We start from the raw sequence: 70,697 nt of genomic DNA, 5'->3' as shown, positions 1-70,697 counted from the left end.
TCTCCCCTTCTGAAAACAGTACTAACTCACACTCTAGAGATTCTCCTCTGCACTATGAAGTTCATAGGAGGCTGCTCAGGACCCAGCCTGGACCTATCGTGATGCAGCATTCCCTGACACACAGTGCTGGTAAATATTTAACAACATTGTTGAGAAGAGCCCAGATTTGTGACATTTGCTGATTTTTATGGTATATATACATACCCTCACCATGGCCAATGTCTAAGCTACCAAGCTGTACGTTGAGTTGGGAGCTGGTCCTAGCTGATTCCAGCACACCACTGTATGTGACCCAAGCTAGACAATTGGATTCTTGCCAAGACCCTTCTGAATTGGAGGAGGAAGAGTCCCTGCCTGCTCTGCTCTAGGAATGCAACTTTCAGTTTGTGACCCTGGAGGTGACGGTAGTCATACTCACTGCTGTTTGGAAAGTTCTGGGAGAACACAGCTAGCATTGAGGGAGAAAAAGGACTGGATAGAAGAGAGAACTATTGGTAACATTGTTGTAAGACTTTGGACCCACCTGCTCTTTCCAGTTCTGAGTCAGTGAACTGCCTCTTCCCCCCACCCACCTTTAATTTTAGTCTAAGTGAGAGGAAGTATTTTTTTCCACTTGTGACTGAAGGAATTCCCATTGTGCTAGTTTGTCTCCATTTATCTTACATCCTTGCTCCACCCCTTGCTCTGTGCCCAGAAGGCTGATCTCTGCTTTCCTGTTCAGCCAATGGGAGGACCCAATAGAAGAAGGGAAGGCAGAAGGATCGAGAGGTGGCATGTTATTCCCCACAGCAAGCCCCCTTTCCTGCCCCCTCTCTGCCTATCCAGGGTTCAGCTCCTGTTGGGTGGCTTTCCAATGGCTCCAGTGCTCAGTGAATTTAAGTAATGCAGTTCCCCACACTGTCCCTTCAGGCCTATGGATGGTAATGGCTTTCGGTGGTTGCTCGTCCCTGGGTGCCTCGCCTTCCTTGTGGGCTCCCTTTACTCAAACCACACCTGTGTAAATAGTGCTTCCATTAAATTCTCATTGGGAGAACCCTTTTGAGTGAGCCTTGTTTCCTGCTGATACATCCCTGACATATATCTTTCCAATGTGCTTCTCATCTCACAGGCAATGCCTTGGTTCAGGCCCCCACATCTCTCACCTGGGCCACTGCCACAGTCTCTTAATGGTGTCTCTGAATTCAGCCTTGACTCTTCTCATTGGACCTTGACACCATGGCCAGAATAATCCTCTACATTGCATTCAGTATCATGTTATTCTTGCAGCTAAAAACTCTTCATTGATCCCCCACTATCTCCAGGATCGAGTCCAGACTGCTTACCAGAGTAAAAGAATATTCACAACAGAGACTCTGTATCCTCTGCTTCATCTTTTGCCAAGTCTCCATTTATACCATGCCTATACCATGCCTCCCGGCCAGGCAAATATCCTTGAATGCTTTGAGAGTCAGCTGAAATGTCTGGAGCTTGTACCCACCAGGATCACAGCATGGATCATACTGTCGCCATGATGGATTATGTGGGTTGATCTCCACCCCCCTAGACAGCAAGTCTCCTGGGGATCATTGTCAGAGCTTAGCACTGCCCCGTCCTGATTTGACTGAATGAGGCCAGGTTGTGTGGAGAAGATACATTTAATTTTATATCTCCATGTTTACCCCATGTTTACTCCATGAAATCCTAGAAAATCATGGGATGGTTAATGTGCCTCTAGTGTATAGAGAAAAAGTATATACTCTGAAGATCGAATATAGATTAACTAAGACACCCCATCCCCCCAAATCACTTTCTTTAACCTAGTGGGAATCCATTTTTAAAAAAGAAGGTAAGTGGAAAAGTCTACATTTGCATGAATATAGATGCCAAAACTGGCTCTTTACAAATCAATCAGCACTCATGGGCACAGAGGGTGCTCTGTTGTTGGGGTGCCCACAGGACAGGGGGAGTGGTGGGGGCAGTCGCAGGAGGGGAGATGGGTCAAGGCAAAAATAGCTGATACCATCAACAACTGTTTATTCGATTTATTCATAGCCAACTTCAGGCCCAAAGTTCTCTGGGCACCTGTACAAAATCCAAATTCAGCAGAAAATTAAACTTCTTTTTCAGGCATAAACACACAAACAATCTCCTCTGAAAACAAGACTTGTTCCCAGGAGAAGATCTCAGTTAGGAGGAGGCTTTGGGAATTGTGTCAGATCCCAAGAGGCTTGGTTGAAGAGACCTTGTTTCTACTACATTCCTCCTCCTGTGTAGCTCATCAGCTGTGTGGCCCTAGAAAACCTCTTTCCTCTCCGTGCCTTTTCATCTGTGCACAGATGCTTCTCTGGGCATGACAGAGCTGCTGCTAATGGTCTGGAGGTCAGACCCAACTGCAGTTTCCTCAGGAATCCAAGGGACAGTAATGACATGCCTTGTTTGGATGGCACATGCATCATTTTTTTAAGATTTTATTTATTTGACAGAGAAAGAACATGTGCATGCACACACAAGCAGGGGGAGTGGCAGGCAGAGGGAGAGGGAGAAGCAGACTCCCCGCTGAGCAGGGAGCCTGATCCTGGGCTTGATCCCAGGACCCTGGATTATGACCTGAGCTGAAGGCAGACACTTAACCGACTGAGCCACCCAGGCGCCCTCACGTGTATCATTTCATCTGCTCTTTACCAAAGCCACAAGAGGAGGTATTGTGTTGCCCAGTTTACAGATGAGAAAACTATGGTCCAAAATCAGGGATTAGTTAACTGGAACCATGTCTTCAAGCCTATTTTTTTTTAATATATATATAGAGAGAGCACATGTGCGGGAGCGGTAGGCGGGGAGAGGCAAAGGGAGAGGGAGAGAGAGAATCTCAAGCAGACTGCGCTGAGCGTGGAACCCAAGGTGGGGGGGGGGGCTCCATCTCACGACCCTGAGATCACAACGTGAGCCAAAACCAAGAGTCCAACACTCAACCAACTGAGCCACCCAGGCACCCCTCAAGCCCAATATTTTTACTATAAATCATCTACTTTTTTTTTAAAGATTTTATTTATTTGACACAGAGGGAGAGAGAGAACACACAAGAGGCAGGGGGAGAGGCAAAGGGAGAGGGAGAAGCAGACTCCCCGCTGAGCAGGGAATTTGATGTGGGGCTCGATCCCAGGACCCTGGGATCATGACCTGAGCCAAAGGCAGACACTTAACAGACTGAGTCAATTACTTCTTTAAAAAGTCATGGCTCACTTAAAAAAATAGTTCCACACAATTAGTTCCTTGCAGAAAATTCAATATAAATAATGCAAAAAGTTCTCTTGACTTCCCACACCAAAGGTGATGACTTTTATCTGGCGTTCCAACAATCCATGGTCACATAAATGCATGTATATCTATATAAATAGATAATTTTGTTTCATATTTTAACAAAATTCACATGATATTGTACAGGTGATCCTGTTCAGAAACTTTCTTTTTTTTTTTAAAGTTTTGTCAGAGAGAGTCCTACGACGGCACTTAATAGATCTGCCTCGGACGTTTACTCTACCACAGGTTATTTCCAAGTATGGCTGTACCACAGTTTAACCTTTTCTTACTCATGGGTATTTGTTTCCAGTTTTTGGCTATTGTATCCTTTATATGCTTTTTTTGGGGTATGAGTTTAAACACTTCTCTAGGGAGACATACAACAATGGCATTGCTAGGTGTTAGAGAATTCACATTGAAAATATTAGTGAGTGTTGTTAAACGGCGCTCCACACAGGCTCTAACAATTTTCTTCTGTACCACTGATGGGAGAGCCGTTCCTCACATCCTTGCCAACACTCCATGTTATCAATCCTTTTACTTTTTACTAGGTTTTTTTTTTTTTTTTTTTTTTGAGAGAGAGAGAGAGAGAGAAACAGCATGAGAGGGGAGAGGGTCAGAGGGAGAAGCAGGCTCCCCGCTGAGCCAGGAGCCCGATGCGGGACTCGATCCCAGGACTCCAGGACCATGACCTGAGCTGAAGGCAGTTGCTTAACCAACTGAGCCACCCAGGCGCCCACTTTTTACTAGTTTGATTTGTAAAATGGTATCTCATCTTACCTCCCTCCTCCCTGATTAGTTTGAGACTAAGCCTATTTCACACTGTGAGTTGCTCATTACGTGCTCACCCCACGTTCCCATTGACTTGCTGGGCTTCTTACTGGTTTTTATATTCTATTAACTCCTATTATGTAAGTCACAAATATTTTCTCCCACTTTGTTGCTTTTATTTTTGAAACTGTGTTTATAGTGTCTCTTTTTATGCAAAACTTTATATTTTTGAGGTAGTAATATGGATTAATCTTTTCCTTCATAGGTTTTTGCACCTTTTTAAAGAAGGTCTTCTATACGTCAATATATACTTGTTTATCTACAGTATCTATTTTTCATATTTCACATTTATTCATTTAGCTCTTTAGTTCATCTGGAATTTATTTTTGTAAATGGTATATTGTAGTGTGCTATAGGATTTTTCCCCTGTATCTCCCAACTCTGAGTTCTTACTGAAGCTCAGAAACTCTTTCCTTAAGAGTGCCTTAGTTCCCCAAATTATGGTCTCCCTTTTTTCCCGAGACTGTGCTCCACACAGGAGAAGGAAGGAAAACATATGGTAAATACTATGTATAGTGCAAGGCAGGAAGAATCTCATCCAATAGACTGGTGCTGATAAAATGCCAGAGAGAGGGAAAGAGCACTTTCAGTGGTGCAATTTAGGAAGCCTTCTTGAAGGAGGTGGCAGTTAAATTGCTGGGGGAATGAGAGGTTGTTTAGCTTGATTGGAATGCATATTATAGGAAAGGGTTGCAGCTAGATAGGGCGGGACAGGCTACAGTGCGTGGGTCAGATCCGGCTGCCACCTGTTTCTATATGGTGTGCGAACTAAGAATGGTATTCTATGTTTAAATGGTTGAAAAAAAGAAGAAGAAGAATACTATTTTATGACATATGAAAATGAATATGAAATTCAAATGTCAGTGTCCATAAATAAAGTTTTGTTGGAACACAGGCATGCCCATTTGTTGGTGTATTGCCTGGGGCTGCTTCGTGCTCTAAGAGCAGAACTGGGGAGTTGTGACAGAGAGTGGATGGCCCACAACGCTGAAAATATTTACTCTCTGGCTTTTTTACAGAAGAAGTCTCCCAACCCCTGATAGAGAGACGTGAAGGTTTAGGAGTTTTACTCTTATGTGCTAAGCAATGACATGGGAAGCATTATGATCAGTGCTGTTTTTAAAGAAGATAGCTGTTAGTGGAGATTGGTAGAAAAGAGAGAAAGGGGCATCCAGCTCCTTGCCTGTATGGCTGATCGGGAAAGGTCATTCCAGGGTGGCTTCACAGATCCAGCCACATCTCATGTTTCTTGTAGGATCACCTGAGTGAGCCTGGGGCCTGCTTTCAGGGTGAGAATCACCCTTCAGACCTGACCCAGCAGGATAGAACATGCAGATCATCAAGATTTACAAAAATATAGGTGATCAGGGCCCACTGATACCAATAGCCCATCAATGACAAGCCATTGAGAAGAAAAGATTTTTTTTTAAAACAAAGTTCACTTTATTACATTAATTTTACACAGTAAAAGAATATGCAGTGCAGACTTGTTTAAATTCTCTTGCTGATTCTCTTGAAGACAATGTCACCCAGTGTCATGGTCTGAAAGTAAAAACAAACAGAAAAACACAAAATGTTCATCTGATGTTAAATCGTAAAAGGTAATTAAGGCCACAAAATCATCCCAAATATGCTAGCATATGAAACAACCCAAAGATTTCTCTGTTTTTTGTAAGGTCAGAGAAAGGGTGGGCAATCTTTTCTAAAATCCCATGCCAGGTCTTTGTCACTTCACTTCCTCATGTGAAGAGTTGTCCTGCCTTTTAGTGAATTCCTTTCTATATCGATGGTTGTGAGAGCAAGACCATCCAAACGAGTCCAGTCTGATCCAATTTCTCAAAGTTTCATTGAGTGCCTGCTATGTACCAAAGGAGCCCCTTAGCTTCAGCAGCAATGGAATGGAATGAAAAGATCTAGGTTTGAACCCTGGTTCTATAGCTCATTAGCTGGATGACCTTGGACAGGTCAACCTATCTATCAAATCCCTCATCCTGCCTCCCTCACAGCTGAGGGGAAGGTTAGGGGAGATACCAAAAGCATATCAAAGCAGGAAAAAAGCCTATCAGGGGACTTTGGCCAGGACTGAGTCCAGGAAAGGCTTATCTCCCTCCACCCTGCTGGTACCTTCCTGCTGTTCTGTGAATGTGCCGGCAGGGGTGGGGACAGCATGTTTCCTTGTTGACCCTCACACTCTACCTAGCTGAGGGATTCTCCCACTTCAATGAGGAGGGGTGTGACAGACCCCTTGGGTAGTGTTCTGCCTTCTATTACTCCCCAAAGCACATCCTGGGGGCAAAGAAGATCCAGAGGAACGTAACTGCAGGAGAAACACTGTGCTATTCACCCCCAAATCAGGGACAGAACATGGCCGACTATCAGGCACCAAGGATGATTGCACAACAGGAGTGTGCCACTCTTAAAAGCTGCCATAAAATTGCTATGGATATGATTCTCCTTGTGAGCAAGTCTTATGGCTACATCCCTGTGGAGACTGAGAAACGTGGGTCATGCTGGTGGCTCTGCAGGACCCTCTATCTCATTCTACCAAGCACCTCTCTTACCCCATCCTATTTGGGTATGCATGAAGAAAGGGGGATAGCAATGAGGAGAGAAGGAAGAGGGGGAGGTTAACTAGCATCTGCTTCAAGATGGTACTGAGTATACGAGTCCACACCATCTATAATGGGACTGGCTGGCTCCGTGTAGGATTGTGCATATACAACTGTGGATGACAGCCCTGCGTGACAGGCCCCGCTCAGAGCAACCCTCATCCTGCCATTCCCTGGCTATTTGTTGCCTTAGTTTCCCCACTTAGAAAAGTCAGGGCTGTGGGAAGATGGAGATAATGTGTGTAAACTGCCTGGTACATCATGGGTCCTCAGTAAGTGGTAGCCGAGGCTGAGCACGGGAAAGGTGGCGGGGGAGCTGCACCTCACCCTTGACCTCTCCCTTCCCCTCAAGCACTGGGAGCCAGCAGCTCAGAGTGCCAACTTACATTGGTGATCACATCGCCATTGAGTTCGGTCACAGACTTGATGCCTTTGAAAGTTGTCACCAGTTTATTGTCACCTTCCATCTGGACCACTGCCTGCAGGGGAGAGAAGAGATGAGCTGTGAGGAAAGTCGGGGGAGGGAGCAGGACCCTCACCAGTGACACTGGTTTCCCTGCCTGGGTCCCGGCAGACAACAGCCAAGCCACTCATGTCCCCCAGTCCTCCGGCTCTAAAGACAGGAGGTGCCTTTAAAAGCCAAAGGAAATGCCAGTGCTTCTTTGGTCAAACTTCTAATTTATGGTACGTGAACTATGAGAAATGAGCAAGGACACCTAAGTGGTCTCAAATGCAAGCACTAAGATAATATTGGTAAAATCCCAATTCTCCATACTGATGGACAGAAGGAGTAGCAAAATTCAAAATACTGGCCGGTTGGGAGAACACCTATTAAGCTTTGGTATATGTTCCTTCCAGCACATTTATATTTTCTACTGTGGTCTCTTTTCCAAACTTTATGCATCCAGGAAGAGATAGCAGAAACCCAGCAGGAAACAGAAGACCCTGGCCAAGGTTAAAAATGTGCCTCCAAGATGGACAATTGGAAAAGGCCTGTGGTAAAACCCAAGATGGCCTGCCCTTCCTACGGGCACATCAAGACGATTTCCCTCCTAAAGTTTATCACAGATTTTCTGACCTGTAATGTCATATCTGGAGAGGTAGAAATAAGAGGCCGTCACAAGAGGTAAAAAGACCAACATGCTGAGGCCAAGGCACAAAGTTGTTTGGAAGGGGAGGCGTGAAGACAGCTGCTCTGTGGTGTTGGCTGTGTTAGGCGTGCGGAGCTTCCCAGGGAGGAAGCGAAGTCTCTAGTGAGGGGCACCGCACTGCCTCGGATCTCTCTGCCATCATCTTCTGGTCTTTTCCACAGTGCACACCCAGCTCTCATTGCACACCCTGAACCGCAGCCCAGCAGAGTGATGCCGCCCTGCCCACTCCCTTCAGTCAGGGAAGGGTGGCTATGCCCATTTTACAGATAAGGTAGCTGAGGCCAGGGGCTCAGTGACCCCTGAAGGCTTGGTCTGAGAGCCTGCCCTGGGGCCTTGGTATTCTGGTGTTCTTGGTGTTGCTAGCACCTCCTCCAGGAAATCTCTCCCCAGGACCGGCAGCTGTAGGCTCAGCAAGGCCAGTTTACTTTGGGCTCAAAGATGACGTCACAGCTCTGTTTAGGGTGTTTCACGGATTCCTGCTTGTCCACTGCTGGGCCTGGGCGAACCTGTGCCTGGTCCCCACCACGTCCTCCACACGAGAGAGCTCGGGTTCTCCGGCCAGAGCACCCAGACAGTCACAGGAAAACGGGAAGGGCCTCCCTAGAGCTTCCCTAGGGCTGTCTTGGTCTCTCTGGCTCCCACCCCAGAAGTGGAGTCACAGATAAGGTTTCTGAGGTGGGAACTGTGAGGTGGGAGCCTGGCGGGATCAGGCCCTGGGGCCAGGTTCCAGGGAAAGTTCCAGAACCAGAGGGTGGTATGAGGGGGCACCTCCTACCTTGACCTTCTCCCCAGTCATGGTCTCCAGCTCACACTCTTCCCCCAAGGTGAATTCATTTTGGATCACTTTGGACCCCGTGGTGATGATGAGCTTGAAGTGCTTCCCGTTCTGCACAATTTCTGACACCCCCTTGATGTCCTTCCCCTTCTGGATGAGTTCGTCAGGCAGACCTGGTGGAAACCATTTAAGGTTCAGAGATGAGCAGAGGTGGGAGCTGCAGGGCGACGGTCACAGAGAAACTCTGTGGCGTGGAGTCAGACAGGGAGGTGCCGTGTCTCCCCAGAGGCCAGAGGCCCAGATTGAGTCCTGTGAGCAACATGGGCTTTGACCTCTGAAAGGAAAGGTCAGTGGCCTGACTCCGCCTGACCTGGCAGTCCACTATTTCACCGGGGTGGGGGGGGGGAGTGGGTTTATAAAGGAGACACTCCTGTGTCCTGAAGAACCTTTCCTCTAGTGAGCGCCCTGGTTCCCGCTCGCTCTCTTATCTCACACCAGACTTTGCTCTGAGTGTCAGTGTTTCATTCCACACCCAGAGTGACCACACAGTTTGTGTTCCAGCCAGGTCCCTCCTGAGAGTGGGAGGGGGAACAATGAATAATATGCCAGGACAATAGGGGCCAGCCAGGACAGTGTCCAGCGAGCCTCTGGCCACCCGTCCCCACCTAGACCTCTGCTGTCAAGGCTCTTAAGGAAGGTGCAGTGGGAGTCCCTTGCCCTGGGACAGCCCTTTACACATTTCAGGGCACATCTACACTGTCATATGAAGTGAGGTCCATGTGCGTTGGCAGTGGGGGTAGAAGGTCCTGTGGCCGAGGTAAGGGATTCGGAACAGAGGGAACAGAGGTGGTGTGACACCTTGCAGGAGGAGAGCTTAGCTCTTGGCTAGCCCTGAAGGTCCTCCTCTCTCTGCCTTTGCTGTCTTCCCCACACTTCCCCCCCACCCCGGCACCCTTCTTTGTCTCACTGCCCCTTTCCTCATAGGGTTCCCTCTACCTGGAGCATGCTCCCTTCCCCCGTCCCCTAAGGACCACTTGCTCATCTGCCAAGGCCCAGCCAAGGCTCACCTTCATCACCAGCAAGCCCTCCATCCGTGCCCTCCCGTGAGCCCCTCATCCTTGTGCACATGACTCTGGGAGGCACAGAGGAGTAAAGTGGGGTCTCTGGAACCAGCATCCACTTCAAATCCCAATGCAAATGCTTCCTACCTGTGTGACCTTGGTCGGGATTACTTAACCCTTCTAGGCCTCAGTTGTCTTGACTGTGAAATGGGAAAAATATTAGTACCCAACTCAGAGTTTTTTTGGTGAGGATTCATTGGGATATTGCATACAAGGGCTTAGCACAGTGCCTGGTAATGAGTCAGTGCTCAGTACACATTAGGGGATACTTTATTGTATTTATCTCTTCTCTTTTTCTCTCTCTAAACTGTGACTTGGAAATGGGGCTCATTTCCAAGTTATCTGTCTCCTTGGTATCTGTCTTGCACAGTGCTCAGCATGTGGTTGGCCCTGAATCAACGTTTGTTAGCAGAATGAATGAATGAGGGAGGGAGGGAGGTCACACAGTGAGGTGCCAGCAGAGATCGCCTATGGAATGGCCTTGTCCAGTGAGCAATAGCACAAGCTGCAGATGACTAAAAAAGTCCCATGCATACCATGGCCTTTGGTCTGTGCAAAGCCCGAAACTTTCCTCCCATTGCAGCATCGAGACTCTGATTAGCCACTGCCAGCAGGGCCAGACCCTTATTCCTGTGCCCCCCAGCCTTGGTGTCCAGCCCAGCACTCACCAACTGCCTTCATGAAGGCCTCAAAGTTTTCCTGGCTCTGCAGCTGGTACTTGCCGGAGAAGTTCATGGTGGCGACAAGTCTCACTCCACAGCGGATCTGCAGCCCTGCTGCCTGGGCTGCCCAGTGTGGGCTGATTTATAGGGGGCTCCTTCCGCTTTGGAGGTTGGACAGAGGTCAGCAGCTGTCTACTCCTTTATGGCCAGGTTCAAACATTAACTGCTAAGAGCAATGGTCAATGATAAAAAAACAGGATGGGCACAGCAGAGGTTTGCTCTAATTCAGCAAACATTAATGGATGTCAGTCAAGTGCAAAGCTCTAAGTTCCGACAGCCTTTAATGCACCAATCCTCCATTAAATGTGTGTGTGTGCGTATGTGTATGCATACATATTTGTACACACGTATGTATGTTCCTGTGCGCTTAGAGATGTGTGCATATATACGTATGTGTGCGCACATATACGTGTGTGTACTTAGATCTAGACACACAGAAAAATACCAAAGAATCCTTTTAAACCCAAAACTTCCCCTTCTTTACATAACCTTATGATCTCTTCCATCCTTATTACACAAACTTAATTTTTACAAAGATGTCATAAGCCCCTAGCACCATTTTGTATTCTGGGATTCCTCTTGATAATTCCAAGCTCTGCACCAACCACATCAGTCTCCGTTTAAAGGTGTCAGACAAAGCACTGCATAGTGAAGGGCAGGTGGGAACCATGGAAACTGGGTGTGCGGAAATTGAGATGCATTTTATTAGGCAGAGACGGGGTAGGAGAGAGAAAGCAGGTAGTATCTGCTGGGCCAACCGATCATGTCAGGGGGGCCATGCTTTCCCACTGCACCCTCTGCCCTTCCCTCACCTTCTCCACCTGCTCACCTCCTCTAGAAATCCTCTAGGCTCATAGAGCACTTTGCAAATACCTATGTTCCAAATCCTACTGGGATTATTTCTCTGTGTATTCTTTTTCATTTCTTCCTTGGCATTCCCAATACCTGGCACCTAGTAGGTGTCTGTAATAGGTCAGTAAATAAAAACCATCAAAAGATAATGAGGCCATGGATCTTCTTGTTAAAGGAAAATAAGAAATATGGAGAATTAGGTTGGCACGGCCCCTCACATCACTGAATCATTGGGGCTGGGCAGCCAGGATCAGGGTGTGTGTGTGTGTGTGTGTGTCTGTGTGTGTCTGATCAGGCAAGTATGCATAGATGAGACTCCAGTGAACAGGGCTGGCAACAGGGTAACCCTGAGACCAAGAGCCAGCTACTCTCTTCCCGTCCATGTCCATTCTTTCTCCTTCCTCTGTGGTCCTGCTCTGCCATTCCAGCCCGCACCAGGATAGATGGTGGGAGATTGCAGCCGGAGCTTTCTGTTTCCTGGACAATGCTCTCCGTTGCCAGGGGACCCTGTCTGTCCTCACCTGCAGCATGATCACCAGGATGACTGCACGCTCACTCACTCGGCTGCCAACTGTCTGGGCTGCCGGGGCATCTGCTCTGGAAGCCCAGCAGCCCTCAGGTTCTGGCTGTATGGGAGTCAGGGGACATGTGAGGGTATGGGGGCTCATGCCAGGGACACTGACACTGCAGAAAGACAAGCTGGAGGAGCCCAGCACTAACACAGCGTGTCAGTCCACCAGAGAGTCGTGCTCTGGTGTCTCCGACTCCCTCACACGTACTCTCCCAAACTTCCAGAATGTGGACCTGTGGATCCAGCAAAGCACCCGAGAAGTCCTCTCATCCCCACATGTGCTCAATGTCTAAGCCCTCCTCTGGCGTCCCTGACAGGTGGTGTCAGCATATGCCCTGCCACAGAGAGGTCAGTCCTTTCTGAGCAGCGCGGGCAGAGGGCGCGGGTTGACAGCTGCCCCGCAGATCCCAGCCCCAGTAAGCCTTTCCCTCTGGGGCAGAGGGGTGCTCCACTCTGCCCTCTCTGCTCAGGCCTCCTCTGACAGTGCCCAGGACACAGAGTGCTTTCCAGGCCACGGGTCAGGACGGTCCCTGGAGAACGTTACACAGGCTTGGAAGCCCAGAACTCACAGCCATTTTTAGGCACCACAAAAGCCCTAGCACCATTGGGACAGTGGCTCAAAGCATGACACCCACATCTTGTTCTGAACCTTGATTATGTACCTTTTAATATGTCTCATTGTATTGAGGGTACCCATATTAGAGCCTAATCTCCTCCAAGTGGGACAATGATTTTTTTTTTAAGATTTATTTATTTACTTGAGAGAGAGAAAGGGGGCAGAGGGTAAAAATCCCAAGCAGACTCCAAGCGGAGCTATGAGCCAGATGTGGGGCTCGATCCCACAACCCCGAGATCATGACCTGAGCCAAAATCAAGAATCGGATGCTCAACCGACTGAGCCACACAGTGGCCCCAGCGACAATGGTTTTTTTATTTTATATATGTATATGTAAGGCAGTGAAAAATCCATTATCTTAAGAATTGGCATCAGAATTCCTCTTGGAGAGGAAACTCTGTGTGTGTGTGTGTGTGTGTGTGTGTGTGTGTAAATGGCTGGAGTAGCTGCTTGGAAGAGAGAGTGAGTGAAACCCAAGATCTGTGATCAGCAAGGGCTCAGGCGGTGACGGGGAAGGCCTGCAGCACTGTGCAGGACGCTGGGAGAGGCCCCCTTTTGCCCCTGGACGTCGGGAAAGGGAAGAGCAGTGCAGTGGGCAGAAAGGAGGGGAACCAGTGAGTGGGTGTGGGGTGACGGGGCATGAAGACACCCCGGAGACAGTAAGGCACGAAGCGCTTCTGAAAGTTCCTGTTGCATTTGAAGCTGCTCATTTGCCACCAAGTGAATCCCCATCCATCTTTCTTTAATTCCCTCCCCAATGACCTCAGGTGCTTTAGTAAAAGGTAATTCATAAATCAATACAGGTGCAAATGGAAAATGATGAAGGGCTGAGTTTCATTTCTGGATTCATGCCATGGAGATGAGACAGTACACCTGAAACCATAGAGATCTTTCTCGACTTAACGATGGCGTTATGTCCCAATAAACCCATTGTGAGTTGAAAATACCATGAGTGGAAAATGCATCTACTACACTTAACCTACTGAACTTCATAGCTTAGCCCAGCCTACCTTACACGTACGCAGGACACTTACATTAGCCTACATTTGGGCAAACTCATCTAGCGCAAAGTCTATTATATAACATAGTATTGAATATCTCATGTAATTTACTGACTACTGTACTGAAAGTGAAAAACAAAGTTTACATGGGTACAGAATGGCTTTAAGTGTATTGATTGTTTACTCTTGTGATCACGTGGCTGATGGAGCCAAGGCTCACAGCGGCTGCCCAACTTCACAGGAGATGATCATACTGCATATCACTAGCCTGGGAAAAAGATCGAAATTCACAAAGTATGGGTTCTACTGAATGAGTATCACTTTCACACCAGGGTAAACTCAAAAAATCCTAAGGTGAACATAAGTCAGGGACAATCTGTGTCAGGAGGCAGGGTGTGTATGGGAGCACATTCCCCCCAAGGATCCCCAGAAATCTTAGCGAGGGCTTTGGAGGAATTCAAGCTAATTTTACCGAAATCCCAGAGTGCCATGTGATCCCAGATGGTATCTGGTGACGTAGACTAATATCCACAGGCTGATAGCTGGTCTATGTCTGTCTAATGACCGCAGTGGCCGAGTGCTAGACTAAACTCAAGTCGGACCTGAGACCCCACCCACCCCCCCTCACCCACCACCTACCCGAAGAACTTCTCAAACATTTATCAGGGAGCAAATCAGTAGGAACTTGCTTCAGTGGGGAATCTGGGAGTTTTTAAAAGCAATGAAATAATCACTAAGGAAATGGCGATGATGAGGCCATTAACCCCCTCCCCCTGCGGCCAGTAAGTGCTTAATTTGGGAGGATCTACTGGAAGTGTCCTGGATACACCATGCTCTCCCACGCGGCCATTGCCTGCCCAGCATGTCTCCTCAGATAAAGGAATACCTGGGTCCACATCCAGACACTCTGCCCTTGACCATGGATGTCACATGACACACCCCACAGTGCTTCTCTCTGGGCTCTAAGGTGGAGAGTGGGAAGGACGGTCATGAATTTTTCTCCTAGGGCAAGTTAGCACTCATCCCAGAGCCCTCGCAGGGAGGCTGTGGCGGGTCCTCCTTTTCTGGTGTCTGACTCCCTGCAGACCCTTCTCCTTGGCCCTTCACTCCCTGCCTACCCAGTCCACGGAGCACCTGGGCAGGATTCACTCAGAGGCTGGCCAAGAGGCTGGCACAGTGGTGAAGACCTGCAAACGGACAGCCTGACAGACATGACGCAAGGACCTCCTCTCTCCCCAGGATCCCAGACGGGGCCTTCTCAGGCAATCCGCGACGGCCTCCTTCAGGCCAAATTTGTGTGTGTGTGAGTCTTGAAGCTGAGGAGGTTAGTGGCCATTTCAAAATTTAACACTTACAGGGGCGCCTGGGTGGCTCAGTCGTTAAGCATCTGCCTTCGGCTCAGGTCATGATCCCAGGGTCCTGGGATCGAGCCCCGCATCGGGCTCCCTGCTCAGCGGGAAGCCTGCTTCTCCCTCTCCCACTCCCCCTGCTTGTGTTCCCTCTCGCTGTCTCTCTGTCAAATAAATAAATAAAATATTAAAAAAAAAAAAAAATTTAACACTTACAAGTGGTTTTCCATAAAATTAGGACGGGGTAATGACATCTCCGGTCCACAAGCTAAGCAAACACAAGAAGAGATAAGCTTAATTGCAATGACAAAGTTCAAGTGGCTTTCAAGAAAAAAAAAAAAAAAAAAAGACTCTCACTTCATGGGAGCGGTTTTCAATTCCCAAAGTGTAATGCTTCCCCGGTGCCCGCTAGACATCCCCTCTCCTCATGCTCCCTACTCGGGCAAGAAGAGGGGACGTGCCTCCCGCCGCCCAGAACATGACAGGCCAGGCCCCTCTTTAGTGTGTCTGACCCCAGGGTGTCTGCCGCGTCAGCTTGCTCGTGGCCTGTGAGCTGCTGCAGGTGCCCTGAGCTGCCCATACTTCTGCTAGACAAAGGGCTCTGGAGAGGAAGGACTTTGGTTTGGGCCCAGATTTCTCTACCTGACCTGTGATCCTGGACAAATCACTCAGCCTTACCAGCCTCTGCTTCCTTATCTGTGAAATGGTCATGACATTCTCCGCCCTGTGAATGCCTTGGGTAAACTGTCAAGTCCTTCAGCAATGTGAAGCTCTTACCAGAGGGGATCAGAGCGCTTTGCATTGGCCTTTTCCAGGTGTCTCAGAGCTATCCCTAGCTCAGGACTGGTTTTTATGTTTATCCCTTGGCTTGGGGACAAGCTTCTTCCCATCTCCCTGGGCTGGTGGGTAGTGACTTCCATCCCTGCCCGGTATGCTAAGGTGCACTGGTCTACCGGCGGGCATCTCCGTCCCCACTTTGTGTCTTTTACAGGCCCCGAGGCCTCATGTCCTGCTCCTGAGGGTATGGAAATCCACACCCCTGGCCTCCCGGGCCTATTTCCAGGTCTGGCGATCACCCCAGGCGCCCCAGCCTCATCGCTGTGTTTACTGCTCTTTCAGTTCTCTCTGAGCTTCTGACACTTGGGGATTTTTCTTTCTTTCCTTCTTGTGACCTCAGCTATAGTTCTGAAAAACTGTTATGGTTCAACCTGCACATTTTAACCTTGCTGAGGGAAGAGCTTGCATCAGCTCCGTTGACCATGTGGTGGGTCCTGGAAGTCTTGTGTTTTTATTATGTGCTGTTTTAAATCCTTTTGGTGGAATTTCAGGATGTACATCCTTCAACAAATAATTTTAAAAGACATTCTTAAGTTTTGCTTTTCATATGCATATTCTATGTCTTCGATCATTGAATTTCCTTAAAGAACCCCTGTAAACAACTGTCCAGTACCTGGAATGGAATCTGCCTTAAAACCATTCAATATCCTTGGCATTTTTGGAGGTCTGCCTGCCTGAAGAACCCAAGGTCGGGGGGGGGGGAATGCAAATATGATAAACAAACATTGTGGGTGGTGGTTTGCACTGTAAAAAAAATCATACCACACAGATTGCCCTGAATAGTGTACTCAACCAAATGTCCTTTTACAAATAATTTTTAGGAATATCCTTGTTATAGAAACGAGACCTTCCTATGAGTTATTTTTAGGACCACTGTGAGTTCTCCTTTACTGTGACACAGTAGAGTGGAAAATCCTATGGATGACGTGGCAGGCAGTGGGGGTGATTTGCAGGCTGGTGTAATCAAAATAGAACTCAAAACTTATCTCTAAGGCTGTTTATAAGGCTCCTATTTTGGCTGTAAACCTAATAGTGCTTGCTTGTCCTGTATCCCTGTGTCCTTGTGTCCTTTGCCCTCTGAGGGTTGAAAGCTAGCCCAGTGGGCCTCAAATTCAGCCTGACACTTCAAAGAAAAATCTCTTCCAAGTGATCCTTGGCCAACCTGTCACCCTCATCTTCCAACCCTGCATTCTCTCTGCTTTAGAGCTGTGAATCATCAGCCCTTTGGAGCCAGGATGGCCACTCCACTGACATCCCCAAAGCTCAGCCTACACTCCCTCCCTGTACAACCCTCCTGAGGTCTCTGCTTTCTCTGCTGTCCTAGATCAATGTCCACAATGCCAATTTCTATTCTGTTCCATTAGGTCTATTATATTCATAGTGATAAAACAATAGCTTCTATTAAGCAAACACTAAGTAGGTGCTTTTTCTACTATCTCATCACATTCTCAAAACAATATCATAAGGTGTTATTATTGCCATTTTTCAGATGAGAAAACTAAGGTATGAAAAGGTTAGTAACAGCTTCCAGTTATGCAAATAGGAATTTGCCAAATAGGAGCACGAACCCAGTCTGTTGGACTCCAAAACTTATGTTTCCAACCTTTATTATTCCCATATTATAATTCTCAAAGGTGTATATCTTGGTTACTTTCCTGAAAATTCTTCTAAACCAGAGCTTAGTGTTGCACTTTCCACGGAGTACGTGTCTAGAAAATGTTGATAGGACAATAGTCCAGATATTGTTGACCTCTTGAATCATTCATGGTTGGCTTACTGTTAGCTCAGAAATGTCCTCTTACTCTAGACCAAATAACCTGACAGTGCTTGTGCATGAAGAGAGAACTCAGAGAAATAAAAAATCCTGAGGTGGTTGCTGGCTTAGTGTTCGGTAGAGATGAGTGCAAAGCATATTTCACTAAATTCTAATTCTTTAAAGCTAGCATCTGCAGTTCTTCCTATATTCGATTTACTGGGATATCCCATATGGGTCACTCTGGAAACACACACCTTGTTGTCTGTGATGATCATGCACATCATTCTGTCCCCTCCTCCAGGGTAGCCTTTCCCCAGCTTCTATCCCAACAAAGCTACAAGCATCAGATGATTCATCTACTTCTCGAATATTCGCTCAACAAGCATACTCTGACCTCCTATGTGAAATTTGTGGGGTGAGGGGTTATGTTTTGAATCTACAAAGGAACTCACTGTGTAGTAGGGAGCATGATGAGAGTTAAAGCTCCCTTTTGACCAAGATGAAGTTTGAATAAAACTTCAAAATGTAGAGAATGATTGAGTCAAGAGTAAGAAGGAATTTTCTGGTCAGGGGAGTCAAGATTCGTGAATAGAGAACAAAGCTTGCAAAGGCATAGAAAAATAGGCTGTTGCTGAACAAAGCATGAGGTTCGAGGAGGAAGAGTAGAGAGGAGAAGGAAGACCTGGGGATGGGAGCCAGAAAGGGAGGCCGTAGCAAAATGGTGAAGGGGAGGCTGCTTTGTATCCCCAGATGAGAGTGTGTGTGTATACCCAGAATGGGGTATATATCAGCACAGGACATGATTTTAGATGGTAATGGACAAACACTTTTATATTAATATATTAATATTAATAGTTATGCATTTAGTCTAATACAGATTAGAAAAACATACACCAACTTAGGACCTCATAGATGTTATTGCTTAGGACAAGGGTGAGTTGTTGTTGTTTTAGGAGTAACTTAGAGAAAAAATAACCCATAGGACAGGAGTCCAGGAGAGAAAACAGATATTGCCTTGGGCGTTTCAAATGAGGAAATTTAATACAGGTTATTGATCACCGAGGTGTTGGAAGAGCTGGAACAGCAAAAGAGCTGGAACGGCAAAAGAAAGGGGAGTCAAGGCTGTGAATGCCCCTGGGCAGGGTTCCAGAGGTCTACACGTGCTTCTACAGGGTTGGAGGTGGCTGGTGCCTCCAGCTGTGGATCTGGTAAAGTGGTGCTTCCTTGGCTTGGGCTTGAACCCCTGAGAGGGGCCACCCCCAGGCAGGCTGCTGGAACCTAGAGCCACTGCACTCCTGCTGCCAAACCAGCAGCCACTAGAACTGCGAGCGAATGCTGCCCAGCAGGACTGCGTCTTCCTTCCGCCTTCTACGCTCCCGCCGCTTGGCTCATCGGCATGCCCAAGGTCCGGACAGGAGGCAGTGGGCAAAGGAGTTCAGGAAATGTAGTTTGTAGACTCCAAGTCCCTAAAATACAGAGACACAGGCAAAACCCTGGCACAAGGGACACCTGAAGCTATGACAAAAAGAAATCGTGAGGCTGATAAACTAGTGACAGCATTTTGGATATTGCTATGCCAGGCGATGGACGGTCAACAAAAGAGCAGAAGAGAGGTGTGATTGTGGTTTTGGACGATTACTCTGGAGGCAACAGGAAAGACTGGCCGGACTGGGGAGAGATCTGGAGGTGGAGAAATGGGTAGGGAACTCCTGCAAAAATTGTGGGAAGAGACGAGGAGGACCTGATCTTGGGAGGAGGCGGGCGGGTATGAATTGGAGCACTGTTGTGAAACTGTAACTGAGAGCGTTTGGGGGTCCACTGTAGGCACATGGGTGGGCGAGGAGAGGAGATAGATGCCTCCCAATGGCACTGCTGCAGACCCATGCGTCCCTCCCGCATGTCCTTGCTGTTCCAGCTAACACTTCCTGAACACTCACTGTTACCAGGCACACTTACATGAATTACCCGTTTCGCAACACATTAAAACCTGTTTTAGGGATGAGAACTCTGAAGCATAGAGAAGTTAGGAAACTTAAGCTCTTCCCAGGTGAGAAACAGAGGAAGGAGCCAGGATTCAAACCCACAGAGTCTGGCTGCACCGCCCAGACCGGTGACATCAATGCAAGAGAAGGAGTCAGACTCTATCCTATTTCCCAGGTGCATCCGGATTCACAGGGACCCACCTACACTCACCAACTTCACAGGAAACTTGGGTGGAAATCAAGGCCGAAGGATTTATTAATGTCAAAATCGTTCTGATCTTCTCCTTGTTAATACTGGACCTGGGAGTGAGTCCACTTAGGAGGAACCATGCTAAATCTTTCATCAGGATGTTTCCCACAAATGTTCTCCAAACATTTGGGACGGCCTCACAATTAGTGATACCTCACCAAATGCTCCGCAGAGTTTTTGAGGCGGCCGAGGTCTCCAAGAGTGGTAGGTTTCAAGCCTGAGGCATTCCCTTGCACCGTCAGCAAGCACAGGGACGCCGAGGCTCCATTTGGTCTGAGGCTAAAGGGAAAATCTTGGGGCTCCCTGAATTATTATCTCCTCTTTTGTACCTCAAACTCTGGTGGAATTATTAAGTTTTAAATGTTATGAAAATTTGATTAGGAAGTAAAGTTCCCACAAAACACAAAAAATACAAAATTTTGACTGCTTACTTTCAGTCTATTGATCCATGACTGGGAGGATTTCAACTTTGAGGAAATGATCATCATAATATTAACTCGGGAGTACAATGATACGACTGGAAGGTTTAGGTTTGTAATGACATTTCTATCTCTGTTTTCTTTTGTTTATCACTTGCAACTTTCTTGAGGGCAGGGACTGTGTTTTGACGTGTATCTTTAGAGCTTAGCAAAGTCCCTGAGAGTAGAGAGCTCTCAGGACCTGCCTGTGGGATGACCAAGTGAACAGATAAGAATAAAATAAATGCGGGGCACCTGGGTGGCTCAGTCAGTTGGGCTTCAGCTCTTGGTTTCGGCTCAGGTCATGATCTCAGGGTTGTGAGATTCAGCCCCTCATCGGGCTCCATGCTCCGTGCAGTCTGCTTGAGATTCTTTCTCCCTCTCCCTCTACCCTTGCCCCTGCTCCTGCTCTAAATAAATAAATAAAATCTTTAAAAAAAGGAACAAAATGTCACAAACTTTGCCTACAAGTGACGACTCTTCTGGCATTTGCCTGCTGGCAGGATCTTCAATTACACAGGGAACAAATTCATTGTACAGAGTGGAGATGTCATTAGAGATCTATGAGAAAGGGCAGCAGGTCTGTTTAAGCAATATCCTTATAAACATTTCATAGAAATGCTAAAGCCCACCACCCTTGGAAAATAGCATGGGGAAGTTACAGGATTCCATGATGTGGGCAGAGCTCATGACATGCACACTGTCCATTGAGAGGAGGGATCACCCCATCTGCTGACAGGTGTGTGTGTGTGTATGTATGTGTGTGTGTGTGTGTGTGTGTTTCAGGGGTAGGTACATTTTTAATCACATGTTCAGCTCTGGCCCAAGTTTCTCCTTTGACCAAAGCTTTTGACAATTTGGTTAAATTTCAACTAAGTATTATTTGACTAAACTACCCCCTTTGTAACTCAGGGCCCTGGAGTCTGTCAGCTTTCTTTGGCTGTCTTTGCTGAAAATAGCTCTGATAGCAGTTGTTTTCCAAGGTCAGGGCAAAGTTTTCCAAGGAAATCCTGGTGTCTTGAGAAAGGGCAGCATTGGCCATGTTAAGCGGGAATCAAACCTTTATTAGAAAGAGGTATGGGCCTGAATGCAACCAGTCCGATGTCTCAAACCATTTACTTGACTCCTTTTCCAAATAGGCCCAAGTGGACAAAGTCTTGACCCTGGTTTTGGATGATATTTTTCATTGTGGTTGGGGAGACCGATTCAAAGAGAACCCAGATCGCCAAAGGTTAGAATAAAATGCCAAACCATAATCTGCACAGCACAGCTCAGGCAGGATGTAGGCATTCCCAACCACCCCTTGGGCAGGCATGATGCATACTGCTACTCCCGTTTCACCCAGAGAAAACTGAGATCCAGAGAGGGAAAGTGTCTTGTCCGAGGCTGCACTGCTGGGAAACGGCAGAGAAGGCAGCCCTTCTGGGAGTAATGCTAGAACTCTGTCCTCTGTGCCAGAGACGCCTCTCTCTGCATTTTCATTCAAATGCAAAACAATTTTGTATTTTAATGAAGTATGCATACTCAGAGTTTGGAAATTTCTCTTTTAGTTCATCACCAGCAAGTTTGGCTACTAGACCAAAGACCCAGAGAAATCAGTGCCTGGCGCACTGCAGGTGCTAAAGAAATACTGAGTGAATGAGTGAGTGAATGAATGAATGAATGACTAGGGTTTTACTACTGTTTCAGAAGCCCCCATGCTGCAGCAGCAACACCCCCCAGCCTTTCCTATCAGCTCAGCTCAGGCCCAGGCTGAGCCCAGGCAGGAGCTGCCCAGGGAAGAGCAGACTCCTCGGCTCCCAGGCCCCGTCTGCCCCAGTCACCACTGCTTCTCAGCCACCGAAGCTCCCTTGGCCCCTGCCCATGCCCCGAACTGGGCCTCTACGGCGGCAAGTGGTTTTCGACCTTGCCTTCTGCTTCCACACACAAGCAACACACACTGCCCTGCCCGGTTTCTAGTGTGAGCCATTTCTTCCTCTCACCCTCAGGGGTGCATATCAGGACCAAGGGATGGGTGTCCCATAATCACAGAAAGAAGCTTGAATCCACATTATAAGAGAAAACAAAACAAAACAAGGAGATTTCTGTACTTCTGACTCTTGACTCTGCTGATAAGTTTGAATGTGTTGCTGGAGGCCTGTCTGAGCATCCTGGGATTTCCCAGGGTGTCCCCTTTCCTACCTTCTCCACCCCCTTTGGAAAGCCCCACTAGCCCTGCAAGCTAACTACTATCCTTGCCATTCAGATCTCCAGCACAGATCACTGCACCCTGGCTTCGGGAGACCACTCCGGCCCTCAAGTGAATATAACAAGACTGCCTCGATTTGTGTCTTGAACCATTCACAGACTCAGACTGCAGCCTTTACAATTTATTGCTGCCCATCTTGCTGCTTCTTAACTCCCACCTCTGCTCCCAATCTTTAACGGACATGAGAAATAGGCATTGCCATCCATTGAAAAGACTGTAGGATTTGTGGGTCAGGTATCATGGATCCCTAGCTACACCATCCTGGGGGTGCATCAGCTTCTCTGACTGCAATTTTCCCATTTGTAGAATAAGAAGCAATTTACTCATTCACTCATTCAACAAATACTTATCAAGCATTTACCTTGTCCCAGGACTTTGCTCATCCAAGATATTAACACATTGAGGCCATTGTCCTTGAGAAGTTTGCAGAGATTTGATCCTCCCACGAGACAGATTGGCTGTCCCTTGGCTTTGCTGAGAGGATTTTTTTTTTTTTTTAAGATTTTATTTATTTATTTTAGAGAGAATGAGAGAGCACGAGAGCTGGGGGTGGGGAGGCAGAGGGAGAAGCAGACTCCCCACTGAGCAGGGAGCCTGACGCGGTGCTCAATCCCAGGACTCTGAGATCATGACCAGAGCGGAAGGCAGGCAGAGGCTTAACCGACTGAGCCACCCAGGCACCCCTGCTGAGAGGATTAATGGACATCAATCATGTGGATATCTTTGTAAAGGACAAGCAAGGAGGATCCCGGGGGCTGGAGGCACCTCCTTACTACCTGGGTTGAAGGTGTAGGGACAGGGAGCTGGGCATAAGCAGCTCACTCAACCTTCCTGAAGCCTGTTACTTCAATGGTAAAATGTGGAGCTAAATCTACTATAGAGATCAAATGGTCTAGACTCTGCTTTGATGGATGATGGTAAAAGACCAAAAATGTTAGGAGATTGACCCAAAGTTCCAGTGCTCTTGTATGGGAGCTGGTATTCGAACCCTAGGCTCTTGACTCCAGGTCAGAAATGTTTCCCTACACCATGCTTAGTAATGCAGCAGACAATATTGATTGTTTCCTAATATCTTCTTTGCTAATAAAACCCCATCCTTGTTCAGATGGTACTCTACTTTCTCTTACTTGGAGCTCTGTGCATTTCTGATAAATCAAGTACTTTCTATACCTATGTTTGTGTCTACATCAACCTATAGAGAATTGTCATCCTTATAATTTTGAGTCATCCCATCAAACGCACATCCTCTTAAATTCTTTAACAGAGTTTAAAAATTTTAAAATTTCCCCACAGAGGTACTGTATGTTTTATAAATTCAGTTCCTAGATGTTTTGTGATTTTTGCTGATATTGTAGATGCGATTATATTTTCTAATTGATCATTGCTGGTATAGATAAATGCTTTTTTTGTTGTTGTTGACAGATATCTGGCAACCTTGTTGAACTATTTTATACTAAAAGACTAATTTTTTAACAGCTCTATTGATGTCTAGTTGACATGCAATAAACTGCACATATTTAAAATGTATAATTTGATAAGTCTGACATATGTATGAACCCCTAAAACCATCACCACAATCAAGGTAATGAAATATTCATCACAGTCTAGGTTTTCCTCATGGCCCACTGTAATTCCTCCCCTCACTCCTTGCCACCCAACTGCCCCCATTCCTAAGCAACCACTGATCTGCTTTCTGTCACTGGGTTAGTTTGAATTTTCTAGAGTTTTGTATAAATGCAATCATACCAGATATATACTTTTTTGTCTGACATTTAATTTAGTATAATCAAGTCATACCATAGATAACAAAAAATCAAAAACAAACAAAAGGAGGCATAACCTCAGATGGAACAGTTGACAACCTTATTCTGCTCTGTTATATATGTATGTAATAATGGGATATTGAGGCTGGGAACAAGAAGAGGACAGTAGGCTGATGATGCAGGACATAGATATCTTGGGCAGGCAAGTCACACCATCCTTCCACGTATGGCCTCTCCTCCAGGCTGGAAGGATGATGGACAGTGGTCAGGGGTCCTTTGCCAGCACACATGTCCCTGTGGATGGCTCACAGCTTCAGTGGCCCTGAGTTTACTCTTCCTATCTAAGAAATTGGCCCTGTGACCATTGACCAGCTGGCCATGTGCCACAGATTCAATTAATCTCATTGAGATTAGGGAAGCATCAAAAGCCAATAGCTCCTTTGATTAGGCCTGAAATGGTCTGAACTCAGCATTCAATCTAGAGGCCTCCCATGGCCCTAGATAATAGGCAGAACTGTACCCTGGTTCTGGTCTGGATGAAAGGTCTTCTCAGGTTTGACAAAGATGACTGAAGACCTTTGGGCCTCACAACTGCACGGGTTATCCTACCCCTTCTCAGTGCATCTGAGCCCATGAACTGGATGAGGAATGAGCACCATGGCCATTATCAATATCATTACTTATCTAGAAAGACTGTTCTTTCTAGGATCTGAAGGAGAGGGGTGGAGCTGGGGCCACTTCCTCAAGATGACTTATCTTTCTTAGAGTCAATTTTTTAGTAAATGCAACTCTTCTGAGATGTTCTGCTTTCTTATAGCTCTGGATGTCCTTGGTCCTTCATCACTCCCAGGAGACTTGGCCACCAGTGTCTTGGTCAAGGTGGGAGAGATTTGTATCTGCCAAGTTAGTGACCAGATCTTCGATCCCATAAAATGTAGTGTGAGGTGCCCATTCAATGCAGGAGACCACCCATGGGCTAGGACTCTAAAGTTGCTGTCTGGGTGGGAGTCCTGCCCTCTTTCCCCAGCCAGCCTGCCCACAGCCTCCAGAATCCAGATCAGCCTTGAACATCAGAGCTGAAAGGGACATGTTATTGGAGAACATTCTTTCCAAAAGACTGTAACCAAAAATCTAAGGGACCCCGAATGGTCTAGGAACACCCTGAAATTGTGTGCAACATATACTACATTTTTCTGATAATGCTTTAATTAGATTCTCAACCTTCACCTCTCAAAAAATTCAAGAAGCTGTGACCTAATTTGATCCCTTGCTAACATGGGGAGACAGAAAAGTGAAGTGGTTGGCTCAAAGTCCCACAGTGGGCCTGGAAGAGAATTTGGGGCTTGGCTCTAACCCGCTTTCTATCCCTGCTCAGAACCTAGAGCAGAAGTCCTCAAAGTGGTCCTCTGAACTCCGGTATCAGGTTAAGCATTCAGGTATCTGGGCCTGCCATAGACCTGCTCAGAGTCAGAGGGTGGGGCCGGGGGTTTAGGAAGTTCCCTAGGGTTTTAGGGCACGCTAAAGTTTGAGAATCGAGGACCACCCCTAGGGGTGCCTAGGTAGCTCAGTTGGTTAAGCACCTGACTCTTGATCTCAGCTCAGGTCTTGATGTCAGGGTTGTGAGTTCAAGCCCCACTGTGGGCCCCACATTGGGCATGGAACCTACTTTAAAAAAACAACAACACAAAAACCCACACCTAAATGGTAAGGTAATGAGACTACTGCAACCACTTTCAACTCTTTTGGCTTTCTTTTCCTGGCACTTTTCTCCACATTTCTAAATAACACTGTTTTATGATCCTTCCTTCTCTCGTCCTACTTCTCTCCTTCCTTTTTCAGCCATAGATATTATCAACTAAGTTTATCATGGGGAATTAGGATCATGAGACTTCTTTGGTGGTTTCCAGGTGCCCATCTGGTCTCACCTCTGCCATCTTTCTGGTTGGTGAATGTTCTAGATGTACAAGTAAACCCCATTTCACCTGCCACAGCAAGTCCATCCTCCCCTCCCCGGGGGGGCGCTGGAGAGTGGCCCGTTCCCCCCGCCCCGCCCCCGCTGTGTTCCCCCCTGCCTTCCACTGCTGCTCTGAACCCTCAAGAAACCTGGGAATCCCTCCTAAACCTTCTCTCCAGGCACATGTGGGTAAGAGAGGGGATCCTTGCTTTTCCTGGGTTGCAATGCCAACCAGCTGCCTCTCTGCCATGGGCTCCTAAACCCAGTGTCGGCTTCGTTCCTCTGCCTGCACCCTTTTCCCTCTATATCATCTCCCCAACTCATGAGAAGTTGATAGAACTGTCCATAATTCTTTAATGTGTTGTTCTCCCATTTGTGTTCTTTAAAAAAAAAAAAAAGGTCATGCAGCACTTTGCATCTAGCAAATGCCTAATGCATGTTTGTTGAATGAATAACTTTGCCTTGCAAAATATCTGCTGGTATTCTTTAAAATATAGTTTCCCTAAAGTTATGAAACACAGACACAATACTGGCTTAGTTAATAAGAAATGAGAATTTTATTCCCACCAAAAGGAGATTACTGGAAATGAACCATATTACCTTGGAGATGAGACTCCCAATCCTGGTTTTGCATCTGTAAACTATCAGGGAAGTCCAACCTATCTTCTGATTCTAACATATCATAAACATTGCAAACAATAGCTGCTTTCCAATCATCATCTACTTAGAGAGGCTGGAGGAACAGCCAAAAGTGATAGAAGATGGTGCCAACTGGAGATCATGAAGAAAATTAAGTATAACATCACCAATGTGTACACCTGGTACCTGGCCAGGGAGGACATAGTAAGAAAAGATCATTCCCATGAAAATTCCAGTTTACCCATTTTCTAGGAAAACATGGAAGAGTAATTTCAGTCTACTATGGAGAGCAATACTCTACCATTTGCTTGATTTTTCAATCCTTTTGGGCACATGAATATATATACCATATGCAATTTGATAAATTAAAGTTAAAAAAAAAAAAACAGGAAAATCCTATTGCCATTCCCAGGAACTCACCACCACCCCCACCCAGCTCACCCCGAGGATAAACCATAACGGGATCTGCGGCTGACTTTGCAATAAAGCAGCTTAGCTGTGGCAGCACTTTTGACCCAATACTGCCATCTAGCAGCACTGAACGTAGGCGCTATGGTTTATGATGGAACCAGCAATGGGAGGTGGCACTCAGGGTGTTGGTACCAGGTAAGAGAGAAGGGAGTCAAACGCTCTGTATCAGCCAACCTCCTGCCTGGTGTGAGTGGGTAAAAAGAAGACCTCTTCTGTTCTACCTATAGCTGCAAACCTGAGTCAGAGAGGCTGCACCAGGGGCCACCTCCTCCAGGAAGCCTTGGGTGTGACTCCTGAACCCCAGCTCTCTGTGCTGAGCCAGGCCGGGGCTTGCTTCCCTTAGAGCACTGCTCAGTTGGGCTGTGCGTGTCCCTCTCCCTCTGCTCCCCAGAGTGTGGGGTCCTGAAGGGCAGAGGTCTTGTTTCATGTCTAGAGCCTGGCCCAGCACCTGCTACTCTGTAGGTGAGCAATATATATGGAATATAATCATACACCAGACATTGTATGTACAATTATACATAACTAACAAAATAAAAATGAATGAATGGCAGAGTAAATGTCTACCACCTTGACATTTACTGGTTGTGTAACATCCTCTGCTTCCCCCATTTTGATGGTAAGTACCTGCAAGGCTGAGACCACCAGTCAGCAGTGACTCTCCGCCCTCATGCAGCACTTTGCATCTAGCAAATGCCTAATGCATGTTTGTTGAATGAATAACTTTGCCTTGCAAAATATCTGCTGGTATTCTTTAAAATATAGTTTCCCTAAAGTTATGAAACACAGACACAATACTGGCTTAGTTAATAAGAAATGAGAATTTTATTCCCACCAAAAGGAGATTACTGGAAATGAACCATATTACCTTGGAGATGAGACTCCCAATCCTGGTGGGGCTCCTCTTAAATCATTTTCTAAATACAGGGGATGCTGTGATGCGCTGCCCATAACCTCCTTCAGGAAGAAAGAGCTTCTTCCCCAGCTGCTGGGAACTGCGGGGAGAAGGCCTTCAGCCCCCAGCCTTCTTTGGGGATTGTATCAGCTGAAGACACAGCTGTAGACACTGACCGTACCAGCCTTGCCCAAGGTCACGCTTCCTTCCGGGGCAGCCATATGCAATGACTTACCAGTGTGGGAGAGCAAAGGCCTGCATTTATAGAATCACATCCAATTCCTGAGGATGCTGGGGTGTTTCTGAGGTCTGCCCCCAGTGGCCTCCATCTCTTTCAAGCCCTGAGTGACTTGTCCCATTTCTACACCTGAGGAAACATGCCGCTCTCTCCTCCCTTCCCACAGCTTGGGGTACGCATTGTCGAGTGTCCCCACTCCTTTTCCTACTCCTGTCAGGCAAGCTCAGCTCAGTATCATATATTTTTTTTAAATGGAGCCTGTAGGGTAAACTGTTCCCCTTGCCTCTGAGTCCCTGTGTGACTTGCATTGCCTCCCGGTCCCCACGCCTGCCTTCCTTCCCGAGTGGGTGTTTCCCCGACTCTTCTTGTGAAGTCCCATCGTGAGAAACAGAGGTGACAAGTTCTGAGTCTCCTCCCAAGTGTTCAGATAAATACTGCCCACCTTTGCCTCCCTGACTGTAACTCTACTTAAGAAAAATCTTCTAACCTGCTTGGGGGGGGGGGCAAACTTTTTCTGTAAAGGGCCCGCTTTTAGGCTTTGCCAGCCATGTGGTCCAAGTCACAGTCTCCCCACTCTGCTGAATTCACTCAGGTGAATGGGCACAGCTGGCTTCCAGGAAAACCTCATCTCCAAAAACTCACAATGGACCACATTTGGCCCAAGGGCTCTAGTTTGCTGACCCCTGTTCTAGGCAATCAGTATCTGCTCCCATCCTGGGCTTAATCGGCAGCTAGCCTGCCTGATTTGTGTTTTCTTAACTTCCTATGATCCCTGTCCTATGTTACCTCCGGCTTGTTCTGTGTGACCCAGACCCGTGCCGTCCAAGTGGCCTGTCCAATACCTATCCAACTTGAAGCTCACCTCTAGTTTTCTCTTCACCTGAAGTAATAAATTCCATGCTGACCTTGCCCGATTTGGCCTCTCCCAAATTTGTTGAAAACCACATGTAACCACACTCAGGGTAGCATTAGTCATTAAGGAGAGTTAACTGCTTTTTCTCATCCATGGCAGGGTGGTGGTAAGAGCCTTGGGGCCTGGAGGCACTGGGAGGAAGGAAAGGTATCAGGGTACAGAGAGGGGCAGGCCATCTCCATCCCCGTGGTCATGGCTTCCTTCCTCCTTAAGCAAATATTTTACTGAGCATGTATCACATGACAGGCACTGTTCTAAGCACTGGCGAAAAATCAGGAGAATGGAACAGTCCCAGTCCCTACTCTTCTGGGAGCTTCCATTATGATGAAGAGAAACCAATGGCCCCCTACAGTGTCTGGTGGCGATAAATTGATGCAGAAGAATAAAGCAGGGTAGGGGGATAGAGAACATTGCTTTAGACTGAGGGATTATGGAAGCCTTTTCTAATTAGGAGACCATGGAGCAGAAACCTGGCCGTAACAAGAGGGAAGGACTCTCTGGAAAGAGCATTCTGGGCAGAGGGAAAAGCAAGCGCAAAGACCCGAGGTGTTGCTATGTTGGTTGCGTGAAGGAGCTGCCATTGTGGCTGGAGCAGAGAGAGCAAAAGAGAGCGTGTAGGGAATGGAGTTAGAATTGAATACTCCTCTACTTCTCACTGCCCATGAAAAGGAACTGTTGCTCAGGTTTTTCCTAAATATGAACCCAGGCCCATTGTCATGAGCGATGCCATGCTCTGTATTAAGATTTCAGTGGCCCATGCCTGAGATTCTGGGCTAGACATTTTCAGGTGTCTGAACAAGGGCCATTTACAGTATTGTATTGCAAGCATTATGTTGTGTCCCTCTTCCGCACCACCCACGAGAGAGGATCCGTAAAGAGCTCCCTCTCTACCATGGCCCAAACCCTTCTGCTATTTCTTCAGCTGCCATTTGCTACCTTTCAAGGCAGCTTGTTAACTCATCACTCTTCTTGAGTTTTTTTATGACAATGGTCAAAAGCAAAAAGTCTCTAGATGTGTCAGCAGACCATCTGAGTCAGAATCACCTGGGCCACTGATTAAAAACAAAGATCCCTGGGCCCTTCCTACTGACCTTCTGGATCAGGAGCTTGGAGATTGAGCCCAGGAATCTGCATTTTAAACAAAATTTCTCCGTACTTGCTACTCAAAGTGTGGTCCTCAGACCAACAACATTGGTCTCACCTGGGAAATTGTTAAAATGCAGAATCTCAGCCGTATCCCAGATCTACTGAGTTAGAATCCACATTTTTAAAAAATCCTCAGGGGAAGTTTTGGGTGTTAAAGTTTGAGAAGCATAGGCCTAGATGATATTTATACACCCTGGAGTGTAAGAACAACTGATCTAACTCTATCAACAGGTGAGAGTAATATTCTCAGAATTGGGTCTATGCTCAGATTGAAGCCACAGGAAATGGTTGCTTGGCTCGCCCAGAGGAAGAAAGTTGTGCAGCTAGCTGCAGGTTCCTTTTCTACATTCGAGACCACTTCAGTCCGTTCAGATTTTCTAGTTCTTAATATATTCATCTGCCAAACACATGTCCTCATCCTGAAGCTTGATAATAACCTTGCTGACCATTGTGTCCCAGGGATGGTTAGCTTGGCCACCAGTTATGGAATTTCTTATCAGGCTCCAACCAACTTTGGCAGGCTGGCCTTTGCTCAGTGAGTAACCAGTGACATTTAGGTGGCTGACAACTTAAGCAAGTCAACTTTGCTTTCTATGCATTGTACTCATTTGTTCAGTAAGCATGCACTGAGTGGGGCCAGGAATTGTTTTGGTGCCGGGAAGAGAGTGGCGGGCATAACCCATAAGGTCTGTGTCCTCAGAGAGCTTCCGTCAGAATAGAGAGGGGAGAAAACAACCAATGAGCTCAAGAATGCGATGTAGTAAGTGCCATGAAGACAACGGAACGGTGATGGGTATTAAGGAGGACACGTGTGGTGATGAGCACTGGGTATTACACCCAACTAATGAATCGTTGAACACTACATCAAAAACTAATGATGTATCATATGTTGGCTAATTGAACACACACACACAAAAAAAAGATGATTGAACGGGGCCGTATGGTGGTGGCTGGGGAAGGGTGAGCTCTGAGGGTTCCTCCAAGGCCATCTACTCTCTCACTCCTAGAAAATAGATGTGGCTGTCTCACCTCCCCAAGCCCACACCGATTAAGAGCTTCAGTGGATGGTGCTGGGCACAGGATCTGTAGGCACAGGGGTGAGTGGGGCAAAGGTCTGCTCCCAAGCAGCTGACACTTCAGTGGGTAGGTGGACAGGAAATTGAATAACAACAAGCAAGAGAACTGCAGAATTTAGTAAGTGCTATAAAGGAAATAAAAAGGATAGTTTGACAGAAACAGGGAAGGGAGAGTGGTCAGGGAGGGTTCTCTGAGAAGAGGACATGAGTGCAAATACCTCAGGTGTGAGAAAAAGCCAGCCATGAAAGAGGCTGGGAACAGCATTTTGTCAGAGGGAATGGCAATGCCTAGAGATATGGAAACACTTGGCTTATTTTTTAAGGGGAAAAAGCTGAGTGCTCCTCAGTCATCACAGTGGATAAAGGTTGGAATATTTCAAGGTGATGTTGGAGAATTCTCTCGGGCCACATGGGCTCAGAACTAAATTCTAATAGTGACAAGAACTACTGAGGATTTAATGGCTGGTGTGCTGGGACCAGTCCTGCTGCCAAGAGAAGTGATGATGGGTTGGGAGGGTAGAGGCACCAGGGGGCTGGTGGGGATAAGGTGGAGATGGGAGCACATGGACCAAGAAGGTAGGTTCTGTGGGTACAACCTTGGGGCTGTGATGGATTGGATCTGGGGGATAAAGAAAAAGGAAAAATGAAGTATTCCAACTTGGGCGTTTTCAGCAACTGAGCCTATAAGAGACCATCCACCGAGCGAGGGAAGAGTAGGTGGTGGATGAAAAGTTCTGTGTACGGCATGTTGTATTGAAGATGAAAGGCCATCTTTCCATTCTCAAGTTTCATAGTGATTCTTTGTCTCACTTGCCCGCCCACCCCCCTCTTTTTGGGGATTCTCTTTCATCCTATCATTTTGTGATAGAAGACATTAGCAGTTAGCATGTTGTTTGGCTTCTAGCTTCTAGAAACTCTGAAAAACCAAGGTTTAAACAAGTTGAGTCCAGGGCTGGGTCAGCCGCTCAAGGATGTCACCAAGGCTTTAGGCACCTTCAATCTTTCTGCCCCTCCATCCTTAGTTTGTTGCTGTCCACTATGGCACAAAGTGGCTGCTGAGCCTCGAGGTGTTGGGGGAAAATTCTCAAAGGATATTTCATAGTTTCGCCTGATCCAGGCTTTCTGTACAAAGGGTATGTTTGACCAGCAAAGGCCTGGGAACATGGAGATAGTGTCTCCCTAAATGTAGAGACCTCCAGAGAGATTTGGGAAGTTAAGGCCCTCTCCTTCTACATCCTGGAGACATTTCTTAACATTCCAAGGTAATACACCTAGTGATGTCTTCCCTCTTTCCTGGAGGCCAAATAAATGACTCATCTCAAGGGGTAGATGTGCCAATGGCCTAAGAAACTCTGAATTTCAGGGTTCCTCTACCGTGATGCCAACCCCACTCTATGTACAGGTTTAATCTGGTTCTCACCATCTTCTCCTTTGGGGGTTGAGGGGTTGGGGAACTGGTGCTAAGATGCTTCTCTGGCTGTTTTCGTCAGGAGTGATCAACTGTTTGTCCGATCCAGAAAACCTCATGTTTCCTGTCAGTAGATACACGTAAAGTGTGGCAGGCTAACATTAGCTTCCAAGCTGGGTAACGTCCCAGACACTTCATGGTTTCCGACTTAACACCAGGCAACAAATCTAAGTCCCAGGTGCATTCACTAGTTGAGTCTATTCCTTACAAAAGCTGTCCTGGAACCCTTCCCAGAATTTTTAGCTTATATTTCATTGGCCAGAACTTGGTCACTTGGCCACTTCTCAAGGCAGAGAAGTTTGAGGACACATGTGAGTTTTCCAGCTGCACATCTTGCCACAGCGGGGGAGGAGGTGAGAGTGGATGTTGGTCAAGCATCTCGCAGTGCTCTGTCCTGGGACGTTTGTAAGCCTGCTCTTACACTGCTGTCTTTCCCAGGTTTTCATCATTTCTCATTAATGGAGAAACTCGTTTCCAAGTTCCAAGCAACTTACAGTTGTGGCGGGATGAGAAGAAAATTGGATGTGGAATTGGGAGACCTAGGGGGAATCCCAGCTGCCCTGCTTTCTAATGGTATGCCCTTCGGTAGGCTTCGATCTTGCTGAGTCTCCGCTCCTGCAAACTGGAATTGAAGTGGTGACCGGGAGGATATATGGGCTGATATATGTGAAGATTCTTAGGAAATGTGAGTCCTGGCTGAGAGAGTGGAAGAGCAAAGGGCGGGTCCAACACTTGTCAGGCAGCAGGAGCCAAGTCCCCTCCCAGAACGAAGCAAGAGCCTGCTCCAGTGACGTGGTGTATCCAAGTCCACAGAACAGGACCTCACATCCTGACAGCCAACAATACCCATGACTGCAGAACTTACAGGCCATTTACAATTATTACCACTCATAGTGGTAATAACCTCTTATAGTCTCGAGATCATGGAACATGAGTCTAGGCTTTTACTTAATTCTGCTTCAGTGGAGATAATTGGGTTGGCATGATTTCCTATTTGCATGAGCAAAAGTACCTTTGAACTTGGCACAGATGCTTTCATGCACGTGGAGCATGAAATGCTTGGCACAGGCCAGGGGAAGGAAAAAGACATGACTGAGAAAGCAGCATCCAGTCCTTAGGACAGACATCTGTTAGGATTGTGCACTCATCTCAGATGGTCAGAGAGCAGCACCTGAAGTGACATCAGCTACGAACTATTTGTACTCTTCCCCAATGTATTCTGCAGGTTTCTCAAAAGTTATGGAGTAAAACCAGGTATCAGGATGTTATAATGCATCTCTGACCTGCATTAATTATGCACCATTGATTGCTCTTCCAAATAAATTCAGCAATGGAAGAATTTATTTAGAACAGTAGCAAAGAATCCACAGAAGAAACTTCCAGCATTGAAAAAGGCTTGGTTGTCTTTCCCTGAGTTTTTATGAATGATTTCTAAAGTTGTTTACTGATGAATTAGACCACGTCTGAATCAAAACCACTCTCCTCTTATTTTGTACTCCCAGTGGGAGCAATGTGCCCCTTCTCAGGACTCAGTCTGTCCCTTCCAGACTTCAAAGCTTTTCTCTCTGGGCAGCTATTTTGGATAATGTGCCCTGACTCCTAGCCAATCAATTTTTATGGGGTTTTTTTGCAATTTTTTTTATTATGACATAATTCACAGAGCATTAAACTCACCCTCTCAAGTATAGAATTCATATTCTTATTATACTACAAATTTGTGCAACCATCACCTCTGTCTAATTCCAGAACACGTAAATCATCCCCCAAAGAAACCCTGTCCTCATTAGCAGCCATTCCTTATTTCCCTCTCACCCAGCTCCTTGCAGCCACTAATTTCCTTTCTGTCTCTATAGATCTGCCTGTTTTGGACATTTCATATAAAGAGAACCATACAAGACGTGGCCTTTTGTGTCTGACTTCTTTCAGTTAGCAGAATGTTTCCAAGTTTCATCCATGCCATAGTACATTCATCCATGCTATAGTATTTCTTTGATGGCCGAATAATATTCCACTGTATGGATATACCACATTTGGTTTATCCATTAATCACATGGTGAACATTTGGGTTATTTCCATTTTGGGGCTATTATGAATAAGGCTGCTATGAACATTTATGTTCAAGATTTTGTAGGAAGATATGTTTTCGATTCTCTTGGGCATGCACCAAGGAATGGAATTGCTGAATCATCTGGTAACTTTTTAACATTCTGAGGAAGTGCCAAATTGTTTTCCAAAGTGGATATTCCAGTTTACATTCCCACCAGCAATGGGTCTCGTGTGTGTATGAGGGTTCCAATCATTCCACATCTTCACCAACAGAATCTTTCTGATGTCAGCCATCCCAGTAGGTATGAAGTGGTATCTCATACTGGTTTTGATGTGCATTTCCCTAATGGCTAATGATGTTGAGTATCTTTTTATGTGCTTGCTGGCCATTCGTAGCTCTTCTTTGGAGAGATGTCTGTTTAAGTCCTTTGCCCATTTTTATTTTTATTTTTATTTATTTATTTATTTTAAGATTTTATTTATTTATTTGAGAGAGAGAGAATGAGAGAGAGCGAGTACATGAGAGGGGGGAGGGTCAGAGGGAGAAGCAGACTCCCCGCTGAGCAGGGAGCCCGATGCGGGACTCGATCCAGGGACTCCAGGATCATGACCTGAGCCGAAGGCAGTCGCCCAACCAACTGAGCCACCCAGGCGCCCCCTTTGCCCATTTTTAAATTATGTTGTCTTTTTATTATTGAGTTGTAGGAGCTTCTTATATATGCTGGATACTTGACTCTTATCAGATTTATGATTTGCAAATCTGTTCTCCTATTCTTTTTTTTTAAAGATTTTATTTATTTATTTAGTTAGTTAGTTAGTTTAGCGAGAGAACATGCATGCATGCATGAGCGGGGGGAGGAGCAGAGGGGGAAGGAGAGGAAGAGGGTAAGAATCTCAAGCAGATTCCATGCTGAGCCCATGTGGGGCTGGATCCCACAACTCTGAACTCAAGACCTGAGCCGAAACCAAGAGTCAGACGCTTAACCAACTGAGCCACCCGGGCGCCCCTATGTTCTCCTATCCTATAGATTGTCTTTTCACTTGCTTAATAGTTTCCTCTGATGAACAAAAGCTTTAATTTTTTATGAAGCCCAATTTGTCTATTTTTTCTTTTGTTGCATTTGATTTTGGTGCCATATCTAAGAAAACATTGCCTAATCCAAGGTCATGAAGATTTCCATTATTTTCTTCTAAGAGTTTTATAGTTTTAGTTCTTACATTTACATCTTTGGTCCATTTAGAGGTAAATTTTGCATATGGTGTGACATAGGGGTCCATATTCACTCATTTGCATGTAGATATCTAGTTATCTCATCATCATTTGCTTAGGGACTATTCTTTCCCCATTGAAGAATCTTGGCACCCTTGTTAAAAATCAATTGACCATACATGCATGGGTTTATTTCTGGACTATCAATTCTATTCCACGGATCTGTGTGTTTATTCTGATATCAGCACCACACTGTCCTGACTACTACAGCTTTGAACTAGGTTTTAAACTCAGGAAGTGTAAGTCTTCCACTTGTAATTTCTTGTCAAGATTGTTTTGGTTATTCTGAGTCCCTTGCATTTCCATATAAATTTTAGGATCAACCTGTTTCTGAAAAAAAGAAAGGTAGTTGGAATGATACTAGTCAGTTTTTTCTTGATAATTTGAGACTAATTATTTGAAACCCTTAGTTACAGAGTCAGGAACTCAGAGTAATGAGGGTGATTCAGAGTATGTGAGCTTAAATACCACCCCATCTCCTCAAACAACCACCACACACATTAAGTAAAACAATGGATTATCAGTTTAGGAAGTCAAAATGCTCAGAGAGACCAGGCGTGTCCTGTCTCTGAATGCCATCTTTTCTCCCCTTTGCCTTGCTCCTTTGCCCCACCAGAACTCCAGAAAAAGCCTGAGCGCCGGCCTGTGGCCTCCACAAATGGCTGGCGGGCTTCCAGCAGGTCACATGCTCCTCTGGCAGCCTGGGCCCTGTGTGCTCTCGAATCTTTACAGAGGGCTCTGGCCCCTAGCTCCTACATCCCACTGCAGGGGGATCCTCTGTGCGCACAGTCTTGTATTCTGCCTCCCTTAGAGGGCTTTGTAGGGACACATGGAAGAGAGAGCACTGCAAGGGGCCCTGGGGCTCTGCTTTGAAGATCCTTGGCTTCAAAGCCACAGACAGCTAAGCACTCTAACCCCTAAGGTCAAAAAGCAAAATAAATACATAAAAGCAATTTTTAATCTTATAAAAACTCAACGTTGGTCCAGTGTAAAAGTCTCAGGGAACTCCACATGCCTACTATTCCTGCTCGGCACTCCGAATTCTGTCCCCCTCATAGGCCGGCCGTGCAGAAGTTTTTATTTTTCAGAGCCGCATTGTTCTGAATGTCTTGGGCGGGGATTCCTAACAAATTAAACCTCTTCTTCTCCGAGCCTTTTGCTCCTCTCCTTTCTGAGGGAGTCAGAAATGAAAAAGTCCTGAGGCCTCTGTAAGTCTGGCAAGGGGCCTGAGGGGAGAACTCCGTGGAAGGTACTTTTGTCCTTGTGGGGTTTTTGAGATACCATCCTGGTTGGTCATGAGCATTGTAACATATACGACCGCGTCTTAGGGCATTTTTGCCAAGTGCCTCAGCTTCTCCGGCCTTTGAGTGACAAAGTATACGGGATACAAGGAGTGGATACCCTTTGGGGGTCCTGCCTGGCCTGGATCCCTCTCTGGGAATGGCTCCCTGGCCTCTGTGTGAAGTCCACCATGACAGTCCGCTGGCGGAACAGTGACCAGTCAGACTCTCTCTTTCTGGAATCTGAGATCCATCCAGACTCGAGTCAGTCAATGGTAGGTATGTGGACTTGGGTGGATATGTCCAATGAGCACATGTGGGCCGAAGTCTGGAGAGAGGTAACTTGAATAAGCAGAGACCACAGGTTTAGGAGGATGTCATAAACAGGAGGAAGAAAGGAGGAGGGCAGTCATCCACATTCTCTGTCCCCATGAGGCCCAGCTACAGGGACCAGGCCCAGCACAGAGGAACAGACTAACCCTTAGCTGACATCCGTCCAGCTCCTCAAACTTTGCCTCCTAAGTGAGGTGGGACCCGGGAGGATGAATGTGAATCCAGGGGCATTTGCCATGTCTGGAGAACATTTTTTCAAGTGTCTTGCTTCTTTAAAAATAAATAAATAAACTGGGGAGGATTTTTACTCTAGAATAGTTCTGTACTTAATAAAAAGTGTTTTCCGGGCGCCTGGGTGGCTCAGTTGGTTAAGCGACTGCCTTCGGCTCAGGTCATGATCCTGGAGTCCCTGGATCGAGTCTCGCATCGGGCTCCCTGCTCGGCAGGGAGTCTGCTTCTCCCTCTGACCCTCCCCCCTCTCATGTGCTTGCTCTCTCTCATTCTCTCTCTCTCAAATAAATAAATAAAAAATCTTTAAAAAAAAAAAAATAAAATAAAAAGTGTTTTCCTACAAAGAACTGTTGAGCTAAAACAATGCCATGTATCCCTGTGGATTCCGAATTCCTGATGTACTAGCCCTAGTCGGAGGAACAAGGAGTTTGTCCAGACGTCTGATTTTGCAGGTGAGAAGCATGAAGCCCAAAGAAAAGGGGTTCTTCTTTCCATCTTGTCCTGCCTTCTAATCGGAAAAAAATAAGGTTCCAGGGCGGCAGTGAAGATTGGGAGACTGACTGTCAGTGATTTGCCAGGTGCCTTAAAACACGCCAAGTGAGGCTACAGGGCTGCGCTCGCACTGGCCTTCCCTCCGGCGCCCTCCTGCACCTCTTCCCGCGCCGCTGCCTTCCGCGCTCGGCCTCACCCCCCCGCGGCCCTTCGCCCTCTCCCGGCGGAAGCCTGACCCTGCCGCCCAGGCCAGCGCGCACCGCCCGCGCCGCGGACCCGGTAACCGGCCCCCGCCCGGCCCGGGCAGCCCCTCCGGCCCCTCGGGCCCAGGCCAGCCGATCCCCGGGAGGGGGTAGGTGGGTGGGGGGGTGGCGCCGCTCGCTCGCCGCGGCGACCGCCCCACGCGAGCCGGCGCCCCCGCGGCCGGGCTCCACGCACACAGGCGCCGCGGGGGCCCCTGCCCGCCTGCGCTTCCGGCGATCGCGGAGCCCTCCCGGGGGGGGGGGGGCGGCGTCCGTAGCGGTTTATCTGCGCTCTTGAACTTCTCGCGGTTGGCTTCCGCTCGGCTGTGTCGGCCTCCCGGCCCCTTCTGTAACCTCTAGCTGCGGCGCTCGGCTCGGACTCGGAGGAAGCTGGGTTTCCGAGGCTTTGCACCTTCTGTAGGGTTTCTGCAGTACCGTGTTTTCAGAGGCTGGGACTGTGCCTTCTCCTGCAGGCCTTATCAAAACCTCCTTCCCTGACCCGGGGCCTGGTTAGCGGGAGGACTGGTCCCCGGTGGCCCTAGAGAGGCAGAGGCCTATTTGAGCCTGCTGGGGCCTCCGCCCCCCCCCCCCCCCCCCAGGGTCTGCCTGCGATCTGCCTGCGATCAGTGGCCAGGGGCTCAGCTCCTCGGGTCCAAGTCCCTGCCCTGCCCCACCTTTTGTCAGAAGATTTCTTTACCAGCCGGCCCTTTCTGAAATGTTTCCTGGCCTTGGGGCTTTAAAACCAGAGCTCCTGGATTTACCACCTGGATCCAGAGAACGGTATTCAGAGCTCAAGCTCAGCTCCTCGACCTGGCACCTGGCTCCTGGGAACCTAACTGAGGCGGCATTGTGACCACAGTTAGGCCTTGGGCGCTCTTGGATGCTCCTCCCCACAACCCCCATCGGAGTCCTGAGTCCGCACAGGGCCAGTTAGCCTTGGCTAGACAGTCTTAAGGGTAGCTTCCCAGCACTTCTAACGATTCCGGGATTAGGCTGAGAGGTAGGGCACTGGATCTCAACTAGGATGACCAAACCGTTCTAGTTTGTCTGGCACTGAGGGGTTTCTTGGGACATGGGACTTTCAGTTTTAAAACTGGGAAGGTCTTGGGCAAAGTGGGACAAGTTGGTTACTGTATTCTTACCCCTGGCTGCACAACAGCTCCACCCATGGAGCCTCTCATATAGAGGTTCTAATCTCATTGATCCAGGGAAGGCCCCAGATAGGAATACTTTTTTTAAAGCTCCCAAGTTGATTCCAACAAACTACCAAAGTGAGGAACCACTAGGTTATAGACAACCATTGACGGTGGTTACTTTTTGAGCAGAAGTGGACCCAGATATCTCTCAAAAGGGTGTACAACCAACTGTGGTGGTCTTCTCCTTATCAAGAGGGCTATCAAAATGGCGGTTGCCTTATTGCTATGATCTGTTCCCAGTTCCCTTACTCCTTGACCGTGAGGACCAAACTTTCTCCTTTCCTGAAATGACTTGATACCCCCTCTCCCAAGGTCAGTGAATTTGCCTCATTTTGACTGGGGAGGTCATGATCTGGACAGTCCCAAATGAAGCTGGCGTGAGACTCGACAGGGCTCCAGTCTCTCAGGCTGGGATGCTTACCCCCGTGAGTGGTGATCCAAGGGCTAGCTGAGGGTGCTGTGTACACTTCAGCTTCCTCCTGTGGGGTACTGAGCTTGGAGATCAGGTGCCTCTGGGACCGTTGCCTCTGCAGGCTACCAGGATCATGTGGTACATCAGCACTCGGGGGATGGCCCCACGGGTCGACTTTGAGGGGGCCCTCTTCTCTGGCTATGCTCCCGATGGAGGTCTCTTTATGCCTGAGGAGCTCCCACAGCTGGGCATAGAGACCCTGCGTCACTGGAGTACGCTCTCCTACCCCAGCCTGGTTAAGGAGCTGTGCGCCCTCTTCATTGGTCCTGAGCTCATTCCAAGAGATGTCTTAAACGGTGAGCATCCCCCAGCCTCCCTACTCTCCCACCTCATTCCCCTGCCAGTCCAGCCCCCCACAGAGCTGCGAATCCGTCACTTAACCCCTAGGAGGTTTCTAGTCCTATTTCTCAAACGTTGGCGTTTTCCCCCAGATTCTAGAATCCCAGAAATGGAAATATCCCCAAAGAGTTTATCCATTCCACCTTCCATCTCCAATGGGATGAATGCCATGGTGATCTGCAGAGAATGTTTTTCCTTTAGTTTATTTTTCAAAAATCTCTTTAAGACTAGAGACTTCACCAACATCCTGAGATGCTTGAATGTTGGGATATTTCCTACCTGTATGTATATAAAACACCTGGACCCTCAGATTACTGTTTTGTTTCCTTGAATGGTAATTTCAGAAGGGACTTGGAGAGTGTCCTGGACCAGCTCCTCTCAAACTGGAATGTGCCCATCGATTTCCCTGGGGATCCTGTTAAAATGCAGATTCTGATTCAGTAGGTCTGGGGTGGGGCCTGAGAATTCTGCATTCCTACCAAGCATCCAGATAATTCTAGTGCCGCTGGTCCATGGGCCCGACATGTGAACTAATCCACGACGTCATGGTGGGAGTTTAGGGCTGGGAAGAAGAGGACTGCTCTAGAATGTGGGCTGACGGCCCTGTTGGCATCACCTGGGCATTTATTAGAATTCTCTGCCTTCCTCAGGCCTACTGAACGAGAATCGGCATTTTAAGATCCCAGGTGATTGGTTTGTCAATTAAAGTTTGAGAAGCACTACCTATGGTGGACCTGCCTTAGGTAGGATTATATGTGAACCATCTCTGGTATCACAGGTGTGAAATTTAGTATAGCAAAAACAAACCACGTCTGGGCTTTAGGAGGGAACACGGGAAGAGATGAGACATTGATTTGTTTGTTGCACAACTGTTGAGTTGAAACTTGACTGGCATACATGCACGCAAGACATCCAAATGATGAAGTTTATAAAGTAAAAAATGGAAGTCTTATACTCTTTCTCTTCTCTGGGGGGCATCACTCTGAGGAATCCATGAACAGTGTGGTTCATGTCTTTGCAGACTTCTTCTTAGGATTAAGTAATTTTATTCATAGATAGTCTCCTTTGGGGTAAACATTTCTGGTCTCTTATCTGGTAGCAGGAGAGAGAAACTTCACACTCAAAAGCATAAAGAGGGCGCCTGGGTGACTCAGTCGTTAAGCGTCTGCCTTCGGCGCAGGTCATGATCCCAGGGTCCTGGGATCGAGCCCCACATCGGGCTCCCTGCCCCGCAGGAAGCCTGCTTCTCCCTCTCCCACTCCCCCTGCTTGTGTTCCTTCTCTCACTGTGTCTCTCTCTGTCAAATAAATAAATAAATAAATTCTTTAAAAAAAAAAAAGCGTAAAGAAACAGGGGTGCAGGGGAGTGGAGGGGGGAGAGAGCCTGAGGCAGAGCTAATGCCCTTCCCCCACTGTCCCACCCCTCTCCCCACACAGATCTGATCGACCGAGCCTTCCGCAGATTCCGCCACAGAGAGGTGGTCCATCTGTCCAGGCTCAGGAATGGGCTGAACGTGTTGGAGCTGTGGCATGGGGCCACGTACGCGTTTAAGGACCTGTCCCTGTGCTGCACAGCTCAGTTCCTGCAGTACTTCCTGGAGAAGGAGAAGAAGCACGTCACTGTGGTTGTAGGTGTGCATCGTGTGCGTGAGGGCCGGAGCCCCGTAGGTGCCCTGACGTGCCAGTATCTGCCCACGGGATGCTCCGCATGCATGTCTCAAGGAGTGTGTGTGACTGGTTCTTCTAGAGCAGGGTTCGTCACCTTTTCCTGAGCCGTGGACCCTTGGACAGTTTGGCGGAGGCTACAGAACCTTCTCAGAAGAATATTTTAAGTACACAAAATATGTAAGATTGTATGGTACCAAGTTCACAGATGCCCTGATTTCTGTCCCTGGATCTCTAGGAGGTTAATGGACCCCAGGTTAAGTACGAGGTTCCGTCTCTTCAGGTGTTTGAAGTAGACATTGCCTTCTGTGCAGCAATGCTTTAGGGACCATTTCTTTCCTTTTCTGTCTCCTTGTTGTAAAGGGGAGGGTTATTTTTTCTTCCTGTCCAGGAACATCTGGGGACACAGGAAGTGCTGCCATTGAGAGTGTTCAAGGAGCGAAGAACGTGGACATCATCGTTCTGCTGCCCCAGGGTCACTGCACGAAGATCCAAGAGCTCCAGATGACCACGGTGGTGAGGGAGAACGTCCATGTGTTTGGAGGTGAGTGCTGGGATGGAGGCTCCAGGGAAAGCATGGCCGCCTTGAGTGCGTCTGTTTTGGGAGATGGGCTGGAATACAGCTGGTCAATTGATTAGTTGACCACCCTTGCTCCTACTTTTTCTCTGTCCTTCCCTTCCCTCATAAATCGTGAGGTTGGTATATGCCTTGCCCAGCTTTGGGCAAGCTCTTGGCAACACAGTTTCATAAGCTATTGGAGGTGACAAGTGCATAAACCATTACTGACAGTATAACCCAACACCAAACCCCAAAGAATGCCACCTCTGTGTAGGTTCAACCTACTGGTGCCATATATAAAGGCAGCCCCAGACCCATAGCCCAAGCCAAGTGACCTGGGTTTTGTTTCAGTGCACTGAACTTTAGAGGCCACAAAAATGTTAAATATTTTAAAAGAGTGTATCCTTACATGTTAACAGCTCAGGCCCTCCCTTATGGTGTAGAAACAACTAAGTCGTGCATTTGGTTAGCAGGTCTAGGAAATTACTCAGTAGTACCCACTGCTGGAGACCCCTCTTCCTGAGCCACATCATGAATTTTGGCATTTTGTACTTGCAGAAAAGCAAAAACGATCTCCTTTAATGTCAGGGCATCTATTCGATGGAAATCGAGACTCTAGAAGGGCAGAGTGAGTTTGAATGGAGCCGTAAACTCTTATTTCCACTTTTCACACCTAGCTAGACCCCAGGTAGCCCTGAAGTAAGGGTAGGGATATGAGGAGTAGGGGGTCTTGGTGAGGTTTTATACACTATGGCCTTAGGAAAGCTGTCTGGGAGGCCTGGCTTGGTTTGGTCACTCACTTAGCAGGAGAGCAATGTTGGTAGCAGAAGACATTCCTCCTACAAATCGCCTGGCCTCCTGGTATATAATCCCACAGAGGATGTTTTCATAGAACACTGGTTTTGTCGAGGAGCAAAAAGCATAGTGCAAACAAACCTTACCCATGGCGGTAGCAGGAAGATTCTTCGTCCATTGGTTCAAAAGTAAGCAAAACCCCCTTCTACTCTTTAACAAGCACCTACACATTTCAGTGAAAATTCTGGGTTTAGCTAATGCAGGTGTTGGGAAATCTTACACGTTAGCGTTGGCGGTTGCCTATATTTGGCTGCATTTTCCTGCACTCGTTGCAAAATTTTGATGTATGATATCTGGGCTCCTGAGGGTCCCTATTATACTCTAAGCACTAAAATTGCTAGTTATGGATCCAGGACTTTCTTTGCCTAGAATCGAAGCAGAGAATAACATTTCTTACATCTGTTCTGCCACCTTCTCCCTTCTTGCCTTATACCAGATATTGGAAGGCTTTTACCTAAGGGCTTGTGTGTAAGCTCGGTTCCTGACCACGGAGTGGAGAACGGTGCCCATTTGTAAAATAGTAGTAGAGCTAGAGATGTGGATGGTGATGAGTGCAACATGTTATGAATGTCTTCTTGCTGGAGCCCAAGGGGCATTTCTGTTTTATCCACGTTCTGAGCTTCAAGAAAATAAGACAGCGGACTTTAAAGAAATTAATTTTTGTTTCTAAATAGCACTGTTCAGGTCCTTCCTTTTATTCTGGAATCTTCTGGTTTGGTTTCTAGGAGGATGTGTGTTTGTTCCAGAGCTAAGAGTGGACATGTCTTTTCCCTTAGACCAGGGAGCTCAGGGAGTAGGGATGGGCCACCTGGATTGTTGTGTGTTGGACACTGATGTTTTTTAAAGTCATTAATTTCCATATATGTTTTATACTTGGTTCTTCTTGCACAGAGTAATCAACAAGTGCTGGTTATACATTATTTGGGATATTTTTGGCTGGAAGTAACAGAAAATCTAACTCTGACCAGTCTGAATAAGAATATTTTCCAGCTTATATAACTGGAAGTCTAGAGGTGGGATGGGGTTCCTGAATAGTTGATTCAGTGACTCAGCAGTCCCTCAGCAGAGACCCAGGTTCTTGGCATTCTCTCCTCTGCCTTCCCCATCCTAAGGCTCATTTCTCTCATGGCATATGATGCTTACTTAAGGTAACTAAGTCTCTCTTCCTGTGGCTCCATCTTAAGAGCAGTAAATTTTTTCCTGGAACCCCAGCAAACATCCCGCTGCTGTGTGGATCTAGAGTCAGTGCCGTGGCCTCATTGCTGCTCTACAGTGAGAAGGGTAGAATGGATGAGAACCTTGGTGCCGACTCTGGCACTTCCTACAGTAAATCTTACCCCTCTCCTTCAAGTTTGGATCCGGTGGAGAAATAGACCCAGGTTTCAGATAAGAGATCAATATTGGCTTGATTGCTAGTTGGGCTGGATTGAGGAGTGCAACTTGGACTAGTAGCCAACTCACCCATAAATTTACCCAGTAATTCATCCATAAATTAAACTGTGCCCACACCCAGCTCAGGGAGGAAAGTCCATGCCAGCTTACCTACCACGTGGGAGCAGAGAGCAGAATGCCTCTCTGTGATCTAACTGAGAGAGGGGCAGAGCATATGAGAACAGAGACTCTTTACCCCCACGTCCTGGTAGAGGACCGTGGAGTGAAGAAAGGATCAGCCTCTTACCACCGCATAGCCTCCTAAACCATCTCTCCTTGTTCTTGGAGAGTGGGGCAGGTGGGCACGGACTCCAAAGAGGAAGCCTTTTCCCAACCTCCCAGCAGGTTGATAATTTATGTCTAATTTTATACAATGGTAGAAACGTTGGAAGTATGACCACAAGAATATGAGACATGGTTTCTTTTCTTGAGTTGCTTAATTTCGAGTCTAGAAAGCCAGGCCAGGACATGGGAGAGCAGACACCAGGGCCTAGTGAAGGTCCCGGCTGGATGGGCCCAGTGTGCGAGAGCCTTGTGCCAGGCAAATGCCGACCACCTGGGGGTTCTTCGTGCTCCTGATAGCTCCCCTCCCCCCATCTCCCCTGACAGTGGAAGGCAACAGCGACGAGCTTGATGAGCCAATCAAGGCCGTGTTTGCTGACGTGGCTTTTGTCAAGAAGCACAATCTGATGAGTCTGAATTCCATCAACTGGTCCCGGGTCCTCGTGCAAATGGCCCACCACTTCTTCGCTTACTTCCAGTGTGCGCCATCCTTAGACACGCACCCCCTGCCCCCTGTGGAGGTGGTTGTGCCAACAGGGGCTGCCGGTAACCTTGCAGGTAAGGAGACCCCTGGGCAGAAATGGGCTTTCTGGAAAAATCCCTGTGGCCCTCGTCCTCCCAGCTGCCCTTGGGCTGCAACTGTGAGGAGAAAGTTGGAGTCCCTGCTCTGAAGGTGACAGGCACCCAGGCAGAAGACGGCCCCAGCAAACGTCCCGGTCACTCCCTGGGAGGACCGCCCGGCCTCTTGCTGCAGGGGGGCAGGATGGGCTCCCCCCCTCAGGGGGCTGGGGAGAGATCCGGTCACGGTTCAGCCGCTGTGAGGCCTGCCATCACCCGCTTCAGAGAGGCTGACTTTGCTCCCAGCCTCAGCCAGCTGCCTGCTATGAGGGCAACCGGCACAACACGTTCCCACCCCTAGAGTCACTACCCAGAGACCGTGTCAGGGGGAAAGATGTCTGGACTTCAGGTTCTGGCCCCAGCTGAGTGGCCCTGGGGCAGTCCCTTAGACCGGCTGCTCAGCTGTAAAAACAATATTGGATAGCTTATCCTATCTTTCAGGGCTCCTGTGAAGTGCAAGTAAGATCCTTCACGCGTGTGTATGAACTTCGTGAAGATGCAGTGCTGTGCCGCTGCGTGGCCTTAAAATCGCCTTCTAGAATAATAATAAACATGTATCCCGCACTTGCTGTGCATCAGGCGCCCATCTAAGTGCTTTTCACTTATCACCTTATTTAATGCTCACGCGTGCCTGTGAGGACGGTACTGTTGTCTCCATGTCACGATGAGGAAGTGGGGGCACAGAGAAGTTGGCCAGCTTGCCCCCGCGGTCGGTGGCAGAGCCAGGATGACCACCCCGGCGGGCTGGCTCCAGAGCCTGCGTCCTCGTGAGCTTGCGAGGCTGCCTCCTCACAGGCACGGCTGTTTCTGATGGCTCTGTCCGTGGCTTTGCTTCTGATGGGCGCCAAGGATGGCTTCGGCGAGACCGAGAAAGCATCTCAGTGGTCCGGAGGCTGCCTGACTTCTTCCACTCCCACGGGGATGGGAAGAGCGGGGCTGGCGATTAGGGAAGGATAGCTCAGAGGTCTTCACCATCCACGGGGGGATGGGGGCGGGGGGCCCCACAGCACTCCCCGTTTGCATCAGCCTCCCGTGAATGGTGCCGCCTGCACGTGTCCCAGTGCCCCCCACAGTGGCTGGCACAAAACGAACGTTTGCAGAGAGTGCTCCTATCGATCTCTGCTCCATCAGGAACTAGCCGTGTAAATTTAAGCTCCTGGGCCCTTTTGAGCATCCATTTCTCCTCTGCACGATGTTTACATGGGGATCAAGTGAAAATAAGAATGTGAAAGTGCTTTGCAAAATTCGAGGTGAGGTGTGGTGATCCCTAACTCCTCTTAACGACCCACCAGAGAGGAACCATTCGTGGAAGTATGTAAAACCCTCTCCCAGGGTGAGGAATTCCTTGTTTGTTCCATGCAGACAGGAACTGGTGGCTGGGAGGGTAGAGGGCACAGCTCTGTTCCCCCCCACCCAGGGGCCTCTCTAGGAGGGGCGGGGTGTCCACAGACGCTGCTTCTAGGAGGCTGAGTGGGGGTCAAGAGCATGTGCCACTCAGCAGGCTCGGGGTGGGTCATTTCAACTTCCCAGAACCTTCATTTTCTCTTCTGCAAGTGGTAGCGAGCATGTGTGCCTGGTGTGTGTGTGTGTGTGTGTGTGTGAGAGAGAGAGAGACAGAGGGAGAGAGAGAGAGGGAGAGAGGGAGGGAGGAAGGGAGGGAGGGAGGAAGGGAAGGAGGGAGAAACGTGGAGGTGGAGAAGAATATCAGGGAACAGTAACATCTCTTCTTTCCTGTTTTGTGTGTGTGTGTGTGTGTGTGTGACAGCTTGTTATACGATTCACATACTATACAATTCACCTGTTTAAAGGATACAACTGAATAGTTTTTAGTATATGTGCAGATTTGTGCAACCACCCCCACAGTCAATTTCAGAACATTTTATCATGTGGGAAAGAAACCCTGTTCCCTTTAGCAGTGACTCCCCATTTCCCCTCATCTCCCCAGCTCTAGGCAACCACTGATCTATTTTGTCTCTATCGATTTGTCTATTCTGGACATTTTATATAAATAAAATCATACAATATGTAACCTTTTGTGTCTAGCTTCTTTCACTTAATATGTTTTCAAGTTTCACCGATATTTGTAGCATGTATCAGTACTTCGTTCTTTCTATGGCTGAATAATATTCCATTGTAAGCATATACCACATTTTGTTTATCCATTTATCAGTTATTAGACATTTGGATTGCTTCGATTTTGTAACTATTATGAACAATGCTGCTGTAAACATTGGTGTCTAAGTTTTTGTGTGGACCGGTATTTTCATTTTTCGAGTATATACACCTACGAGTAGAATTTCTGGGTCACATGGTAAGTCTATGCTTAACTTTTTGAGGAACTGTCAGACTTTTCCAAAGCAGCTGCACTGGGGGTTTCAAATGAGCCTGCGTCGTCCGTGGTGCATGAGTGGTGACTGACCTTGCTGTGCAGTTCCCACCAACACTTTGATTCTAGCCATCCTAATGGACATGCAGTGGTATGTCACTGTGACTTTGGTTTCTATTTTCCTGATGTTGAGTATCTTTTATGTTCTCACTGGCCATGTGTATATCTTCTAGAGAAATGTTTTTCCAAGTCTTTTGCCCACTTTTAAATTGGACCATTCGTATTTTTATTGTTGAGTTTGAAGAGTTATTTACATATTCTGTATGCGAGTCCTTTATCAGATATACAATCTGCAAATATTTTTTCCCATTCTGTGAGCTGCCTTTTCGTTTTCTTGATCGTGCCCTTTGAAGCACAAATCTTCAGCATCTTCAAAAGCACCAAAGTTTCTTAATTTTTATGAAGTCCAGTTTATCTAAATTTCCTTTTATTTCTTGTACTTTGGGTGTCATGTCTGAGAAACCTTTGTTCTCCTCTCTTGTCTTAAGCTGGGTGCATTGCTCAGAAGATGGGCCTGCCCATCCGCCTGGTCGTGGCAGTGAACCGTAATGACATCATCCACAGGACTGTGCAGCGGGGAGACTTCTCTCTGTCCAAGGCTGTCGAACCAACCTTGGCATCAGCTATGGACATTCAGGTAGGACCTGTGGGAAAGTGGGCGCCTGGTGGGGATGGGCAAGGGCTGAGATCAGTGTGGCCCCTGGCACCCTGCCTTCCTGCCCAGGTGCCCTACAACATGGAGAGGATCTTCTGGCTGCTGTTGGCCTCTGACAGCCAGGGGACAAGAGCCCTCATGGAGCAGTTTGAAAGGACCCAAAGCACGAGTCTACCCAAGGAACTGCACAGCAAGGTCAGTCACCACTCATGCACCACGGAGACAGCAAAGGGCGCAGCCATGAAACCCAACTTGGGTTTGGAAATCTGGTTACGGGAAGAGGGCACCTGTTTCTTGAGCACCTGCTATGAGGTGGGCACCTTTGCAGTCACTTTCTATGGATTAATTTATTGAATGAGGAGACGCAGTAGAGAGCATTGATTTAGAGTCAGACAGGGCTTGGCTCCAAGCCAGCCATGAAAACTTGGGCCCGTTTCTTAAACTCTGTGCCTCAGTTTCCTCATATGTAGAGTGGGGCTAATGAGAATGCCTACTGCTGTTGAAAACTGAAGTCAAATAATGCCCATGAAGCACTTCGTACAATGCCTGGAAATATAGGGCTTGATACATTAACTATTATTATTTTTATTTATTATTATTGTTGATTTTCAGCAGTAGCAACAATTGGCAGCTATTTTCCCCATCCAATTTGAACAGAGACCATTATCCTCTTGAGTTTTTTTTCTTTTTAAAAAGGAAAGGAGAAATTTTATTTCTTCAGAGTGGTAGGAATCTAGGAAGGACTGCTTTTATTTTATTTATTTATTTATTTATTTATTTATTTTACTTTATTTTATTTTTGAGAGAGAGAGAGAGAGCTCTGTACGTGCAAGTGGATGGGGTTGGGGGAGAAACAGAGGCAGAGGGAGAGAAAATCTTAAGCAGGCTCCACGCTCTGGACGGAGCCTGAGACAGGGCTCGAGCTCACGATCCTGAGATCATGACCTGAGCCAAAATCAAGAGTCCGACACTTAACTGACTGAGCCACCCAGGTGCCCGATGGCTTTTATTTAAATGCAACCTGGTGATGGTCCACCTTTAATTTTCTCTACCACATCCCACCAAGTCATCCTGGCCATATGTCCAGTGACCAGGACCTCACTACCTCACACCAGCTCTCATCGTTGCAAAGTTCTGTGTGTTGAGCTGGAATCTCCTCCTTCCAACCTGTGCGCTGGGGAGCAGTGTGATTCCCATATTGGAAGAGAATCTCCATTTCTCTGCTGAGTCTTCCCGGTTCCTTTAGCCGTCCCTTACATGACCTAATTTCGCCTAGTCAATGACTGTCTTAAAGGGTTGCTCCTAGAACTGGACACAGTTCTCTGGGCTTAGCCACCCGTTGCAGACCGGAGCGGCATTTCAGTGTTTCCTGTGATGCAACCTTAGTTGGAGCTACTATAACAAAGTAGAGACTGGGTGGCTTATAAACCACATACCTCTGTCTCTCATAGTTCTGGACGCCAGAAGTCTGAGATCAGGGTGCCAGCATGGTTGGGTTCTGGTGGGAGCAACTTCCATAGAAATGGTAGGCAGTCAATGTGTTGTCATGGCCTCACGTGGTGGAAAGACACGCAGCTAGCTCTCTGGCCTCTTCTTATAAAGACACTAATTCCGTTCACGAGGGCGCCACCCTCATGACCTCCCCAAAGTCCCACCTTCAGATACCATCACATTGGGATTAAGTTTTTCACATATGAATTTGAGCGGGGGGAGGGGGACACAAACATTCAGACCATAACACAACCAAAGATCAACATATTCAGTTAATGGTTTGTTTTGATACCCCGTTCCTTCTCACGTAAATGAGGTGCTCCAGGAACAAAGACACCAGATCCCGCCCTGCTTCATTCTCTCCCTGGCTGTACACGGACAAGACTTTCCATCTGCTGGAACAGCCATCACTCACTCACTCATTCGTTCATTCATTCATTTATTCAATATATCTCCTGTAAGCCGGGAACTGTGCTAGGTGCTGGAGATATAAAGAGAGAGAAAACACATTCTCTGTCTTCTGTGAACCCTAAGGGGACAGGTAGCTGTACAAATGGTTTATGACACCCTGTGGTCTCTGCTGCAGGCAAGTATATGCAGGGTGATTGGCACATCGATAGCCTGCAATAAATTTTCAGAAAATGATCAGATCAACCCTCCACACTGAGGGGGCAGTGGGGAATCTTCCTCTGTGGGTTGGGGGGAGGCTTCCTGGAGGAGGTGTGACCTGGGCTGGGTGGGAACTCACTGGAAGGTATTCTTGTCCCCACAGGGAAGGGGTGTGCCAACGACAGGGCACCAGGAATGTTTGAAAGCCCTTAACCTTCTGTGTTTTGTCCTTTTGCTGAACAAGACTGTATACTAACTTGCTAAATCATGAGCTAATCCTAACTAAATTTACTGACCTGAAACTCAAAGGATCCTTCCCCGAAGCTGAGGGAATCGACTTAAAACTGGGAAACACGGGGAGCCAGATTTTTCTCTGAGCTGAAGTTGAGCGACTTAGTCTGAAGATTCCATCTGAGGGTCTGGTGTTGCCTGCCTCTGTTATGTAGTGAGTTTTGGGTCACTTTCCACGGGTTCCTCCCCGACCCTGATTCCCACCCCTCTGACCCTGGGACCTGTCAGCTTTCAGGGGCCGTGACGTCTGAGTCGGTGTCGGATGAAGCCATCACCCGGACCATGGGTCACTGTTGGGAAGAGAACGAGTACCTGCTGTGCCCTCACTCGGCCGTGGCCGTGAGTTACCATTACCAGCAGATGAACAGGCAGCAGCCCAGGTACGGGCCGTGGGCGCCTGGCTCACCGGGGTACTTGCTTTCGGGGGCCCTCTTCCTCCCCAAGCAGGGGAGACAGGAATCTGCACCAATGGCTTTCCTGAGCATGACGGGTGCTGTGTGGAGCTGTGCCCTGAGAACTGTGGTCCCGGAGGAGGGTGTGTGATAGCTGTCTGGGGGCGGCCACTGAGACATGGTGGTTGAGCTGGGTCCCCCACAAAGAGGAGCAGTTTCCCTGGCAGTGTCATTGTCGAGATAAGTTCAAGGTGCCCAACATCTGCCTCTTTCTCTCTCTTCCTTTCTTCTCTGTGCACCACCCTATCCCTTCCTCCCCTGTTCCTTCTCCTCCTCCCTCCTCGCTTTCTCCTTTCCACATCTGTCCGTCTGGTCTCTCGGCCGCCCTCCTGTTCCCACCTGCCCCACCCCACAGCCTTCCCCGGTGCTGTCTGGCCCCCGCCTCTGCAGCCAAGTTCCCAGAAGCTGTCCTGGCTGCAGGGCTGACCCCAGAGACCCCTGAGGACATCCTAGCCCTGGAGTTCAAGGAGACGCGCTGCACCCCGATGCGGAAGGGTGACGACTGGACGCTGATGCTTCGGAACACCATTGAGGGCCTGAGCTGGCAGCAGAGGGCTCAGTCCTGAATGCTCCGGAATAGCCAGGCTGGATTTGACTTGAGTCAAGTTGCCCTGTTGCTCTTGTATCTGGGTCCCCTGTTCTGTGAACCCAGGGCCGGTGTCACAGCACCACCAAATAAAGTCCAAATGCCTGCATTTCCATAGGTACCTCCGTAACCACGCTGCCCCGGAGAAGTCACACTGTCTTTTCCTCTGAAAATATAACTCATCCTCTCCCCTCTCCGTGCCTTCCACCCTGCCTTTGCCTCTGGGAGACTGTCCTTCTTTGATGAGTCTTGGTCGCTGCAAATTGTTTACTGCGGAGTTGTCCCTCATGAGCCCAGATGGAAATAAGGGCTCCTGATTCTGGCAGAACATCAACGGTAGCTTTCCTAAGGCGTGTATTCCCTTCTACCCTGTTTTATTCGCTCCACATTAGACATTACCTCCCCGTCTCAAAGCTTCTCGAAGACAAGAACCACTGTTTAACACAATGGGCTGAAACCTTTTGGGTTTGCCCCTATTAATCAAAACATTTTTAAAATTTGTTCTCCCGACATGTGTATACTAAATTATATATAAACTACACAAACCATATGCTAAAATATGAATGAAGGGCTAATGATAAAAACCTACATTGATCTTTCCTCCCCATACTCCAGTGGCTTGTCTTGTGGACCCATCTTTGGCAGTCCTAACTGAGCTTAGTGTCTGGTGCATTCCGTAACCAGCAGGAACCAGCATGCCTGTGATTCCCCATCTGCCCAATGACTGTGTGATGGTTCTCAAAGTGTGGCGCTTGGGTCTCCTCAAAATGCACACTTCTGGCCACCTTCACAGGTGAATCTCTGGGTATGGGATGGACATCATCTGCAGTTCTTACAAATTCCCTGAGTAAGTCTTCCGTGTGCTCTAATTTGGGAAACCCTGGCTGGGGAGTTTAAGGTGATAATTTCTTGTTTATCAATTATGAGGTGTACTTTATTTTCACGAGGGCATGCTTTATGGTTCCTCCTGTTTCCATAATCTAGCCTTGCGCTGTCGAATTCAGTAGTTACTAACCACATGTGACTCTGAGCACTTGAAATGCTTTAGTTGAAATACAACTAAAGAATTGAATTTTTAATTTTTAAAAATTTTAATTAACTTACATTTAAATTTCAAAACTATTACTTGATTCAGTTATTAAAAAAACCTTTTAAGTATGGTTGGAAAAATGCAGGTATTTGAATCTGCGTTTTCAGCTGTAAATTTTATGAAGTCTAAATACAGATAAGTATTTCCAATGAAAATTGAGCGTTCTAATTGAAATATACCGTAAGTGTAAAATATATATTGGATTTCAAAGACTTCGAATGAAAGAAATCTGCAATATCTCAGGAATAATTTTATATTGATCACATGTTGGAAAGACAATATTTGGATGTATTAGGTTAAATAAAATATACCATTAAAATTAATTCCATCTGTTTCTTTTACTAGGATGTTTAAAGTTATATATGGGGCTTGCCTTTGTGGCTCGTGTTGCATTTCCATGGACAGCAGTGATCTAGAGTTTAGCATTGGCTTCAGGTACACGTGAATGCACTGCAGATAGGTGCGGGTTTAGTTATATTACTGGGTTCAAATCCTGTATGAATTGAGGGGGGTGTGTTTAGACCAACACAAACATGTAAAGGTGAACGCAAGCCTTATGTTCTGGATGGGGGGGCAACCTTTGGAACACAGGTGAGAGAGGTGAGTCAGGCACAGCATGGAGGGAGTTTGGGGACCACTAGAAGATGCTGTTGCTACCATTCTGAGGGCCCCCCGGAGAAAGCATCCTGCCTCCAAAGCCCTCTTCCTGTGCACTGAGGTCTGAAGGAGCTGGTCACCCAGGTTGATCTCTGCCTGTCATTCCCACAGCGGAGCATGCCAGCCCCACATCTCTCTGTGCCCAGGGAGAGAAGGAAGAGGCTGGAGGGTGCCCCCCTCCTGGAAAATTTGACGTGGAAGTGTGGCATTCATTACAAAGGGGGAAGGGCAGGAATGCTGGATCCGCAGGAGGATGGATAGAACATTCCTAAAGGAATGACAGTGGCCAAAGCCCTGGGCAGTTTTGGAGACACTGTAATATCTACACCAGCAAACAGGATGGAGCCTCAGGGCCCGTTTATCCACTAGGCACTACAGGCCTGATGCTTAGGAGTCACGATACATTTAGAGGCCTATGAAAATGTTTTCATTTCTTTTTTAAAATCAAAAGAAACAATGAATACAATCCAGCTTGGCTTCTATTTATCTTTATACCAGCCTACTTGTACAATAGAATTTTTAACATTTGTTAGAGAGGAAGAGGCCCATGCAAAAGTGCCCAGAAGTCATCAGGTGGGCCTGATCGAACTTACTCTGTGCAGGTAATGCTTTACAAAGTAACTAATTGAATCCTGCCCCCTGTGACAGGGGTATTGCTATTATCTGCATTTTGCAGATGAAGAAACCGAGGCCCCTGGCTAGGGTGGCACCACTAGGCTGCAGAGAGGCTGGGACTTGAACCCAGGTACTGTGGCTTCAAGTTCAATGGACAGTTTCTATCACACTGTGTCTTCCGTAGCTGGTCTGCGATCGGCTGCTTTCCATCCTTCCCCAGGCTGTGGCCCTGCTTCTGGGTCCTCCTCCACTCTCCCCTTCACGGATGGATTTGGGAGCATGGCTTTGTGTCTGAGAGGCCCGCCGGGGGACTGCTGCAGCCCTGCTTTGCAGGTCCAACAGGCCCTGGCCTTGGCTCCCAGGAAGCACTGTGGGCTGGCCTGAGCCACTGGTTCCTTATCTTTTGCTGCCATATTTCTGAGGGCCTCGGGGCAGTGCTGGGGTCATAAGAGTCCCCCAAATCCCCACCCTCTGGATGGTTCAGAGACTTATCCAGCTCTGAGAGGTCACCACACCTGGAAGAAGGGACCGTAATAAAGCCACTGAACACAGCACAAATAGATGCGAAACATGAACTACAGGATATCCTGGCCACCGGGAATCTTGGGGGCCGGTGGAGGAGTAGGGCAATTCTGAAGGGAAAATCCGAAGAAGCACCCACTCCGTAAACATACACACAGCCCGGCTGTCTACACACACACACACACACACACATCTATGCACCTACACACATACACACGCATCCCATGGGCACCAGACAAAGTTAGAACGAGGTGAAGCGGTCCTTCCCGAGTCCACCACTTACTGGCCGCGTGATCACAAGCCATTTCACCTTTGTGAGCTTCCGGTTCCTGGTTGGCTAATGCCAGTCCTTACCTGGCTGGTTTGTTTTGAGGATTACATGAGATAATGTATTTCCAAGTGCTAGGTAAATGCTAAAATGCTACACAAATGGTTCTTCTTATTAACACAATTATAGTCTGCACCGAACAATTTAGTACTTTTAAGCTATCTTGTATTTTTTACTAATTGCTTTGCAATTAGTCTTATCTTGCGGCAACGCTGCCTCTTCCCGGAGGACCTGGCACTGCTCTGGGTGCAGGGTCGGAGTGGCCCTCGCCCAGCCTCCCTTGGGGGCTCGAGGGCACGGATTGGTCAGCAGTGGCTCTGCTAGCTTGTTAACAAGCTTTGCTTAATTTGCAATGAGGATGGTGATGGAATGATGCCCTTTCTTGAGCACCAATGACCGGCTGAGCCCTTTGCGAAGCACTTTCCAGACATTGACTTCTTTAATGTTCACGAGGACTGTATGAGAAAGTACTATTGGGATCTCCATTTTAAAGAGGAGGAAATGAAGCTCAGAGAGGTTAAGTCACTTGCTGAAAGCTACCCCTGCCAGTGAGTGGTGGAGGAGAGATGTGAGGCTGGGTGTAGCGTCTGTGAGTTTAAACATCGTGCTAGCCTGGGAGAGGCACTTTTTGGGCCAGAGGGTCTCTGGGTTCTCTTGAAATCAGGGCCTGCAGTCATCTGAAGATTAGATGGGGAGATGGCCTAATTAGAGAGGAGGGCCAGGTGCTCTGGGGAGGGAGCCGGGAGCCAGAACCTTCGCTGGAGGCTTGCCTCTGGCTCGGGTTCCCACTTGGAGCTGGGTTCCTCCCTGGGGAAGGCTGGGAGCAAGTGTCTGCTGAGTGGGGTGGGAGCTGTCCCAGGAGGAGAGTGGATGACAGAAGTTCTGAGGGGTTTTTCAAATGCTGGCAAAGAGGCCCTGTCTGGGGGGCCCCACTGGGAAGACCCAGACGGATGGAGGTGGGGAGACTTTGTTGAGTTTTCTGTGTCCCCAAATGAACAAAAGGTGAGCAACACAAGGAGCGCTGGGCCATTAACTTCCTGAAAGAGGAGAGAGATGACTTCTCTGTGTCCTGGTCAAGAAAATTTCTCCCCAGATCCACCCTTCAACATACCAGGGGCTGGGCCCCCTGTTGGGTTCCAAAGGAGAGAGAAAGAGTAAGAAAAGATGGGGCTGGGGTTGACCTACATAGAAGGATAAAAGTTTGTGACCACCCCCAGGCCCCAAGGCTGTGAGTGACTGGTTCTTGAATGCAGGAGCCCGGCAGCCCTCCTGTGGCCCACTCTTCCCGGTCCTGCTCCAGCGCTGACCGCAGTGTTGCCATGATTGGTTTAGGGGCCTGCTCCCTGGAGACGTAAACATTTCTGCAGGACTGCTGTCCAATACCCCATCAACCAAGACCTAGCTCCCAAACCTAGCCTTCCTAAGTATGGCCTCAGTGAGTGGCTGATGAGAACAGAACTGGTCGGAGGGCTGCAGGGCCCAGAAGAGGAAAGACAACAGCAGGAGAGGGAGGAGTGGGGGAGAAGGCTGGGCTGGCTGTCCAGAGGTCTGCTAGGTGTGGAGGCGGTCCTCCTAGATCCAGAACTGTTACCTTCTCCTCCTCAATAGTTTGTTCATCACAAAGATCTTTTATAAGAAGGTGGAGGGACCTCCTCCCCTCTGAAAAAATGCTCAGGAGCTAAGTAACCAAGGCAAATGTCCTGTAACAGGTACAAAACTAAGAACCGAGGCAAGGCTCTGGGTCCTTCAGGCCAGGGTGAAACCACTAGAGTCTTTCCCTGGTGTGGCCGCTAGGCGGACCCCTGGAGTGTCCCCTCTCCTGCCTCCCCTTCAACTCCTGGCGTGGCCTGGATCACTGTCTCCCTTCCACCATCCCTTATCCAAGCCTCATCCCCAAGCAGAGACAGCGTTTGCTTGTAGAATGGACTCAGTTTAGGTCTTGAGGGATCAGAAGGGTCGGGGCCCAGCTCTGTGCCATGCTCCTGCAAATAAAGGTCACTTTTGCCCCCCCTTTCCTCCAACCTCTGGGCAAAAAAATCCCTCCAAATTCTCCAAGCCCAGGATGAGCCAGCCAGGGATTCACATGACCAGCAGAGGGCAGCAGAACACACCCCAAGGCCCTCTCCCTCCAAAGGTGACTGACCCCAGCCCCATCCCCACCCCTTGGGGGCATGCAGGTCTGACTTTGTTCTCTAGGAATCAGAAATCCTGAAGGTCAGGGTGGGGGGTGGGGGCAGAGTTTTTTAGTTCATTCTCAGATTTAATATTGGGACCTCCCTCCTTTCAAAAAAAAAAATATATCACAGAGGCTTCCAATGTTGTGTTTAAGTAGTTTTTGTTTTGTAATAATGCTACTCAAACATGTACAAACATAAAGCTACCTGTGAACTCCTTATACTGATAACTCCCATACAAAGATAAACAGAAATAAAAATTCAAATTAAATGAGAACAAATCTACAAACGAAATCGAAGTTCAAAGTAATCTCCTGAATGTGTGTGATACATCACATGCCGCACTCAAGCCTCCGGGGCCGCGGGACTGGGGCACTGAAGTCCAGACGCAGGATTTTCGTTGTCGGTTTAGCAGATTTATCCTCTGTTTGTGATGGAATAGCTTCATTCTTCCATCCCTCTTCATTTCAAACCACCTGGAAACATCCCAAGCACAGTACGGTGTGATGTCATATAGCCTTTGCTTGGCACCAACTCGCCGTGTATTTGTCACATGGTCAACCCTTCCTCACTGGCTTGCAACAATCCAGACAGTATTGTTGCTTGTGATTGTAAATACAAATACAAATGCAGACACTAGCATTCTGCGTAAGACTTAATGTTAAGGTGGCTGGACACACACAAAATCACATACCAAAAAACCACACCATTGATTGAAAATTCTTTTTTTTTTTTTTAAAGATTTTATTTATTTATCAGAGAGAGAGAGAGACAGAGGCAGGCAGAGGGAGAAGCAGGCTCCTCGCCGAGCAAGGAGCCCGATGCGGGACTCGATCCCAGGACCCTGGGATCATGACCTGAGCCGAAGGCAGAGGCTTAACCGACTGAGCCACCCAGGCATCCCTGAAAATTCTTAAATAGCAAGAATGGGGGGCGCCTGGGTGGCTCAGTCAGTTAAGCATCTGCCTTCCGCTCAGGTCATGATCCCAAGGTCCAGGTATAGAACACAGAGTCAGCCTCTCTGCTCAGTGGGGAGTCTGCTTCTCCCCCTCCCTCTGGCCCTCCCCCTGCTCGTGCACTCTCTCTCTCTCTCAAAATAAATAAATAAAATCCTTTTTAAAAAAAAGCAAGAATGGATGTCCAGAGCCCCGTGTGACGGGGCCCCAACCCTTGATTTTTACAGATGAACACAAAAACTCAGAGAGGAGAGCTGGCTTAGCTGAGGTCGCAGGACTAGTCAGGCTGGGCAGCTTGAGAACTCTGGGACTCTCACTTTGCACAGTCCTACCTCCCGGAAAGGAGCCCTGGGGGTTGTCTTAGGGATTCGTCATTGCCTTTTGGGTAGTTCACTGCAGGTTGCAAGCAGCCATCTTGCGAAATCTGGAATATGAAAGAAATCACACAGACTACACACAGCCCTGCCATAAATGAAAAGAATTTGTTTAAAGCCCTTCCCGACTCTGGGGTCTGAAAAGAAGTCCCAGTCTGCACCTTTCTGTATGTTCTCATTTTCTGTATGTATATATATATAAGCTTCCTAAGTCTTTCGGGTATTGAGGCCTTATTGGATGCTCTTTTAAGGGCCTGGGAAAAGAGGCCATCTCCGTCCCAGCTCCAGGGGCAGGTTTTGAGTTGGAGGTCTAATAACTCCCAAAGGGTCCATGGATAGAATTCGAGGGGTTTGGGAACCTGAATGGGAAAAACTACAGCTTTATATTCCCTAGCCTGTGACTTGCCATGTAAATGCTGCCAACCAGCGGATTAATGGGAGCAGCCCCTGGGACTCTGCCGGAGCCGGAAGTCATTGTCACAGAACAATACGGCAATGGCAGGTAGCGTGAAATATTACTAACGCTCATCCCCACTTTCAGATAATACTAGATCTGACACTATATTATGTTATTTAATTATCAGTAAGGAACATATACAGGGTTTCTGTATTAGAAGTATTTTTAAATATTTTAATAATGGTCTCTCAATATAATCGGTTTCCTTTCTTATCTCATGCACTTTATTTTATGCATTTGAAAATATTATTCCAGCCTGCCAAAGGAGTTTGCACACCGGAGAAGTACCGTTCATCTGGGGGAAGCAAATCTGTGGAGAGTCACATCAACTACAAACTGGGTGCATCCTGGGGTTCGGTATGTGTATTATCTCTGGCAACGTTGAAGTGGACAGTATTATCCCCCTTTCATGTGTGAGGAAATTGGGAGGCGCCTAATTTCACACACTCTGCAAAACAACAAATATGTCAAGTCCTATAATAGAAATAGGGACAAATGAAGGCAGCCCCATGTCTGGTTTTGCTCACTTCTACTTGCCCCCATGCCTGGCACCTCTTGGATGCTCAGTCGATGTTTGTTGAATAACTGGATGAGGAGACATCCAGTAGCCCTGCCACAGGTGGGATAGGAAAGGCTTCAAAGGAAAAGTGAAGGTTGGGATGAGACCCGGGTCTTTGGGAAATCGAGGCTCGTGTAAAACAATCACGGTACTCCGTTGCCCAGGCCAGTTTCAGAAAGGGCCTGTCACTTAGCTTTGGCCCATGAGATGCAAGGGAAAGCTCATCCAGGACTGGTTCTGCCTCTTGACATTGGAATGGGAGGCAGAGACACTCGGAATGACTGCAGCCACCTTGCCCCCATGAGGAGCATCAGTGATGCTGTAAACCTCTGAACTGAATAGCCCGCAGCTTCCTGCCTCTGGACTTCTAGTGAGGGGGGATCACAAGGGTGGTTATATTTAAATCTATTTGAGTTGAGTTTTCTGTGCCTTGTAGCTAAAGGCATCCTAGTAATAGAGTGTGTACACACAGGAAGGCAGGGGCCATATCAGGAATGACTTTCATGCTCTTCTAAGGAGCTTATGGCTTATCCCTGGAGGTGATGATGTGGGTGGGCAGGGTGGGGGATTAAATGATTGGAAGAAGGGACTGAGATGGTGTGATTTATACTCTAGAAAGAATACTTTGGGGGCAATGTAGAGGATGGGAAAGTGAAAAATTGGTTAGTAGATAAAATGGTAAAATAGCGCAAATACGGTAAATAAGCAAACTGGGGTGGAGCCTTATTCTGGTCTCAGCTTGAGGAAAAAGAGAAACTGAGTAAGTAAGCATGTTAAAATTAGAAATTTGTTGTAGAGTTCAACTTGCAGGGGACCCCAATCTTCACACATCTCACAGAGGACAGGCTGCTGGGGCTGGTGCTCAGGATGGTGACACCGAGGCCCTACCAGGCCCAGCGAGGCCACCAGCATCATCAAACAAAGGGATTCATCTGCACGGGGCCATTATAGTTTCTGGAATCTTCCCTTCTGGTGTATGCTATTCTTTGAAAATTGATCATCTTTCTGACTTAAGTGGTTACTCTCAATGAACCAGAATACCCCCCTTTTTTTTTCTAAATAAAAGAAAGGTTGCTATGCTTGGGTGTGCGAGTCTGTCTCGAGGCGTGTCCTGGGGACAGAGGTGGTGCTTGTGGTGGACAGAGGAGTGGCCTGGGAGTCAGAAGGCCCCATTGGTGGCTCTTGCTTTATCTGTCCCTATCTGGCTGGGCACCCTCAGACATGCCTCGCCCCCTCTCGGCGCTGCAGCGTCCTTGCCTGTGAATAGTGGTGTTGGCTCCATGTTCTCTGGGTTCCTTCCTGATCCCCACACCCCTGTACTCTGACAGCCCCCCCACTGGGCTGCATCTTTTACTTGCACTGGTCCTTCCAAAGGAGAGGATAGGATTCTTCAGACTAAAATATATTGTTCTCAGGTCTCGGGGTTGGAGCCAAGAGCCAGCCAAATAATCAGTATTGATAAAGACCCTACTATGTGCTTGGTACCATGCACGAGGAGGCATCCTCAAGAAAAAGATAGGCTCCACTCTCCAGTAGTTGCCAGAGACCTATGTGCACACACACACACATGCACACGCACGCACAAACATACACGCACCACGCACACACACAGACATGAAATGGTGGGAGCAGTAGGTAATTTCCTGCGGTAGTTCTGAGAAGGGGGGAAGTCACAGGTTCGGCGTTGGACAGTTCATGAAGGCTTCCTAGAGGGAGTCAGTCAAGTTTCTTGCCAAAGGGTGGTAGGTTTTAGCTAATGATCTATTAGCCACTGTGGACTGAATGGTATTCCTCCAAATACTCATATGTTGAAGTCCTAAGTACCAGAGAATGTCACTGTATGTGGAAATAGGGTCTTTATAGAGGTAATTAAATTAAAATGGGGTCATTAGGGTGGGCTCTAATCCAATATGACTGGTGTCTTTCTGAAGAGGAGATTTGGACACAGACATATACGGAGGGAAGATGATGTGAAGACCAGGGAGAAGATGGCCACCATCAAGCCAAGGAGACAGACCCTATGAGCCAGGCATGGCACTTTAAAGGCAGGGATACGACAGATGAAGTACCTGCTCCTCTGGAGCTCTCATGCTGGGGCAGGCAGGGAGCAGATCCCCGAGAAAAAATAAAGAAGCAAGGTAAGTCCAGACTGCGATGTGGCCGTGGAGGGAAGCCAGCAGAGGGTGAAGATGTGATGGAGACAGAGGAGGGGCAGGGCCAGCTGCAGGTGGGGTGGTCAAGGGATGGTCTCTGAGGGGCTGCCACCCCAGGGATGAGGACTAGATAGCCAAACTCAAGAGCATTCTAGCAGGATGTCACAAGCCGGAGCAGGAGCTTGGACGTGGGATCTGCTGGGGTGATTGAGAACCCCCAGGATGCAGTGGAATGACATGAGCTCCCTGAGACCGTTGTGGGTTCCAAGGGAGGCTTGGGACAAAATGGTTTCACTTTCATGTTTAAAAGATCAGTCTGGGGACGCCTGGGTGGCTCAGTTGGTTAAGCGTCTGCCTTCGGCTCAGGTCACAATCCCAGGGTCCTGGGATTGAGCCCCATGTCGGGCTCCCTGTTCAGGTGGGACCTGCTTCTCCCTCTCCCCACCGCTTGCTTGTGCTCTCTCTTTCTATCTCTCTCTCTCAAATAAAGAAAAAAATCTTTTTTAAAAAATAAAGAATTGAAAGCAGACAATTGAACAGATACTTGTACACCCACATTCAAGGAGCATTATTCACAAGAGCCAAAAGGCAGAAGCAACCCAAGTGTCCACCAACAGAAGGATGGATAAATAAAATGCTATATATCCATACATTAGAATATTACCCAGCCTTAAAAAAGGAAGGAAATTCTGACCCATGCTACAGCATGGATGAACCCTGAGTACATTATGCTGAGTGAGAGAGCCAGACCCGAAAGGACAACCATCATGTGATTCCATTTCCGTGAAATACCTAGAAGAGGCAAATTCATAGACAGAAAGGAGAGTGGTGGTTGGTAGGGGGGAGGGGTAAGGTCAGGGGAGAAGGGAATGGGCAGTTAGTGCCGCAGGGGTGTGGTAGGTGAGTTTCCGTTTGGGAGGATGAGAATCTTCTGGAGATGGATGGCGGTGATGGTCATCCTATATTAGGAATGTCACTGAATGGATACTTAAAAATGGTTAAAAGTAAATTTTATGTGTATTTTATCACAATTAAAAAAAAAATCAGTCTGGCCGCAGCTCAGGCGGGGAGTGAGGCGCAGCCTGGAACCATGTGGGCAGGGCAGGCCACTTCCCCAGAGCTCCTGCCTCTGCGGCTGCAGGGCTGCAGGATGTCCCTTCCAGCACTTTCCCAAGCCCCAGCCTCGGGATGGGGAGCCTGCAGCAGAAGCCAGGACTTCAGACCCTCGACCCCAGGCTCCTGGATCGGGACTTGCATTGGGTCGTCATCTTATTGCCAAACTGGGGAGGCTGCGGGTGTGTGTGTGTGTGTGTGTGTGTGTGTGTGTGGAGGCCAGGGGCACCAGCTGCCGCCCAGACCCCTTGCAGCCTCCCCCAAGCAGAGCATCCTGATCCGCAGCAGACCACTCCGGCAGGCTCCTTCCTGCGCGTGGCCCCGCGGTGCTGCCCGGGCAGGCCCGCACCGGGAATCACCCTGCCCTGGAAAAAAAAAAAAAAAAAAAAGCGAGAGAGGGAGAAAAGCAGCACCATTAAAATCTTAGTGTATGAATAATTACATTTTAAAAATCCCCACATTTTTTTTACATCAAAAGGAATTCTGTAATCAGAGGTTTAATTTGCAGATTTAGTGGCATTTGGCAGGTTAAAAGTAGGTGCTGTGAAGTGAGTAAGCGTGGGATTTGGGGCTGGAAGCAAAGAATGGGGGAATCTGCTCAACCAGAAATCCCTGCTTTGAGCTGCCTCTGAGCTTCTCGGCCTCACTTCCTCTGCCCACAGCCGCCCTCGGACTGCGCTACTCTCTACTTTCGGGGCGGGAGGAAGGAGGGAACGGAGAGGGAGAAGAATCAAGCCCTCCAGCCCTGCGTCCTCGCTTCCTCCTCCTTCTTCAAAATAGCTTTATTGTTTCTCCCCCCTGATTATTTGCTCACTGCAAAAAAAAAAAAAAAAAAAAAAAATCCTGAAAATATAGAAAACCAAAAAAAAAGAAAGAAAGAAAGAAAACAAAGATCACCTGTAGTTTCACTGCCTGAAGGTAGGAGTGCCTTTTCCTCCTCTCTAAAATAATGTGGATAAAAATCCCTTTGCCAACTCTTTTGGGCTTTACTGATGTGCAGGCTTATTATTCTCACCCTTCTCTACTTTTCCCTCTTCTCCTCTGGGAGTCTCCCTCTCTTTCCTTCCCCATGAGAAACAAAACAAAGCGGGAGCTTTAGCATACGAAGTTCAGGAAGGGAGATTTGAGCCTGAGAACCTCTGCAGAGCTGATGTTTGCAGGGCAGCCTCCCGGCAGGGGCGCAGAGCAGGGCCATCCTGGCTGGGGGAGGGGGTGGCCTGGCGGAGTGCTACCACTGGAGGGTAATTCTGGGGTGGCCCACCTGTGGAAGGGAAGGAAAAGAAGCAGGAGTGGGCAGTGTTTGTCTCTCATATCAACCACTCATCGGAAGTGGGCTTACCCCAGAAGGGGGGACTTTGGGTGACGTGACAGTCCTCAGCTGAGACACTTTCTACATAAGCAGGGCTCAGGGCTGTCTACAGCAGAGCTCCCAACAGCTGGGGGGTGGTTGTATGCCCTACGGTCCCTTCAGTGTGTGTGTGTGTGCGTGTGTGTGTGAGAGAGAGAGAGAGACAGAGACAGAGACAGAGAGACAGAGAGGGCTCCTGGAGCTCGACAAGGCAAAAATCTAAAACCAGCACAAGGCAACTGATCCCGGAGAAACTTTGCCAGTTGCCAGGCAGTTTCAAGATGTGTCGATGAAGACAAATGTAGGAAGGAAATAACCGCTGTGCTGTCCTGCAGCTCACCGAGATAGGACCAAAGTCGTGGGACCATCTGGCAGTTTGGGGGTAGGGGGGACAGGCCAGGCACTTTAAGGGGACTGAAGGCAAAATCCAGAGTGGGAACAAAGAGCAAGACTTCCCTGAGGAGGCCGAAGCTGCTGGCCCCACAGCCCCTCTGTCAGCATCTTTCTTATCACAGACTCTACATGTATCTGGCAACATGAATGGCTACCATTAATTTAGCATGACTGTCTTGTCCCCCCAAGAAACTGGGGTTGTGCTCTTGTACCAAAGCCAGAAAAAGAGACTAAGAGAGGTTGAGAAACTTGCTCAGGCTCACAGGTAGGAAATGGCAGAAAGGAGGTTCAAAACCAGGTGCTCTGACTCCAAGGTTCTCCGTGTATCTACTGGTTCTTGTGACTATGTTTCTCCAACTTCGGCCATCATGAGATACTTTTTAAAAGTATAATGGATTGAAGGGACACCAAGGTGATTAAAATTATGTGCTTGGATCACACCAGATGGAAGAACACGGTCTTCCAGATTAATTGTAGCAAGAAATTATAGCAGGAAATTGTATTTTTAATTTAGAACAGAATTGCCATGTTCTATATATTAAGCCAACTTAATTTTGTTAATAATTAAATAGATCAAGATTTTAAATATATATATTTTGTATTTTTTTATTATAAGGTATGACTCCCCTCAAAATTGTTTCAATTGAAAGAATTCTTTTTTTAAAAACCACCTTTTCACTTAATATTAGGAGCAAGGGGGCTGGTTAGGATCTTCCTTATCAGGTTCAACATCAGGTCTATTTCCATATTCTGTTTCTGTCACCAGTACAATGTATCAAAGGAGAAAAGATGAACTTCTTATTTTGCATTGTTTGTGTTGTGTTTTACCGTAGTTATTCTTATTGTTGGCAATTAATTTATTCATTTTGAACAGCTCTTCTCCCAACTTTTTTAGAAACTCTCTTCATTTGGAGGTTGCTTAATTGTGTGCTTCTATGATTCAAACCCAGCTTGCGAGCACGTGATTCTGCTTTTTCTTTGAAACTTCCTTCTTCTGGATCCATGAAGATGATATGGGGTAAAGGCTATGTTTAGGATACAAAAAACATTGAATCACATCATGAATATATTGGGTCTTGTATGTCAGAACACGCAATGAGGCTGATCATGATCATTGAAGAATCATACAACACAAGAGTCAATTGTTAAATACCACACATCAATAGAGGCTATATTGGATGTCACATGTGTGTAATTAGGTAATGCTTCCTGCCATTTTTTCAATATGGAACATCATTTTAAAGAAGCAAGAAAAAAAAAGCAGACTATCATGTAATAATATCAATGGCACCTATATGAATGTGTCCAGTGTTTTTCTTAAGTAGATATTTTAAATATTTTTAGAGCAAAAATATGGCTAATAGAGCTTTGAGCTTTTCTGGTGCAACACCTATTAACATCCTACAGCACAAGGCTGCACCTTGGTCTCCATGATAAATTGGTAAAATCACGCTAATTTGATCCAATGCACAAAAAAAGTAGCAAATGCCCTGGATGCCATGATTAAAGACTTGTGCTGTAGACATGCATTCTAGAGAAAAACCATAACAGATTCAGAGACAGACTATATTGATAAAGTTTTGAAGGGTCCAGTGGTTTGAGCCATGATCAGATTAACCCTCCAAAGTAAGGACAACGTATTGCACTTTAAACTCCCACTACTGAGAAAGAACCATAACACTTGGGAGACTTCTTTGGGTTTTGGAAGCTACATAGTCCATACTTAGGAATCCCATTATGCTCCATTTATTAGGTGTTAGGGAAGGCTGCTAGCTCTGAGTGGGACCCAGCGCAAAAGCAGGCTCTACAGCAGGTCTAGACTGTCGGACAAGCTCCCTGCTGCTGGCTAGGAAGCCTGGGAGACCGCATGGTGTCAGACATGTCTGGGGCCGAGGACGGGGCCAGGTGGAGCTTCTGCATACTCCAGTAAAACAGCAACAGCACAACACTTAGGGCTCTGCAACAGGTCAAGGCATTTGCAGAGCAGAACTATGTGCCGTTATCGCAAAAACAGCTCCTGACATGTTAGTGGGTCCTTGTAGAAATTTCGCCCTGACCCTGGGGAGTCAAGGGGCCATGAGGCCATGAGCTGGATACAGTTAGAGCCCCAAGTCACAAGGCTGGGGAGGGAAGCAGCAGAAATCTCTCATAAAATAAAAGTGGTGCCTTGGGGTTTGGGCTGAAGTGGGTTCAGGGGGGACAAGGGGGCTGCACAAATGGAGGACCCAGACACCTTATTAGTCACCACTATGGTACCAACACGTCTCTCTCAGCTCATAGCTCTGGTCTTTGTGTCATCTAGACCTGTTTCCTTGCCAATAAAATCCGGATGAAAGTGACATCCTTCAAGCCCCCTCAGGGGATGTTATGAGAGTAAACCAAGATAATAGACGGAGAAAAATGAGAAAGTTAAAATTACTAAGCAAATTACAATTAAATACTATCATAGATGAAACTCGAGTAAGGCTTGACTAGAGTCAGGGTATAAAGGTGGGAAGAACCTGCCCTCATTCCAGGACTGGAAGGCTCTCTGGGACTTTTCAGACTGGGGTCTATGATGCTGGAGGGGTCCTCCGAGTCCCTGTAGCAGCCTGGGTGGGGAGGGGGCTCTGGCTGTCCCTAAAGCACTTCTGCTTTCATCTGTTGTTATAATGGGCGCAGGACCAGATTAAGACTTAAAGGCCCTGAATACTGAGAAGACCCAGCAGCCCCCATCCCTACTTACTGACATTAAAGTGGCTCATCTCTAGTTTTGCTGATGGAAAATGCTAGCTGCGTTTATTTAAATGGAACATTTCTCTCTCCCTCTTCCTATTTGTCCGGTGTTCCGAGCACATGCTTAGTATGCCTTTTGGATAATCTCAGCATTGACTGGGTTTTCACAGAAAGATTCATTGTAAAAAGGAAGTTTCAGGGGCGCCTGGGTGGCTCAGTCGGTCGAGCGTCCTACTCTTGATTTCAGCTCAGGTTGTGATCTCGGGGTCCTGAGATAGGGCCCCGTGCACTGAGCTTGGGATGTCTCTCTCCCTCTCCCTTTGCCCCTCCTCGCACTCGTGCTCTCTAAATTAATTAATTAATTAATTAATTAAAATCTTTAAAAAAAGAAAGAAAGGGACGTTTCATTGTTTAAACTTTTGATCAAATCTAATGTCTATTTAAATCCCCTCGCTCACCAAACATTTTCCCAACTCTGGCTTAAATACTTCCCATACTATTTCTATTTACTACCCACTGAGTGACCCTGGCACATCTTCAGATTATTATTAGAAAGTCTGGTAGCGAGGCCAAACACATACCTTCCAGCTTCTACCACTGGGTCTTCCTCTGCCCTCAGGGCTCCGCTGAACATGTTTAATCCCCCTTCCACTGTCTGCCGGGGCTCAGGCAAGTGCTTGGGTGGGGTTCTTGGAGTCAGCCCGTCTCCTCTCTTTCTCTCCAACCCTGAGTCCTCAAATAGTCTCCCCAGGTAGTGATAATAATAATAATAGCCCCCATTAACTGGACTCACTGTGCCAGGTGCCAAAGTCACACACCTAGAGGGTTTTAGAGCCAAATGTTAGTTTGTCTGATCCCAGGGTCTCTATTTTAACCTCTACATTATGATTGTAACTGCCCATCTAGTCTGAAACAACTTCAAGTGTCGTCTCCTCAGAACATTCAGAACAATTGGTATAGGAAAAAAATGTCAAGTACCCTCCAGCCTTTGACATGGAGCATTGTCTAGAGCCTGAAATACTAAATCAAGGAGTCTTCACTTGTCAATCAAGGGCCCTGCCCCTGAGTTGGATCTGCTCAGGCTTTTCCTTTAAGGAGGCATCTCTTAGGTGAGGGGGCTGGGCTGTAGCTAACTATGGCCTTTGGCAGCAGGGAAGAGTCATCGTATCTGCTGAATGTTCTCTGGATTATCCCTGATGCCTGCAGTGATCTCCTGTCTGTCTGGGTGATACCTTCCCCTAGGAAGTCCATGGCTGAGGCGTCATTGGCACCTCACTAAAGCCAAGGCAGGTGGGGGCTTCTGGTCGGCTAGCTTTGGTCCCATGACAGTGCTCTGGCTCTAAAGACAGCTGGGGAAGCAATTTCATGCGTTTCTGCTTCCCTTAGTGTGAGGTGGGCTTATAAGCGCTTATTTTTGTAAGTAGGGAATTCTTCCAACCTAGGAAGAGAGATCAAATGTGCTGAACCAAAACGTGTCCACACCTCTGTAGTTCTAAAATTCCCCAGGTCTTTTCCTTTCATGAATCAACTCCTATTTAACTCATATTTATCAAGTCCAAAGTCCCTGTAAGGCATGGTGAATGGAAAGGTGACTGCCACATTTAGTTGAAACCTCAGATCTCCACTGGGCTCAAGGTCTTTCAGTTCCTGTATGCACCAAGCCTACACTGGGCTCTTTACTTACAAGACCAGAGGTCAGATGGGATTCAAGTGACTGGCCTTATCCTCTCAGATTTAAGACACCCAAATTAAAATCCTCAAACTCTCATCCTGCTGCCAGGGCTTACACAGGGTTGTCACTGTGATATTCCTAAAACGTATATAAAATTGTGTCACCAGGGTGCCTGGGTGGCTCAGTCTGTTAAGCATCTGCCTTCTGCTCAGGTCATGATCCCAGGGTCCTGGGATCGAGTCCCGCATCGGGCTCCTTGCTCAGTGGGGAGCCTGCTCCTCCCCCTTCCACTCCCCCTGCTTGTGTTCCCTCTTTCTCTCTGACAAATAAATAAAATCTTTAAAAAAATAAATAAAATGTGTCACCTCCACAGCTCAAAAACCATTGATTAATGTCCCTCACTCAGAGGCTAACCCATGCATTCATTTATTCATCCGTTCATCCACTCAAAGTGTACCTGTGCCCATTATGCGTCAGGTACAGTGTTAGACGTCTGAGATGGAAGGATGAAAACCATGGGCCCAGCCCCCAGGGAGCTCAGAGTGTAGCCAAGGAGATGGATGTGGACACGATTACATCCGGAGACACGGGAACCCATGCAGTAGTGTGTCCTTAGTGCTTCTGGCTGAAATGCCCTCCCCAGGAGGCAATCCCCACCCCCCCAACCCCACGCCCATACCTGTATTCTGTAAATCCTGTGCTTCCCTCGAATCTAATCTAGACATCTCCCTAGGGGATCTTCAATGTTTCTCTGTGTGTTCCGAATGCTGGAATCTCCTGGAGAGCGGTGTGGGGTGGGGCAGGATGGCCCGTGGCATTTTTACTG

At 47.6% G+C, this 70,697-nt stretch overlaps 2 protein-coding genes across 5 annotated transcripts; one reads left to right on the top strand and one right to left on the bottom strand.

Annotated features, from left to right (window-relative positions):
- Positions 1 to 5,526: 5,526 nt before the first annotated feature.
- FABP1 (fatty acid binding protein 1) lies at positions 5,527 to 10,655 on the bottom strand. Its single transcript, XM_032411160.1, has 4 exons — positions 10,432 to 10,655; positions 8,643 to 8,815; positions 7,103 to 7,195; positions 5,527 to 5,649 (listed from the first exon to the last, which is right to left on the bottom strand). The coding sequence occupies exons 1-4, from the start codon at positions 10,496 to 10,498 to the stop codon at positions 5,599 to 5,601; spliced, it is 384 nt and encodes a 127-aa protein (XP_032267051.1). The 5' UTR covers positions 10,499 to 10,655; the 3' UTR covers positions 5,527 to 5,598.
- A 28,045-nt stretch (positions 10,656 to 38,700) lies between these two features.
- On the top strand, positions 38,701 to 54,114 carry THNSL2 (threonine synthase like 2). Of its 4 annotated transcripts, XM_032410504.1 has the most exons (9): positions 38,701 to 38,896; positions 40,589 to 40,823; positions 42,303 to 42,497; positions 42,922 to 43,074; positions 45,985 to 46,215; positions 49,150 to 49,298; positions 49,386 to 49,628; positions 51,936 to 52,087; positions 52,515 to 54,114. In XM_032410504.1, exons 2-9 carry the CDS (start codon positions 40,601 to 40,603, stop codon positions 52,723 to 52,725), a joined length of 1,557 nt encoding a protein of 518 aa, XP_032266395.1. In that variant the 5' UTR covers positions 38,701 to 38,896; positions 40,589 to 40,600; the 3' UTR covers positions 52,726 to 54,114. The 4 variants fall into 4 exon arrangements, with proteins under 4 accessions (XP_032266395.1, XP_032266392.1, XP_032266393.1 ...); XM_032410501.1 differs by lacking the exon at positions 38,701 to 38,896 and having other exon boundaries at positions 39,215 to 40,823; positions 49,386 to 49,511; XM_032410500.1 differs by lacking the exons at positions 38,701 to 38,896; positions 40,589 to 40,823 and adding an exon at positions 40,888 to 41,905.
- The last annotated feature ends 16,583 nt before the right edge of the window (positions 54,115 to 70,697 follow it).

This window comes from Phoca vitulina, unplaced genomic scaffold (genome assembly GCF_004348235.1).
Source record: "Phoca vitulina isolate PV1807 unplaced genomic scaffold, GSC_HSeal_1.0 scaffold12, whole genome shotgun sequence".
Taxonomy (NCBI): Eukaryota; Metazoa; Chordata; class Mammalia; order Carnivora; family Phocidae; genus Phoca; species Phoca vitulina.
This window is presented reverse-complemented; position numbering and strand designations above follow the sequence as displayed.

Bases quoted from the DNA above. Each gene is read 5' to 3' on its own strand.
- THNSL2 (XM_032410504.1), top strand. From the start codon at position 40,601: ATGTGGTACATCAGCACTCGGGGGATGGCCCCACGGGTCGACTTTGAG. The intron at 42,498-42,921 runs GTGTGCATCGTG...CTTCCTGTCCAG, and splicing joins GCACGTCACTGTGGTTGTAG to GAACATCTGGGGACACAGGA. The intron at 52,088-52,514 runs GTACGGGCCGTG...CCCACCCCACAG, and splicing joins ATGAACAGGCAGCAGCCCAG to CCTTCCCCGGTGCTGTCTGG.
- FABP1 (XM_032411160.1), bottom strand. From the start codon at position 10,498: ATGAACTTCTCCGGCAAGTACCAGCTGCAGAGCCAGGAAAACTTTGAG. The intron at 8,816-10,431 runs GTGAGTGCTGGG...GGTTTCCACCAG, and splicing joins GGCCTTCATGAAGGCAGTTG to GTCTGCCTGACGAACTCATC. The intron at 5,650-7,102 runs GTAAGTTGGCAC...TTTTACTTTCAG, and splicing joins ATGGCGATGTGATCACCAAT to ACCATGACACTGGGTGACAT.